At 31.8% G+C, this 72,089-nt stretch overlaps 6 protein-coding genes, 1 long non-coding RNA gene and 1 other non-coding gene across 12 annotated transcripts; 2 read left to right on the forward strand and 6 right to left on the reverse strand.

The window, feature by feature from the left end:
- Positions 1-1,955: 1,955 nt before the first annotated feature.
- On the reverse strand, positions 1,956-5,109 carry LOC140884523 (receptor-like protein 44). Its single transcript, XM_073291297.1, has 2 exons — positions 4,169-5,109; positions 1,956-2,071 (listed from the first exon to the last, which is right to left on the reverse strand). Exon 1 carries the CDS (start codon positions 5,018-5,020, stop codon positions 4,211-4,213), a length of 810 nt encoding a protein of 269 aa, XP_073147398.1. The 5' UTR covers positions 5,021-5,109; the 3' UTR covers positions 1,956-2,071; positions 4,169-4,210.
- A 9,936-nt stretch (positions 5,110-15,045) lies between these two features.
- LOC140885458 (short-chain dehydrogenase PC-15-like) lies at positions 15,046-15,985 on the reverse strand. Its single transcript, XM_073292432.1, has one exon. It carries the CDS (start codon positions 15,983-15,985, stop codon positions 15,143-15,145), a length of 843 nt encoding a protein of 280 aa, XP_073148533.1. The 3' UTR covers positions 15,046-15,142.
- A 5,809-nt stretch (positions 15,986-21,794) lies between these two features.
- LOC140883002 (uncharacterized) lies at positions 21,795-23,972 on the forward strand. 3 transcript variants are annotated; one of them, XM_073289288.1, is made up of 4 exons: positions 21,821-21,929; positions 22,703-22,804; positions 22,893-23,001; positions 23,608-23,972. In XM_073289288.1, the coding sequence occupies exons 3-4, from the start codon at positions 22,905-22,907 to the stop codon at positions 23,814-23,816; spliced, it is 306 nt and encodes a 101-aa protein (XP_073145389.1). In that variant the 5' UTR covers positions 21,821-21,929; positions 22,703-22,804; positions 22,893-22,904; the 3' UTR covers positions 23,817-23,972. The 3 variants fall into 3 exon arrangements, with proteins under 3 accessions (XP_073145387.1, XP_073145389.1, XP_073145388.1); XM_073289287.1 differs by having other exon boundaries at positions 21,822-21,929; positions 22,703-22,762; positions 23,608-23,971; XM_073289286.1 differs by lacking the exon at positions 22,703-22,804 and having other exon boundaries at positions 21,795-21,929; positions 23,608-23,963.
- Positions 23,973-24,014: 42 nt separating this feature from the next.
- LOC140880035 (adenylate kinase, chloroplastic) lies at positions 24,015-28,098 on the reverse strand. Of its 3 annotated transcripts, none has more exons than XM_073284084.1 (8): positions 27,979-28,098; positions 26,292-26,576; positions 26,112-26,210; positions 25,473-25,601; positions 25,198-25,332; positions 24,858-25,004; positions 24,668-24,742; positions 24,015-24,385 (listed from the first exon to the last, which is right to left on the reverse strand). In XM_073284084.1, the coding sequence occupies exons 2-8, from the start codon at positions 26,502-26,504 to the stop codon at positions 24,281-24,283; spliced, it is 903 nt and encodes a 300-aa protein (XP_073140185.1). In that variant the 5' UTR covers positions 26,505-26,576; positions 27,979-28,098; the 3' UTR covers positions 24,015-24,280. The 3 variants fall into 3 exon arrangements, with proteins under 3 accessions (XP_073140185.1, XP_073140186.1, XP_073140187.1); XM_073284085.1 differs by having other exon boundaries at positions 26,292-26,647; positions 27,979-28,049; XM_073284086.1 differs by having other exon boundaries at positions 27,842-27,983.
- LOC140885580 (small nucleolar RNA snoR126) lies at positions 27,793-27,885 on the reverse strand. The gene has a single exon (XR_012151023.1). It is a non-coding gene; the product is annotated as a small nucleolar RNA snoR126 (small nucleolar RNA).
- A 6,153-nt stretch (positions 28,099-34,251) lies between the features above and the next one.
- LOC140884757 (uncharacterized) lies at positions 34,252-35,100 on the forward strand. The gene is made up of 2 exons (XR_012150712.1): positions 34,252-34,561; positions 34,711-35,100. It is a non-coding gene; the product is annotated as an uncharacterized lncRNA (long non-coding RNA).
- A 4,989-nt stretch (positions 35,101-40,089) lies between these two features.
- On the reverse strand, positions 40,090-41,349 carry LOC140877153 (protein PHLOEM PROTEIN 2-LIKE A10-like). The gene has a single exon (XM_073280680.1). The coding sequence runs from the start codon at positions 41,347-41,349 to the stop codon at positions 40,090-40,092; it is 1,260 nt and encodes a 419-aa protein (XP_073136781.1).
- Positions 41,350-42,277: 928 nt separating this feature from the next.
- LOC140881828 (uncharacterized) lies at positions 42,278-46,582 on the reverse strand. Its single transcript, XM_073287431.1, has 4 exons — positions 45,841-46,582; positions 44,930-45,117; positions 43,130-43,809; positions 42,278-42,636 (listed from the first exon to the last, which is right to left on the reverse strand). Exons 1-3 carry the CDS (start codon positions 46,406-46,408, stop codon positions 43,138-43,140), a joined length of 1,428 nt encoding a protein of 475 aa, XP_073143532.1. The 5' UTR covers positions 46,409-46,582; the 3' UTR covers positions 42,278-42,636; positions 43,130-43,137.
- Positions 46,583-72,089: the final 25,507 nt, after the last annotated feature.

The raw sequence follows: 72,089 nt of genomic DNA on the forward strand, positions 1-72,089 counted from the left end.
GCCATACGTGGTCAAATAAAAGCCCGATCAGTTCGGCACTCACCACGCCATACGTATTCAAATAAAAGCTCGATCAGTTTGGCACTCACCATGCCATACGTGGTCAAATCAAAGCCCGACCAGTTCGGCACTCACCACGCCATACGTGGTCAAATCAAAGCCCGATCAGTTCGGCACTCACCACGCCATACGTGGTCAAATAAAATCCCGATCAGTTCGGCACTCACCACGCCATACGTGGTCAAATCAAAACCCGATCAGTTCGGCACTCACCACGCCATACGTGGTTATCTCAAAATCCCGACCAACTCGGCAATATGTAAATCCACGTCAGTCATGGTTATCTCAAAAGCCCGACCAGCTCGGCACCTACCACGCCACTCGCGGCCTTCATCAAAAGCCCATCCGATTGGGAAATGTTACTTGTACTTTGTTAATATAAGAGTTCTTACATGGGCTCGGGATCTGATCAGACCACATGGTCTAAACTTCATACTTTTTTTAGACCATTAGGGGGAGGTACTATTGATGCCCCTAAAAAATATACGAGTCTAATCCGACCCGAGCCCAATAATCCATATTTTTGAAAATATGCTTTGAGGCTCATATAGTCTTATTTTATGAGAAGCCCAGTCTGGGATGACCCTATTAGGAAGTGGACTCATGATTATAAATTCATGGGCTTAGGCCCTAACTAGTATGGTTGGAGCCCGACCCGAGCCCAGCACGGGCTCGGTATCTAAAACCTTCAATTATTCTTGGATATATGAAGATCTGTAAGAGATAAGGATAATATTCAACGAATTCAAGATTTGTTATGATCTATGAGTTGATGTTAGAATCCTACTTGGTTAAGGCTTCTACCTAAGTAGAGTCCTACTCTAACACATGTTCTACCTTGACAAGGTAACCTACCCCTCCAAGCCCCTATAAATACAGGTATGGTTCATGTTTTATTCATTCATCTCTTTTATTCACTTCTTGTTCACACACTCATACTCGCATATTCTATTGTTCTTACTTTTAGTCAAGCTCTTTCACTTTCGAGCACTGACTTAGGCATCGGAGGGGTCACGCCGAAACACCTTCGGCGCCCCCTAACTTAGCTTTTGTCTGTGTAGAGCTTCGTCGTGCCCGACCCGACCCGGTTTATTGAAGATTTGGAGATCCACTCTACCAGACCGAACCCGGAGGAAAAAATCATCATCAATATATATATATATATATATATATATATATATATGTATATATATATGTGCGTGTGTGTATGTCGATGTATATTTATATATATATGAAGTATGTTGTGTTAAACTACGAGTCTGCAATCGAGTATTTATAGCTAAATTTTTGCGACGGTTTTACAACATAAAGTATCTTTTCAACGCGTATAATTATTGAGACGCGTACAAACGTGTGGATGCAGACATCCATAACTTGCGACGATTAAATTTAAAAGTGTCGCAAATGTGACGGGTTATATAAAACCGTTGGAAAAAAATTGCGACAGCTTACCGTGGCAACATATTTGCTATGGTTTTTATTGCGATGGTTTTATTAAACCGTTGCAAAATTCTGGCTATGATTTTTAATTGTGACGGTTCTTTATTAACTGTCGCACAATGCGGAGGTTTTTGTAAAAAACATTTGCAACGATTTTAATACAATCATCGCAAAGTATGAGTTTTTTTTTTTTTTTTTGTAGTGTATCCTTCTTTCCATGTGTTATTCCAAACATCCCACGAAGCACGACACATGCATATTTTGATATTTATCCCCTAACCATCAAAAAATATATATCTAGATATATATATCAAAACCCCAAAAAATAGAGAAATGGTTATTTATTAATTTATTGGTATTTAATGAATAATGAATGTAAAGAGTCCAAACAAGGAGAAGTTTGTTGTGAATTTTGAGAACAAAAATGGAAACAGAGGGCCCACTGTATAATCACAAGCATGCAATTCTTTCGGGACCGGCCCTCCTATAATTTTGATAAATTAAATTCCCTTGCTTTGACTCTTCTCACATTTACTTTCGGTGCCATCTCTTTATGGAGAACATCATCATGCTACATTAAAAAAATCCATGTAATAATTAAGTTTATGTTTGTGTAAAGATCAGACAGGGCGTGGGAAGTATTTTGAAACCTGTTGAAGGAATAATGAAGCCACCACATTTTCAATACATATATATGCATGTATTCAATATTGAATATTAAATGCCAACTTTGAGTTTCGAAATGAAAGACACGTAAATATTTTGTGCTTCAAGGATATAAACCTCTAAAGGGAATTTTTTTTAAAAAAATATTGGCAAATTTAAATTCAATAATATATTATTTGGGTCCGAATTAAATTTGCGCAGGTGGTCTGGAATCTCTAGATTTTTCTATATGGGAGTTCAAGTACTTTTCCTGTGTTCCATAAGATGAGAGGTAAAAGGTAATTTGGGCGATATATTTATCAAAGTGGATTTCTTGAATATGAAAATTGGTGAAGAGAGATTCTTTTTTTTACCAAAGTTTTATTTTTATTTTTATTTTTCTAAAATATTTTTTTTACGGTATTTTCTAAAATATTTCTAAGTAAAAACATTGGACATACAAACATCGAGAATCTCTGCAACCAATACATCCTCTAAATATAATTGAAAATTCGATGGGGATAAGAACTTTGTGACTCAAATATTCCCTATTAATTCGGCTTTACAGGCCCGATCATTCCAATTTCCCCCATCGAGTCAACGCACGATTATATAAATTATAAAATGCTTCCATTTAATCATGACTTAGTATATTAGTCCTCCCTCCATTTCCAAGCTATTAAATACTGTTCTTTATGCTAATATTTATTTCATTTATCGATCATTTCGATAGTTTATTTATTTATAACCTAGATTCGAAAAAATAATTGTTTTTATATTTTTATTTAAAAAATTAAAGAATATTGCCACTTTTTAGCAAAACAAGAATTCATAATTTAGCATTAGAAAATGTAAGTAGATAAGTAGGTGAGAGGGTCAATTAATTTGTTTGCCCCTTTTTGTTTGAGGTAAAAATCATTTTTGTACAATTTTTACACAACCCACCAAAGAGTTCTCCCACTCATGACATTTTGGTTCCCGAGATTAACTATTTATTGAAATGATATTATTCAGATCATAATTACCCAATTTTGAGCGAAAATTGGATGCCCAAAAATAGATAAGTTATAAGGCTTGAGATATCTTTTTGGTACGTCCCATGAGAAACACTTAAAAAATGATTTTAGACTTAAATAATAGGGAAAATAAGAAATACTGCTAAATGAGAAATATCCATCTGAAAATGTAACAGACCCAAAAAAAAAAAAAGAGTTGCTAATTATGGTATTATTTTGACTTCATATATATTTATCATTATAAGTTACATATTGATTTAACAAGTTATCACATTTAACAAGTTTGATATGATACTATCTTACATGTCAATTTTATAAATAGAATATCTTACTCAATTTGATTCATGATATTACTTGTCACGAAAGACCTATTTTACTTTTTTTTTTCCCCCATTTTGGTGTTCTCCACTAATCTCGATATGATAAAAAAGGGCAACAAGAACACAACCATATCGCTTAATTATATTTTCCATGGTTACATTATAATGTGGATTAAACTAAAATTAACCTAAAAAAATTTTTGAATAAAAAAAAACTAACCTAAAAATTGAACATTTTAAAAATTATTGATGTTTCATAATATATTATTAATTTTAATTAAATGACTAGACAAAATAAAATTATGTCATACTTATATTTATTTGTAGGAATAAAATTTGTAACACATAATAATCAAAAGATCAAATGGTGCCAGAACCGAACAAAAGTAGAGGGCGACAAAAGAAATATGAGCATTATGCCACTCAAAATTAATAAATGGTTCGATTTTAACTTTACATTTCTACCAAATAATTGATGCTGACAATTACAATAATATAATAAAAAAAAACCTAATAAAACAAGACAAACTATTAATTTAAAAAGTGGAGAATTTCAATGGGCAAAAAAAAAAAAAAAAACTGAGAAATTAGAGTGAAAGGGGAAGAAAAATCCCATTAGAGGAGAAGAAGAGAGAGTGTAAGAAAAACCCAGAGAAGAAAGAAAGCTCGAATCTTCGTGAAACATACCAGCAATGGTTAATCTCCGACATGTCAGTTGAAGATTGATCATCAGTAATCAGGCATGAATTGACTGTTTTTGCCTTCTTCATTGGCCAATTTCTGCTCCGAAACCCGCAACCAAATGCAAACGGCGGTGAAACTCAACACCAGACTGATGAACCCACTCCCCAGCCCGATCCCCACGATCGCCAGAATCGAAAGCCCTTTGTTCTTCAAGGGCGGAAGTGGGTAGCCGTAGAGATCCTTGTTACCTTCGTACGAGCTGGCATTGAATCGCGGGAGGTTCCCGCTTCGATTACCCAATGAAGCGGGTATGAGCCCGGATAGCCTGTTGTTGGACACATCGAAAACCGATAGCCTCACGAGGAGCCCCAGCTGCTGCGGAATCGAACCGGACAGCCGGTTTTCGTGCAGATCGATGACGTTCAGGTAAGCACAAAGCGCCAATTGCTGGGGGATTTCCCCGGAGAGGGTGTTGGAGGAGAGATTAAGTACAGCCAAATTGACGAGATACTGGAGGTCCGTGGGGATCGGGCCGGCGATGGAGTTTGAGGAGAGATCGAGCGCTTGCAAATTGGTGCAATTGGAGAGATAAGGAGAAATGGTGCCTCTGAGCGAGAGATTGGGGAGGGAGAGCTTGTAGATTCGGCCATTGTTGCAGGTGGCTCCCTGTAGGAAGGAGGTGAAACCCTGGCATGGGTTGGCGAAAACGGCTCGAGTCCAGTTCTGCAGGTTCTGGAAAGGGTCCTCCAGCGACTCGCTGAGTCGCGTGAGGCAGAGCTCGTCGTTGGGATCGGCGGCGGCGGCGGCGGCGAGGGCTAGCAGGGCCAAAGCCAGCAGCTGGGCCGCGAAACCCATGAAGTTTCAGCGCATAAAAGAGTGAATAATTTGTGGTGAGGAATTAGCAATGTATATATGAAAAGAAGAATGGAGGCTGAGTGGGGGAGCACGAAGGCCACGCAGGAAAACTGAAAATGAGAGAGTGAAGGAGAGAAGGGGATCATAGATGGTGACAACACGGATTCTGGTCGCGGGGGCATTTTCGGTATACCACCGCCATTTCTATTGCCACCAAAACAAAATATCAAATATTATTTTAAAATTTTAATTTGTCAACCTTTTAATTGAGGAATCCTGATTCTTCTTATAATTACTTTTTTTTTTCAAATATATTTATTATATTTTAATAAATATAACTGCTTAACAAAAGCTTGTGAGACGATATCAGGAATTAATTTTGTGAGATTCATAAAAAAATATTATTTTTTTATTATAAATATGATATGATTGACTCGCATCACATTAGACATATTCTGGCATCCTATGAGCTAATTGTGAAGTTTTTCTTGAGATTAAAAATAAAATATTGTGAGAATTTATGCTTTGTGCTAATTTTGTAATGTTATCGGCATATATTATATTGCTAAATAATTATGCACAATATCGAAGTTTCAAATAGCAGAATCAAATCAAACAGAAAATCTAGATTTGATTTGGTTTTGTTTAGAATTTTTAGTGGCTTCGTTTAACTTCGCATTTTGTCATATGGATGAACTTGGTTTGGTTCCAATAGGCCTAAAAAAGAGATGTATCCAATCTAATGGATTTAAATATAACATTTATTTATATATATATATTCCCGCTTTAACATATTTATAAACTTTTTCTTAGTATCTATGATCACTATATGTGTTAAACACAATATGATTAAAGATAGGTCACATATGAGAAGATATCATAAACATTATTCATGAGATTAGTCAACTCATATATAAAATGAAAAAAATAATAATATTTTTCAGTAAACCAGATTAAAAATCTCACATGTCACAAAAGTTTTTGTGCATAATTATTTAGTGTATCGATAATATAATTCATATATATATATGTATATATATTTCTGAATTAGTTATTAAATTTTCAGATATTTGACGTATATCCAACAAGTATTTGTGGATTGTAAAATATTAATTAGTATGTGCCATAGAAAATCCAAATTGTGTTTTAAATGTAACACGTGTAGATTATAATTAAGTGTTATCACATAATGAAATTAAAAGAAGACATATATATATTTGATCTAATTTCATAAATTATTGAAACATAATTCATGAGACATTACATCAAAATCACGAGCTCTTTTCCATAATAAATTTTATTTTCTAATCCAACGCAGCACTCTCAATTAACGGTCGTGGTCTCGTGGATAATAAATTTTATTAATCTTATTTTATAAAGGAATATAGGCGAACCAATACACCACTTATTGTGATAGAAAAAAACTTTCCGGGAGATTTTTCCTAAGCTACGAAAATGTTAGACATTTGTAATCATTAAAAAAAGGTGATTTTTTTTATATAGTTTAAAATGTTAGTCTTTCTTTAATCCAAAATTCTGTTAAATTTAAGTAAATTTCAAAGCTGATCTAAAGTTGATTTTGATTTTTCAAAAATCATCATGGTATCTTGCTAAATAAATAGATATTTTTATGTATACTATTGCCTCCAATATTTTTGTTTATTCAAAGTTACTATTTACATTCATTGGTTCTAAGATCTCGATTACGAAATCTTGAGTTCGAGACCCAATTATAACAACTCATCTCCTGCTAAAAAAAACTTCACAAAAATTATTATCTCTTTATCTGATGGTAGTAGAAGGGACCAACGGTTAATGAAGTGGTCAACTTGTTAAGTTTGTTCTTCCTGCTTCCTTTTATTAGGTGTCAGTAATTTTTCGGTGTTGACTGGCCAATATTGTAACAAGAGACATTGGGTTGCAACAATAAAATGTTGCAATTACTCGTCAAAAAAATACCTCAAAAATTCATGTGAGACCATCTCACAGCTTAATTTCGTGAAACAAATCTCTTTCTCGAGTTCTCGATCCGATTATTACTTCTCATTCCTTTCATAATCTTTAAATCTAACAACTTCTACAAAAGTATAGAAAAAAAAAAAAAACACTAGTCCCTTAATCAGATGGTCAATAAATTTGTTTTTTTTTTCCTAATTTACATTTTTTTTTATTGTTGTGAAATATTTTAGATGTAACTACATTGATTCAATATTCATGCTCGTGTTTAAAATTTTCTTTATTCACAAGTCACAACAAAGATTTAAATACCATTGCTTAATCATAATTGAGGTAATCTTTTTTTAAAAAAAATAAAATTTTATTAGATTGATTTTGGGGGAAAAAAATGTCTATTGAATGAAAAAAAAAGTACAAGGAATATTGGTTGAAGATGACAAAATGATGCATAAAATGTTATTACAAACGGTGGAATGTAAATGGTCCATGATGCCCTCCGCAGAGTGAAATGGTCCCGAAGAATTCGCACCCAAAAACACCAAACCGAAAGAAGCAAAAACATATCCATCTCCCAAATCTCTGTAGCCTTCTTGCAACAAGAATTGATCCTGAATGCCAATGCACCAACATTTTGTTGCATCCAAACACGCCCTTATATCCTCCAAGGCCAATGAAAGTGAAAGGTCTTCCATTTTCTTGGATCGGGCCCATGAATCTTTTTTGTGGCCTAAATACGGCTTCCTAAAAGTTCCATTCTTTGAGGGCCTCTCCTTCTCTGTCTCTCTCTCCACACACACACACAAATACATATACATATACACACACTTAATAATAGGATCACTATCACTTCTTACGAACTCGTTGAGAATAATTCGGATCTAGTTCGTGACTAACAAAGAAGTTTATATGTAGGTTTTCTTTCTTTAAAAAACGTTTGGGGACCAAAAACTTTGTCGGAGACTCTGAAATATGAGATCTCGCGAAATGTTGAGATTTATTTACGGCGAAAATCAAGGAGTATGTATAGACGAGTGATGAAAGAAGATGGTAAATATGGTTCCGAGAATTTTGAGGGATTTGATGAGATGGTCCCTGTAGACAACATGATATCAAGTAATTGGTGAAGAGAATCTCACACGGATTGAGAAATGTTTTGTGTGGGTTATATGCTAGACAAAAGCTTTATATTGTTATCAAGGGTGAAATGGATGTGAGATCGACTTATGTTTCTTGGTCTTCTTGATCAGGACCAACTCCTCACTCTCTTATTTCTTCCAATATTGCTTCTTTTGTGATATGCTCCATATATATATATATATATATATATATATAGACTTGATCCCTAGGGTGCGGGAATCTGTGCACATCCGTGCTCAAAACAATTTCGATTAATTTGAAATTTTCACGATAGGATCGTTTCAAAAATACAAATCCAACGATATATCATATGCTACAAATTTCAATTTCGATGGCCGGAATCGTGAAGATGGCCGGTACCGAGTTCTAGTGGTTTTTGTTTTTTGTTTTTGCACCACTAAAAATCATATCTACAGTAAAAATTAATAATTTTTATGATTCGAATGGCTGAAAATTTGTTTCATAAAATTGACTCGTAACACAATCTAATAAGAATATTTATGTGTACGTAGACAATTGATTGATCATGCACCGTCATGATTATGGATAGGAAAAGGATACATACTACTACATATGGTTCACAAAATTATTGAGTAGGACTTTTCAATTTTCGCTCATAAATCTCCATTATTCCCGCTTGGATTGTGGGGCATTTGCTGTCTAATTGGTACAATGCAAAACTCATCCTCACTCTCTTGAGTCTTGAACCAACGTTCTAGTATATAAGCATAAGTAAAACACCAAGACTTTGATTTTTTTTTTTTTTATACTAAAGGTATATTTATTTATTTTTTATGATAATGAAATATGCTGTTGTTATTTTTCAACGTGCGCTGAATAAACATTCGAGTTAACGTATTAGTCAACAAATCACATTAACAAGAAAAAACCTGATTAAACCTCATAAGACAAAATTACCGAGAAAATGCTAATAAGGAAAAGCAAACTCTTCACCGTACGTAGGTCAAATGGTCATCTATCTTGGACTACTAAAGGCATAATTGATCATATTAAGTGCATCTGATGTGTAACTGTAAAATACACTTGCTTTCAGTTTGAATGTTTATACCGCGCGCGTGAATTTAATAATTTTAAACAAAATAAAATATTAAAGATCTTAAATCATTTAATTCAACTAACACCGTGGACTCATTTATTCTCGGTATAAAAACTTTACTACTTTTAGGGTTCGTTTGAAGTCATAGATAATTAATTTATGTATTAATAATTTTATCTAGTCTCACATTTTTTTACTATATTATATATCCATCTTTGAATTATTTATCTACATCAATCAAATCATTAATTATTTATATTACATCAATTAAATTATTAAATTTAAATTACTATATTACCCTTATAAATAATATTATTTATATTTTATTAATTATTAAAAGGATAAAATAATAATTTATTATTTTTATATAAAATATAATCAATCAAATCAAACAAACCATAACTTATCAATCAAATCAAATTTTATATTAACTATCTTTTTTATTTATTTTTTATTACAACATATTACTTATCTATATATTATTTATCTTATCACCCACTCCAAACGGACCATTATAGTCTCGAGTTAATATTATATTTATGTATTTTTTAATCCATTAATCAGCCTAACAAATTAAAATAATAAAAAAATTAAGAATATTTCTGTACTTAAACTTCAGCTGAGAACGCTCGGTTAATACTTGACTTTGACATTTTTTTATTTTTTTTTATTACAAAGGAGAAGGGATGACTCGAACTCGAGTCTCCGTCAATGGACAGACAAGTGCATTAATTTTTTTTTTTTTATAACAATGATCTAATCAGACTATATTTGTGTTACACTTAAAATATTACATATATAGATAATTGAATTATCTAATATGCATGTATCCCACGTAAATTTTATCTAGGACTCGTGTTTAAAAATTAAAATGGATAATTCAATGATTATTACCACACGTAGGAATAAAACAAATTTTCATGTAACATAGACTTGGCAGTTTGGACTTTAATTAAAACCTTTAATTGTGAGACAAGAGTGGGGTACGACGTACCATAAAGAAATTTGATGACAATTTTGATCAATGCTTCTCAAATAAATTAATCTTTTGCCATGTAAAATAAAACCGAAGATTTTTTTGTTCACTCTCTCTTAAAAATAAAATTCTACCCTTTTTACCACCGACATAATCATCATTACATTTAACTATAAAACTTTCATTATTTACCAAAAGTATATTTTAATCTTGAATATCTTAATTTAAATATTTTTTTTTAAATCTTGACCACAATCTCAAATCAAAATATCCCAAAAAATGATAAGTTTCTTGTTAAACGGTCTTGTGTATCAATCCGATCCATATATATGATGTAACATTATAAAGTAATATTTTTCTTATGAGTCATATATGTTTACAAGATTTTTTTTGTGCCCAAATATAATTTCACTTCAAATTATCAATTTACTTGATAGCAAGATTATGTAAGAAAAAACTAACTCACCCAATATGGGAGATTCCTTATCAATTCGATCACAGGCGATATATATATATATATATATATAGAGTTTTGATTACATGGGCAATCACCATGGACAACTACGTGAGCAACAGCTGACATGACAATCACTCATTGGATGTTCAAGGTGCCACGTCAGCTGTTGCTCACGTAGTTATCCATGGTAGTTGTTCATGTGATCAAAACTCTCTCTCTATATATATACATATATATATATAAAGACCTTCTAAGTTCTAATGAAAGTTAACAAATTCTAGCTTAACCAATAGTTATTGATATCACCATCTTCAATAAGATCTTTTGTCGAAAAATTATAAAACAACAAAAATACAACAGAGCGACTATAAATAATATTTATTCTAGTTTCCAACCCGCAATGTGTGTATATATATATAGGTGCCACGTCAGCTGTTGCTCACGTAGTTGCCCATGATGGTTGTTCATGTGATCAAAACTCTCTCTCTATATATATATATACATATATATATATATAAAGACCTTCTAAGTTCTAATGAAAGTTAACAAATTCTAGCTTAACCAATAGTTATTGATATCACCATCTTCAATAAGATCTTTTGTCGAAAAATTATAAAACAACAAAAATACAACAGAGCAACTATAAATAATATTTATTCTAGTTTTCAACCCGCAATGTGTGTATATATATATATACATGGTGTGTACGGAGTTGGGCATAGTTGTTGAGTACCATAAAAGAAATATATATATATATAATTGGGAAAATGGGAATGATTGGTACATATCGCTAGTAGTACGCGCATAAAAACATAAATTGTGGTCGTGAAATCTATTCATCACACCAATAATTGATAAAGACATTGCTGGTGGAGGACTCACAATGGTACTCCAAATGTTTTTGCCAACACGCGTATGTGCTTTGTTTTATCGTCTTCTTCCCAACTATATGTCTAAATTTTTAATTAATAACGATGATTCTTTTGCGATTTTAGTTTCTTTTTTCAGTCGGAGTGCCGATTTTAAGTATCGTGAATACATTTTGATATACATGCATGCATACATCGTGCAACAAAGATTGATCGATCGCTAGTATATATTGATATCTTGATGGAAAATTAATTAGGTTTACAAGAGGGCAAAAATAATATATTTTCTAAAGAGTACGTATTGATTTGGTTGACATGTATAAAGACTACTTCTATTAATTTGTGGATGCTATTTTTCAAGTCTATTGAATAGTGTTGATGATGATTTATTAACCAAACTCAGACAAATAATATAATAATATTTTGTACGAATGGGAAGTTTCATAAGTACACGTGAAATATGTATGAGTTTTGATATGATAATTAACTATAATGTGCATTATGTATGTACCGCTGATGTTGTATTTTCTACATCCAATAAGTAAATACAACATCAGTCCGTACACACATAAGTGCACATGATGATTGTTCATTATATCAAATATATATATATATATATATATATATATATATATATATCAAATAAATCCTAATTTAATTTGTAGTGGATACATTGCAGAGAGAGAGAGAAAAACATTTAACGCACCTCACCAATGTTGTATCCATCCTAAGTTTAATATATTTGATTTGGAAATGAAATTGTTTGATGCGAAAATTGTTCTTATTAGGGGAGCGATCCACATGTGGAGTTAGAATTGGAGTTGTTATTCAGCTTAAAATATTAAAATTATATTGTTGTCACTGATTATAAATTTTGATTAAATGATAAGAGTTCAATCCTATTCAAACTACTTTTTACGACTTAATTATTGATTTTTGGGGGTGCAAGTTCATCCACACAGCATAAATTTTTTTTAACTAAAAATAAAATGAAAATAGATATACAAGAACTTCCAGCTGTATATATTTGATTTTCCAAATCCAAAAATTGATACCCATTGGGAGCTGTCAATTTTAAGGGTATGCCATGACCCACGCCCACCGCTAGTTAATATAATTTTAAGATCTATTTTGTTTCATTAAAATTTGTAAATTGTAATACACTAAATGGGAAAAAATGTGAATTTTAATTTATACTAGTATTTCGTTGCACGCGTTGCGTACTCGTACATTTCGTTTTTTAAAAAAGATAATAAATAATAAATTGTAAAATTAAAAATAATAAAATAATAAATAATAAATTGTAAAATTAAAAAATTAAAAAATAATAAAAATATAACGTATTCCTAAACAAATATTCACAAAAAATATATATCTTATAAAGTGAGTGTCATATTTGTAAATAAAATAATATCAAAAGGCACAAAGTGAGCTTTTAATGGCTAGAAAAGAGGAAACATTATAAAATGACTATTTTGCCTAATAATTTTGATTTTATTAAAAATTATGTTAGGAGATAATGATAATTTCAAATCAAGATTCACCAATTAATTAAAAGTTTGTTAATTAGAGAGTCTCTACTTTTTTTTATATAGTAGGGTCTCTACTTTAATAATATAGTAAGATATCTAGAAAGTGAAATAACATATCATAAGCCCAAGAAAACCCAAAAATAGATTTCACTGTAATAAATAAATAAATAATACTCAACAAATTTGTTTGCTACTTCGTGGTATATTTTCTGTTATATAAATATAAATATATGTAATACAACAACTTTAATTATGTACAAAATTATTTATCAATCAAACAATAAAAACTGTGAGTTATTTAATATTTAGTGCACGTGCTTATTTTGTTATATATAAAATTATATCGAAATGAATATTATATTAGAAAACATACAATATTATTTATTCATCGCACTGGGAACAGTCAAGTGGAACCAATGAGGCAACTGCATTCAGAAATCAGAAGCTTCGACCTTTGATTTTTGCTGAACCCAAATTATACAAATTATTGCGCAAGGAAAACCATGCACGTGCGAATAGATGAGATGGCAGAAATGATAACCTTCGCAAGTTTTTGCCAAAATAAAAGGTAAATACTATATAATATTCAAAATATTTAAATCGTTATAAATTTGTATGGTTAAAAAAAAAGTAATAGTTTCTTGTCATTGTGACGGATTAAAAAATTATCAACTACAATAATTTATCATTAAATGAGATTTCTTTTATGATCGTACATACACAGGTTTCGAACTTTCGATCTCACTAAAAGAGCTTTGTACATGCACACACATATATATATATATACATGCTCAAATCATATATGTTTGTGGTGGTTATGAATTGATATAAAAAAATCCAGATTTGCAAGATAAATAAACAACAATCTATAACAAGAGAACATAGATAATATAAAATATAATTTTTAAAAATATCTGAAGAAATTTGTTTCGTAGATATTTTAGTTATGAACAGCTTGTCTGCTTTTTCCTTGCTTTATGAAGTGACTGTTATTATGGTGTGTCATAGGGTTGCACATGCACAAACTCCCCACTCAATGACAATAATGGCTAAGCTTTGTTACATTTCAAACTCTGCAGACTCAAGAACTCGTCTTATTACACATGCTACATGTCACATTACACGATTGGATTTCGATGAGGTTTTACATTAGATTTTCGGTGAGTAAAATATATTTTTTAATTTTTTCTACTACAAATAACAATTAGGAAGTGTTTGTAATCACTTAAAAAAGTGATTATTAGAGTTTGTATTAAAAAAATTACTTTTGTATGTTTCTTAAACCCAAATTATGTGTTACCAAAAGTGATTCTAATAAAAAGATCAATGTTAAAATCAATCTAATCACTTATTTATCAAACACTACCCAAATTTAATTTTTAGATTTTCAAATTTGTTTCCAAACAGTACCGAATTTTGATTTTTCTTAACTTTTTTATAATATATAAATTTAATCACTTATACAAAAACATAATATTTTGCAAACACTTGCTTGGTACGGTAACAAAATGTTTCAAGATTTTATGTAGGCACTAGGCAAATGCCCTCGTTTACTATATTGAAAAAAAAAAAAAAAAAAGAAGATAAAATGAGGCAGGCTCGGCTGGCCACAATTGACTCCATGAATTGGGCCTAACACCCTTGTAATGTTTCCTTCTTTATGGTAAGCCTTCAGCCCAGCCCCTTAGCCTCTATCCTTTTATATTAATCCAATCATGTTTTTCTAGGGGGAATTAAATAATTTACAAAATAAAACTTTCATACAAATCAAATTTTATGACCGGAAAACAAGTCATATTTGAGACGGATTCTAAGCTGATGGTTGATGTGGTACATACAACTCGGACGGATCGTAGCAAGTTTGGAACAATCATTGCAGAATATTTGTTCATTTCTTTCAAGAGAATGAACTTACAAAGTTCAGTTTGTGCGGATACAAGCGAATATGGTTGTTTGTTTACTTGGTTGGGCGGTCAATTCTCATGTTAGCCCTTGTAGTTTTTATGATGTTCTTAGTTTAATCGTTGATACTTTAATTTATTTTTGTCTTTTGGGCTCAAAAATTAAAAAAAAATATTTATTTCGGGTCTAGAGCAAATCAGATCCAAAAGCACTATCCGATATATGTACAACAAACTTTAGAACACCTTCTTGTGCAACTTAAACCGACGAGTGAAGAATAAATCCCTCACCCAAAGAGGAGACCACGAAAGAAAATTAAACAACCCTGTCATATGACCATGAACGATTTCCTTTGGCGGACTCGAACCCAAGACCTTACTTACTACGTGCCGAGCGAAAACGGTCGCGTCCGTCGATTTCCCCCCTTGAGACGCCTTGGCCCTCTCCTCTATATCATCCTTGAAAATGTTATAAATCTTCCACTCTTGATCTCTCAAACCATCATAGCTACTACCTCCAAAATTCGATTTTACGGCCCCGGGGAGCACGAGTACTACATCGATATTAAATGGCTTGAGCTCGACTCGCAAAGCATGAGAGACAGCATGAATATATGCTTTGCTAGCACAATAGGACCCTGCCCAAGGGGTTGGAACTTTCCCTACCACACTTCCTACATTGACTATGATTCCACGACGTCGTGTAACCATGTGCGGAACCACGTGTTGAACGAGACGCAACGCTCCTAATGCGTTTATTTCATATGCTCTTTTGATAAAGTCTAGTGGGAGTTCGGCTAGAGGGCCTACGCTCCCGATCCCGGCATTGTTGACTAGGATATCCAGCTTCCCGTGCCGTGAAATCACATGATCAATCGCTTTCGCGACGCTTTCATCGGACGAGACGTCGAGGCCTATGGTCTCGATGTTTTCGGATCGCAAGTCTAAGAGATGGTGCATTTTTTGGGGGATGTCGGATGCAATTACATGACAATTATGCTCGGCGAGTGCCTTGCAATATTCATAGCCGATGCCGCCGACGGCGCAACCGGTGACCAAGGCAACCTTTGTGTCACTCATTCTGGCGTATGACAATTATTTTTCTTGTCATTCTTGGGATATATATATAGTTTCTAAATTATTAAAGGGGCATGATCAAGAAGTACGTGCGATAATTTAAAGGTGAAACCTGTAATGTAAGTTTAAAAATTATATTGAAAATCAAATTGAATTAATATTTTAACCCTAAATGGGCATCACTAAATTGTGTCATATGCGTATGGTGTCTTTGTCATTTGGGCTTAGTAGTAAGAATATTCTGCGATTATTCTTGCTTAGCCGGATTACATTTTGCTTGGATCAAGTTAACCTTTACGTGAAAGGACAAAAAGAGCGGCACATACTAATGAAATAGATCAAGTTAACCTTTATAAAAAAAAAAAACTGCTCAAAAATGGATTGAAAATTAGAATGAAGGATTTGAAAACTCAGATGTAGGGATGTCAATGGGTCCGGGTGGACCTGCCCCATGTGGGGAGGGTTTGGGTCCACTAAATGGGTCTTGGGACAGGTCTCGGGTCCATCTTTTTAGACCCAAGAGGGTATGGGGCGGGTAATGGGTTTTATAAGACCCGCCCGAGACTCGTCCCATATAATACATACATATAAAAAATTATAGGTTTTTATTGCTCAATTATTTTTTCTAGCCGTAATCATCTCTTTTACTTTCAAATTTTAATCTAATTCCTAAATAATTTAATTAAACACAGACTATAGCTGGTCACTGTCTACCTACCCTTCGACATTTGTCTATCCTCCGGTGATTTTCTAACCTCCGACCACCACCTACATCCATTGTTATGATACAAGTTTCATATTCAATTTTAATCGATAAGTAATTTAATGTTTTATTTTGCATATAATACCCGAAATATCAATTTTAAGGTTTTATTTTTCCTTTCGACTACCTCATACAGTCAGATTTGTTTTTAATTTTAATAAATTTGTGGGTCTCATGGGTCTAACGGTTCCAACCTGCCCCATTTCAGATATGAGGTGGGGCGGATAATGGGTCCATGTTTTGTTAATGGGGTGGGTCTCGGGTTCGGCCAAACCCGATCCATACCCGCCCTATTGACATCCCTACTCATATGATCTTGCATATACTAGTAAACGAAGCACGTGATAAACTATTTGGTAACATTTAGTTTTTTAATTAAGTGAAAATCAGATACTTATGTTGACACAATAATTATCTAACACAACAATAAATTAAGAGAAAAACAATTCAACTCGTACTCTCTTTAATCTTTAATAATTAATAATTATTATTATTTAATAATCTTTAATTAATATTGACACAATGACAAAACGGACACTACACAATTCAACTCCCCCTTAGGGCTTAGTTTGAAAGTTGAAAGGGAAAAGAAGAGAAGAGAAGAGAAAAGAAAAGAAAAGAAAAGAAGGTGAGTGAAAGAGAGAAAATAAAAATGATGTATTTCTTTGTTTGAGAGTTGAAGAAAGAAAAAGAAAGGAAATGAGTTAAATTTATTTAAAATAATTTTTTTTGTTTGTGTTTACTCCCATTTCCGTCCACTTTTGGAAGTAAAATTTTTTGGTTGAGATGGAATAAATTTTCCTTTCCTTTTCTTTCTTTTTCTTTCTTTAAAAAACTCCCAAACAATCAACTTTTTTAAATTTTATTTTTTTTCCCGTCTTTTCTTTTCAAATCACATCTCCCAAATGAAGCCTTAGATTTAATATGTATTAGATTAGATATTAGATTAGATAGATTATGGGATTGATTAGATTGCATGTTAATTAATAGGATGTGCAAAGTTGAAGGGATTAAAGGATTATCCAATTAATAAAGGCAATTTTCAAGAATAATCTGGTGTTATCAATATAAATTGGGCATTCTACATGGACAATGATTCAAGAGAAATTACTTATTCTAGCTCATATTAATAGTGTTTTTTTAAAAATAGCCTTCTTTATTAAAGATTATAAAATATAGTCTTTTATAGTTTAATAATCCTAAAATACATTCATCCCCATTTTATTACTATTATATCAAACTTGTATGTTACCTATTTCATAGGTAACATCAAACAATATCTCAAATAATATCTCATTTTATTATCTTATTATTCATCATTTTATCTATCTCACAAGTCGAGCCGTGTATATCTTATGGATTCTAACGGTCAATATCAAATACTACTTTTTCCACCATCATTTAATTTCGCGAATTTGTCAAAATTTATGTATGCAGCATTTATTTTTTTCCATCCATCGTTTGCCATTTTATTTTAATTTTTTTTTCCCTTTAGCTATTTTTAGTCACAAGAGCTAGCACATTTTTTTCATCATCATATTCATATCCCTCTCACTTAGTCTCCCTATATAAATTGATAGCATTTCTATATTTCCTCACCATATCTTAATTAACATTAATAAATTTTATTTCCATAAATCGAGCCAAGATATTTGTAGAAGAAAAATGTCTAAATCCGTATCCTTTTTCATTATTGTTCTTCTCTTCTGCTTTGTTCTATCTTGGTCTAGTCGTCCCACCGATCCGTCGATTCGTGATGCCAACAAATCCGATCACGAGGTTTGTTAGGAACATGAATCTATTGTGATTGATTATATTTATATGAATTTTTTGCTCTATACTTTCTGAGGATATGTATAATTTGTTAGAGTTTTTCTCAATAATCATGTTTATACAAATATATGAACATGATAAACAATATGCGGAAGCAAGATTGAGCGTTACCTTCAGCCATATAATTTGTAAGTGTGCTGCTTTCCTCTCCAATTGAAGTCTTTTAAACACTCCAACTCTCTCGTAGATGGTGTATTTGTGTTGTTATGAGTTGTGTGTTTAGGGACCTCAAGAGCCTCGGTATTTATAGGCAAATTTTCATACCATCAATGAGTGTTCGGGAGCACGAGATTCAAAATAAGGGTGCGTTGCGTGTCTCAATTTTTTGAATGTGAGACGCCATATGACAGTTGTCAAGGATGGCGGCATTGGTCGTCACCGCTTCCATCATCGTAGATATCTCGTTTAATTATGTGTCATATTTTCTTACATAATTAATCATCAAAATTAATTCAACGTATATAGTTGAGTTTTAATTAAAAGTTATATATTTCCTGCAAAAACAAAGTTCTTGTTCTAACTTTTGAAGAATATTTTTCTAAAGTTTAGGTTAAAAGAGAGGGAGCCCAAGCGGAAGAAAATTGAGGAATCGGTGAAGATGAAAGCTTGATGAGAAGAACCCTAGCTGCTCACCTCGACTATATATATGCAGAAGCACAAACCTTAAAATCATTTTTTTAAAAAAACACATGGGATGATGATGAGAAATATTTTCTTAGTTTTGTATGAAAGTATGTAATAAAATAAATTATAAGGAACTATATTAATTAATATTTTGTTGTGTTTTTTTATCGTTTTATCAGTGTTTTGGTATTTGCATTTGTACTTTTAGTAGCTTCATTGCATCTTGGCGGTGCGTGCAGAATTCAAGATTTCATTTGTGACAATTGAGTATCATTATATTTTAGATATTTTATTTTTTATATTATATTATATTCAGACAATCGTTATTAAATAATTTGAGGAGTTATAATTTAGAAATTATGACTGCTTCTTATTTAACGTGTCCAAAGCACAATTAAAATTTCTCTATATAATTTTCGGTGTAAGTAACTCTTCGATTCTAGAATCCATGTTTAGATCAAATTTAATATGTTAAATTATGTTGACAAATTTTTTTATTGTGAAATAAGAAAACATTGAACGAGCTATAATTACCATGTATATTTTCTCATATGATAAATAAGTTTTGCATGTAATAAAAATTGATCCGGCGGTTCAACCAATTAATCGATTCAACCAATGACCGACTTTTTTTTATCAGATCGGGTCAATGTTCAAATTATTACTTCATTATATTTTAAGGAGATAATTTATAATTACATCCCCTACATTCTTTTTTACATAAAAGAAATCGATATTTTTAGCATAAAAAAGTAATATTTTAGTACCATTGTCAAACGATTTGTGATTCCCAACATACCGTTTAGTTTTAACGATAACCGTGGAAAAAGAGGTTGAAAATGGTCACGAAATTATTAATTACGATTTACGAAAAATAAAAGCATAGTTCGATACATCATACATGTAAGAAACAGACATGTAAAAATGGAAAAAAAAAAATGCTAAATCAAAGGACAAGAAATATAAAAACCAAAAGCTTTATATTTATCATTGAATCATGAGGGATTTTTCAAAATAGCCTTCTACAAATACGTATAATCAAATTTGACCTTAATGCAAATAAATTTTTAAAATTAGCCTTAACTTCCAAATATATCCTTTTAGTGACTTATATAGTCCATTTTTACATTAGCACAAAAACATAATAAATTAAGCTAATATGATAATTTAATTATCGAACAACTATATTTTAATAGATAATTGTTTTATTGCACGTACTTGTATTTTAATTTTTTGCATTTGTTTTTAAATTCAAATATTTATTTATTTAATTTATATTAATAATATAACTTTTATAAAATTATAATTTTTAGTATGAATTAATAGTAATAGTTGTTATTATCTTATCCATAAATACAAATTAGCAAAAAAATTAAAATATAAATACATTAATCTTCATTTATTGTTATTAACATTATTATTGTCAGCAATAATTTTATTAGCTTATTCATTATTATTCCCTGTTATTCTTCACATTATATATTTAATTTTTATTATTCTTTTTATGATTAATATTAATATTAATATTATTAATATCAAGTCATTTATTATCTTCAGTTATTATACTTATTACCATTATTAAAATTATCGACATAATTTCTATGTTTATAATTAATATAATTATTTTAATTAATTCTCATTATTAATAAAATTATTTATATGTGTGTTTTTTTTGTTGAAACCAACTCTCGAACAATTTATTTATATGTGTTAATATCACGTTATTCTTATTTTGGAAAATGATTCTTATTTCTCTAAGTTGTAATTTTTTATTAAGATGATGTAAATGAATAAAGAAAGGGTATTTTAGGATTATTAAACTATAAAAGACTATAATCTTTAATAAAGAAGGCTATTTTAAAAAAAAAAACACTATTAATATGAGCTAGAATAAGTAATTTCTCATATATTAATTAATTAACTTGTGTGTTTATTGTGTTTAATATTTTATAATTATAATATCTTAAATACCCCTGCACTTTCAATCAACCATAAATGTCGAAAAAGTATAATGGTAAAATTTCATTCACATATCATATTTATTATATGTTCATCACATGTGTGGAGAGAGATGTCTAATACAACTCATAATATATAGTGTAATCACGATCAATTGATGAAATATGACTGAAAAAATGAGATAAACATGAGATGAACAAAAACTCGTGTCTCAACCCACCTTAAACAAGTGTATCAAACGGTATGTGAATGATAAGAACGATATAGCTCTTTTTCAAATCAATTTTATTGTACTAAAACTTGAGATAAAAGTGAAATAAAATAATATTAAATCTCATCATTCGCACCAAACCGTGTCTATCTAATCTAGCAATATGAATAGATTTATTATTATTTTTAAATGAAATATATGAATCTTAAGAAAACAAGCATCATTCACGAATGGTTCAGTTTCTGGCTTGCGTTGATAACATGCATTGTTATTAATAATATCTGGGAAATGGGAATAAACTTTGACATTTTAAAAACAATTTCATTTTCATCTTTGATAGTGGCCCACTACAAAAACAGCACAAAATACAGAAGCCCAGTCCAAAGCCCAGAAATATAGTTTCAAAGAAACAAAAAAGCATTGCAAAAGGGCCAAAAAAGAAAAAAGAAGCGAGAAGGAAAAAGCGTCACCAAATGACGTTGCGTTGGTAGAATTTGAAGAGGTGGTGCTTGCTGTTTCTCCGAAGCATACACGGCAAGATATTGTTTGGATTTCAGGTGTGATTCAAGTTGTTTGCTTTATTTTCTGTCACAGATTCAAGCTAGCCGCTAGAACTGATCTGATCGTATTTGAATAGATTTTGAATTTTTAGTTGTTTTCACTCTGTTTCTGGGATTCAATCTGGTTTACTTGGAATAGAAGGATTTGGTTGAATAAATTGAGCTTATGTTATGTATTGTTGAAAAACACCAAGTATTGCCGTACCGGTATAATCTGAAATAAATTTTCCTTCAACTGGTAAAAAGAAAGAGTTTGAGCACACTTGTTTAAATAAATGGAAATGAGTGCTTGAGAACGAGTTGGCAACAAAGTGTGACAATGTGGTTGGGAAACAACCATGCTGATATTACTTGGGCTTGAGAATTTATGTTGTGATAAAGTGAAACGTTTTTATGGTGGAATAAGTTGGAATGAAATTATTCACTTGAGAAAATAGGGTGTTTACTCTTTCTTTGTGTCTGAGGAACTAAGGTTAACCCAAAGTATCAAACGTATGTAGTTTCGTAATGAATGAAAACATTGGACTGTTTCGCAAGGGGGAGGGGATTGTTCGACATATAATTGAATTGGTTAAAACGATCTGGATGTAGTATCACTCGAGGTTTAGAGTGGTACATTTGTGACTTAGGTACCTCGATATGCTTATTTTTTTATAATGGAAACGAGGACGTAGTAATCTTTGTTCAAAATTGGCATTGGATTTTTTGAAATTATGGGTTCTGCGGACTAAATATTCATGTGTTTGTGTTCTGTTTGTATGGCAATTTAGATTGAAAGATTCCCTGTGATAGCGAATAATCACAAGCAATCCGCGGGTTCCTTTCTGCTTGTAAGCTGAAAGATTGCTTCTTGTATTGTTGTCGCTGAATTGGTCGTTGTTTTCTCCCCCTCCGTCCTTATTGATATCTCTGAATTCTTATTTACTATATATTTATAGTTTCGCTTTTGATTCTTCATAGGTTGGAGAAGCTATGATTGGGGTTGTAAACAAGTTCTTTATTACATCCATGTTAATGTGGGCAGCTCCTGTTGCAATTCTATATGGATACAATCACAAGTTATTGCCTGGTAAGCTTTCACTTTTATTTATAGTTATGAAATGGTAGCTTTTGGTTAGTGTTCATGTTTACTCCTGCAACCTCCTGCTTAACTTGGATGTATTGCCAATGGAACCACGATTTTATATGGATATAGACTTATCTAGGATAGCAATCAGGAAACATGCTATAAATGGTTATCTTTCGAAGGTGGTTGTTAAAAAGTAAATTGGTGTGTGAATGGGACTATCCTTTTTGTAAATTATTATTATTACTACTAGTTATGAAGCAAACAGAATGCGCGTTTGTAAAGCATTATGTAAGTATGTTGCGTACATGTCATGCATATTGTAATTAATTTAAAATCCGTAAACAAAAATATCTAACCACGCAATGTTGAAATAGGATTCTGAATGGTTAAACATCTTACTGATGTCAATATTTCATATCGCAAAACTTCTTTCGTGTATGGTGGCTGTGCTTCCTACAACTGTGATCAGCCTCCCTTCCCCTTGTTCTCTGTCTGGTGCACATTTTTGCTACTACTTGAAATCCAAGAGCATTTCGAATATGAGAATGTGAAAAATCATATATTACAAGGCTGTATTTGATTTTCTGACATGTACTGTAAAAACAGGTAGTACTCAGTTGTCACCCGAGTCCATGACATTGTGGAGTGGAATACTTGCAGTAATTTCTGTCAATGCTGTTATAGGATTATACATTTACTTGGCGATGAAAGAACCTTCAGACAAACATGAACCAGATCCTAAATTCCTCGCAGATGCCAAGGACAGCATGAATAAGTCCAGGCGAAACGAAGCTGACCGCACAAAGCAGGAATAGCCAATTCTTACTCAAGCTTGGATAAATTTTTCGTGCTTGTTTTGCATATTTATTTCCACATTTTTGGCCACTGTTTCTGAAATTTAGGTGTTTTACATAATCATCTCTTTCTATTATTCTGCATAATTTTATGCATATGTAAATTTGTAATGAACTTATCCACGCCATTTATTTTATCACCATTGACTTGTGTAGAGGTACAGAATCACTTCTTTATTTGAAAGATCCGCCACGTTATACTCACACCCAAGTCGTATAATTCCTCCACCCTTAGTTTTTAAAAAATATATTATACAAACAATCTTCTATTCAAGGGTACTGGAAAAAGGAAAAAGGAAAAAGGAAAAAGGAAAAAGGAAAAACAGAAGCAGAGTAAAAACAAATACAGAGCTTCTGCATCAATGTAGAATACAATTTGCACATTCTTGACAACGAAGGGTGTGTCATGTTCTTCATTTTCTATATCACGTTGCCACCGACCCTGATGGAGCCAGCTTTTGCTCAAGTAGCTTTGCCAAGGCACTGTCGATTTGTGAAAATACCTCATGTTTAGGGAGACTTCCATCGACCTACAACCGGGAGAACAGCAAAATTATTGGGCATAAACTTGAAGGGCTCACTGTGGGCACTCTAGATATTTCGTTCAAAAAATATTGCTCCAATCTCAAATTCCATATACTCAAGTGAATGACTAGTAGCTTTGTAAAAAGAAGAGCACGATACCCTTTTTCAGTCATGCTACACATGATTTCCGTCATTTTATAGTTTTTCCTTGTTATTTTTAGGTAGGAATGAGAATATGTGCACATTTCAGTTGGAAGAAATTGCATGATGAAAGGTATACTACATACCCTAAAGGTTACGTCCCCGTATATTGAAAGCACATCTTCCACATTCGTGTTATGAGTGACCAAACGCAGTTTGACCTGAAAAGAAAAGAGGATGAATATACATGCACACTACTACTACTGCTTCAAAGAAATTCATGGATGAGTGAAAGGTAAAAAGAACAAAGCAGTAAGACTAAAAATTGAAGAATGCCTTTTCTTCAGTGTCATCAAAACGTTGAGTGAGTCTTGCAGCAATTTCTTCGGTTTCCGGAGGAGAATATTTTAGATGGTATATTTTTCCTGTAACAGGATCTAGTCTGCGCCCAACAACTCTCTCCACAAGGATGTCTTCAGGGACCTGTCAACACAGTATTGCAAAGGGAACATACAATAAAAAACTAAAAAAACGGTATCACTTCATAACCACCAAAGCCACTACTAACTACTTTAAGTGAGGTATAAAAGCACGGAATGTGTAACTTAAGTTTTCACATCTTAGCTATTGAATCGGGTGTAATCGTTAAATGGCAAGAGCAAAATCAAAACCTCACTTCAAGAAGAATGAAGATATCAGGATCAAACCCAAAACCCTTGAGAGCATTCGCCTGAGATGCACTCCTTGGATATCCATCCAGTAGCCAACCTTTCTCCTGAGAATCTTGTTGTGATAATCGGTTCTTGACCATCTGTGACAAACAGAAATGGTGGCATTGTTTATAGAACCGAGATGATGCTATTTCTTGTGAAGTTTTCCCTCGACAATTTTTAAATTCTGGGTAATATTTAAAAGGACGATCGATACGTAAGAATACATAAATCTACCTACCATCACAACGATTTCATTAGGTACGAGCTGCCCTTTCTCCATGTATTCCTTTGCTAGCTTCCCGTTTTTCGACCCTGCAGCGATTTCAGCCCTTAAAAGATCTCCTGCGGCTATATGAACCAAATCATACTGCAAGGAGAACAATGAACAAGTACAACAGGATACATTAGAAGATATGCTAGTAAGGACGAAATACAGACCAAGCAGGAAATAAGATGAACATGTACAACATGATTCTTCAGAAGTTATGTAAGTACCGATGAAACACAAGCTAACCAGTGAATGCCATGATCACGATAAAAATAATTGAATGATAAAAATTCGAAATACATATCAATCAATTTATGCTCTTTAAACTAGCCAATGTGCTAAGCATCCAACAACAAACCTGACAATTAGTCCGAGGGAAACAAAAAAAGACTAAAGACTTGAAAGTATTACAAAGCCAAATGAGTGAATGACAAAGGGGAAAGACCTTAAACTAATCCATAGCCCATATTAAATCAATGAATAAGCATTAAAAAATAGACACGGAGAAAGGGAAAAAAATTGGTTCAATTCACTGACAATTATGTTCAAATGCTATTACATAGTTAAATGCCAATTAAAAATAAATAAAACACAAGGAAAAACATGCACCTTTTCAGTAATAAGCTCGCATTGTGTTCCTTTACCGGAAGCTGGAGCTCCTGATATCATCACTCTCAAAGACTCTCCTTTTTCTCCTGATGCAACAACCTGTCGAGTAAATCGATCCACCAAAACTTTACAACAACTTATTTCAAGTATAAAAAAAATTAGGAAAATATAAATGTTTACCAGCATACATGGAGTAGCTTTTGACTTTCTGAAACGGGTTCGTGAAAATCTTTGGTTAAATTTGACGGATAAACAGGGAAGCCAAGATTTAGACAATGGAAATCCTGAAGTGTTGAGAATCTGATTATGGGAGGACATCGAGGGCTTGTTTCGAGTGCAGGGTGGTGATGCTGCGGCTGTGAAGTTGACAGAATATGAACTGCACAAATCCATTTTTGTTTGTTGATCTTCGTCTCCCGCAGTCACCACCGCTTCTTGAATTGAATTTGTTTACTATTCCCAGTGCTTTTAGCAACAGGAATCAAAGAAATTGAGTTAGGTCTTGTTTGGTGGCGCAAGTTTATGGGATCCAAGGACTAAGTATAAAAAATATATTAACTGTGGAGAGTAGCACACACAGAACAAATTTATTTTAAAGACCTTTTTTTGTGCTGGACAAACACAACTATAGAATGAAGTTTCGGCCTTCTTCACTTCCTCGCCATTTCAAAAGTCTGTTCTCTATTGAGATAACTCATTTCAATTACTCCAATATCATCTATCCATGTCACTTCTAATTGTCACAACAAATTTATTGAAATTTGAGACATTTCTTAGACACATTATTCATCGAGGGAATTGATATATGGAATGGATATTACTATAGTGGCAAGAATTCTGGGTTGGCCATTTTTGCAATTGTATGCTGGGATTGAATTTCTTGAATTTATGGGTTCTGAGACAAGTATACTAGCAGATTCGTGATTCATGTGTTCGTATTGTGTTCCTAAGACAATTTAGATTGCAAGATCACCGACGTAGTGAATAGATGGCAAAAATATCCGCCCTAATAATTGAATATTAACTTTAGAATCTAGCCCTGATTATTGACAATTCGGTTAAATATTGATCCTTTTCATGATGAGATTTTTTGTGGGCATTTTGGCTTTGCACCCCCTCTTCCTTTCTTTTCGACTTAAGGTTGCCATGTGGTTGCCACTAAAGTTTTACTTCCTACATATTTACAGTTTCCCTTTTGATACTTCAAAGGTTGGAGAAGCTATGATGGGGATAGTAAACAAGTTCTTTATTGCATCCACATTTAAGTAAGCAGATCCTGTTGCAATTTACAGTCATTTTACTTGGGATGCCTTGTAAATAGAAGCCCGAAAAAAGTCGTCCCACTTTATACAGATATAGGCTGATCTAGGACAGCAAAGGATCAAGAAACATGCTACAAAAATACAAATGGACCACTCTCAAAGGTTTTTGCTAAGAAGTAAACTGGTGTGGCACTATCCTTTCTGTACAAAATTATTACTAGTTCCCGAATGCGTGTGTCCATAAATGGTTTTCCCACTATGAAAGGCTGCTTAAAGCATTGCATAATTATCTCAAGCACGCGTCGTGCAAAATGTAATTAAAATAAAATCATTAGCTATGCATAGAGACACACAGATACGTGTACTATACATACATACATATATATACTTAAATATATAAGAAAATAGGATTATCGAACGAGGCTCAGACACGCATAAATGGGTCATCAGAAATGAAAGGTCGAATACCATTGATAATCAGCATCGAGAAACGATTTCTATCTTCATCGCCTCACAAGAACTCGACCAAAAACAAAATTAACTGTACCAAAATCATCAGCAAGACGCACTCTTTGGACTCCAGAATATGAAAATGAATCACATACCAACGGGGGAATATACATAGACTTGAGATATCCAAGAAGAAGAGGTGGATTTATTCTTGCTGCCTCTGCGAGCGGCGCGGTGGCATCGCTGAAGATGAGATTGGGATATTTAGGTAAAAGGGAGCGAAATCTATCCAATTTAGAAAAAAGGATTGGACATGTAATTTACGTGTATGTCCTTCTGTTTACTTAATAAAAAATAAAAAAAAATTAATAAATTTTAAAAACCAAATTTTCTTAATGTTTGGGTCGACCCAAGTAAGATCTTGGGTCGACCCAGAGCAATCTTGGGTCGACTTGCTTGGGCTCGACCCAAGATTGCTCATGCTTGCGTCGATCCAACTTGTGCTGCGGAAAGATGTTTTCGCAGCGCGCTGCACGCTGTGGAAAACTTTGCGCGCTGCGGAAAGAAGCATTGTGTGCCGCAAAAAAATCATGTTTTATTAAATTCAGGATGCGATACATAAGAGAATATGCTGATTATCAATTCCATAATACATTTTTGTTTGTAACTCATTTATTTGTATTTTTAACATTTATGTTTGTAAAAAAAATTAGACAGTTAAATAATTTTTTCGTTGCTAATTTTACATAATTTTGATCAAAATTTACATAATTTTTACATATAATCGTATATGTTGCAACATTTGATCCACTAATTTCACAAGTTTGTTCAATAATCGTACACATTTTAACATATGAATTCATTAATTTCACAAGTTTGACCGATAATTACATAATTTTGACATGTAATTACACAATTTTGTTTAATGTTTATTGACAATTGTACATTTTTTAACAATTTATCTACTAATTTCACGAGTATGTTTTATATTCGTACATATTAACGTATGAAACCGCAAATTTCACATGCATGTTTTTATCCACTAATGTTGACCGATAATCGTACATGTTTTAACATATGATAACCTACACTTGGGTGACTTACAATTTAAGTTGTAGCATATGTTGACCTAGAATCGTATATATTTTAACATATGAATCCGTTAATTTCACAAATATGTTATATAATCGTACATGTTTTAACATATAATCTGCTAATATCATAAGTATGTTCTATAATGATACATTTTTAAATATATGAATCCAATTATTTCACAACTATATTATATAATCGTACATGTATTAACATATGAATCCGCTAATTTGACAAGTATGTGATATAATCGTAAGTATTTTAACACATTAATCCGCTAATTTAACATATGAATCCGCTAATTTGACAAGTATATATTTTAACATATGATAGACTTGTAACTGAGTTTATATATTTTTTAGCTTGTAATATGCTTGATAATTACTGGACATTGTTTTGATATTTAGTTTCTTTCAAATTTATGAATTTAAGGTTTGATATATAATCGTGCAAATTATAACATTAGTATCCACATTTTATAACACATTTATCAATTCAATAATACATTTTTCTTTATAACATATTTATCTGTATTTTTAACAATTTTTAACATATGAATCCGCTAATGTCAAAAGTTATATAATCATACATGATTTAATATATGAATCCATTTATTTCACAAACTATAACATTAGTTAGTATAACATATATATCCATTATTTTTCAAAATTATGTTGTATGATTATAAACATTGTAGCATATTAATTGACTGATTTCGCGATTATGTTATATGATTATACATGTAAAATATTAATTGACTGATTTCGCGATTATGTTATATGATTATACATATTGTAACATAATTATATAAGTTTGACCAATAATTAAATAAATTTGACTCATAATTACAACATTTTGTCCGATGTTCATTGATAATTGTACATATTTCAACAATCCACAAGTATGTTCCATAATCGTACATGTTTTAACATATACAATTCACTAATTTCACAAATATGTTCTAAAATCGTACATATTTTAACATATGAAACCGCTAATGTCACAAGTATGTTGACATAGAATCGTATATATTTTAACATATGAATCCGTTAATTTCACAAATATGTTATATAATCGTACATGTTTTAACATATGAATCTGCTAATATCACAAGTATGTTCTATAATGATACATAATATGTGAATCCAATTATTTCACAACTATATTATATAATCGTACATATTTTAACATATGAATCCGCTAATTTGACAAGTATGTGATATAACCGTACGTGTTTTAACACATGAATCCGCTAATTTCACAAATATATTCTGTAATGATATATGTTTTAACACAAGAATCCGTTAATTTCACGATTATGTTCTACAATGATATATGTTTTAACATATGAATCCAGTAATTTAACAAGTATGTTCGTAAATATTTTAACATATGAATCCACTAATATCACAAATATGTTATATAATTATACATGTATTAACATATGAATCTGCTAATTTCACAAAACCCAAACTTGGGTCAACCCAAGTATCAATTGTGTCTGGTCGACCCAGCACAATCTTGGGTCGACCCATTTTTACGGAGCACAAGCTTGGTCAATCCAACTAACTTGACTTGGGTCGACCAAGCATATGCTTGGGTTTATGGTCGACCCAAGCAAATACTTGGGTCAACCCAAGCATGGGTTGACCCAAACATATGCTTGGGTCGACCATAAACCTTGGGTTGACCCAAACATATAAGGTTTATGGTCGACCCAAGCATATGCTTGGGTCAACCCATGCTTGGGTTGACCCAAATATTTGCTTGGGTCGACCATAAAATATGATTGGGTCAACCCATACTTGGGTTGACCCAAGTATTTGCTTGGGTTGACCATAAACCCAAGGTTTATGGTCGACCCAAGCATTTAAATTTTTGGGTTGACCCAAACATATGATTATGCTTGGGTCAACCCATGCTTGGGTTGACCCAAATATTTGCTTGGGTCGACCATAAAATATGATTGGGTCAACCCATGCTTGGGTTGACCCAAGTATTTGCTTGGGTTGACCATAAACCCAAGGTTTATGGTCGACCCAAGCATTTAAATTCTTGGGTTGACCCAAACATATTATTGTGCTTGGGTCGACCAAGAACATATATGCTTGGGTCAATCCAAGCATTTAAATTCTTGGGTTGACCCAAGCATATGATTGTGCTTGGTCGACCCAAGCACAATGAATGCTTGGGTCAACCAAGCATTTTTTCAAGTTTGGGTCGACCAACTTTGATGTCTTGGTTAGTCGACTCAAAATTTTTTTTGGTTTATTCATTTGTTTTGAAAAAAGTGTACGGGTGGGTAGTCAACTCCTTTTTTCTTAAAAAAAAAAGTCAAGATCCTTATTTTTTAAATAATACCTAAGAAAGTCCCTTTTTTTTAACCAGCCCGATGAGATTGGAAGAATACATTTGACTGAAATAGTTGACGGTGTTAGGTTGCAGATACTGGGCTGTTGTTGGGCTTCATGAACTCAGATGAAATGGACGCCGATGGGCCGATTTTATGTTCCAATTGGAAATGGGCCTCACGCAATATTCGGCCCAAGTGATTTATTTAGTAGCATAATTTTGTTCATGGACGATTTTAGTTTATGTTTCTATGACTTTAAATATATTTTATATAAACCGTCAAAAATATATATATATTTTATATAAGGGATTTTTAAAATGAAAGTTATAGGATCGAACGTTAGCCGTTTTACCAAAAAACTATAGCTGATGGTAATGTTGCAACTCAAATCTCTTTACTTATCAAGGACAATTATTGCACTCACGACAAAAATACATGTATAATGCGATTATTTAACTAAAATAAAGATATGAAAGTTTGTATTTTGAGTTTTTTTAAAAAAAATGTATGTGGAGCATATATGTGATTCTCAAGTGTAACTTAAATTGTTTTGGTATGTGAAATGAGATGAAAAAAAGATGTATAATAGATATGTAATAAATCAAAAGATATAGATACAATGAGTTTTACTCCAATTATTGTAAAAGCTCGAGCTATATATTGAAAGAAACAATGATATACATACATACATAGAATAAACCCACCATCTTTTCTACCAAAAGGCAAAATATTCCTTGAAATCCAGAACCCCACATCACATTCTTGTGTCATTAGCCACATTCGATTTCGCGTTGGATTGATTTCTTGTTCAATTATTAATTTGTTATGCACGTGAGGTGTTCCTATTAAGGGCCTCTATGTCGTAATGCATTTCATTACAAATTATTTATGGATACACCACATGACCACAACGATATAAAGTATCAAGCTTGGTGTAATTAAACCGTTCACAATTATGAAACATGAGTTATAGCTTATCTATCATCGAAATATCATATTTTGGACGAGATCTCAAGTTTAAAATCTAATCATGATAATCGAAGATTAAAAACGATGTCTCAATAATTCACAATTTTACGTCGCTGTGATAACATTATCAAACGTGTATATAGTTATTATTATGATTTTTTGTGATAGGAAGTAGGATAGTCATAATATTTATAGTTATTATGACTATTTTTTTATTTGAATATACTTTAACATCTTATCTACATACAAATATATCTTTATCTATACAGTACATATATATATCATACGTTATACACACGCAAGCACACCACCTAAATAAATAATAAATAAAATACAAAACAGGTTAAATAGTTTTATTTAAAAAAAAAGAAAATAAATCTGACTACATGTTCATTTAATATTAACTTGTTTGCAAAATCTTTGACCATCTTATCTGATTAATGACAACTCGGAAAGGTCAACAAAATGGGAATAAATAAATATTCAAATTTAATTAATCATTCTTATTTTTTTGGTTTCCAACTAGATCTCTCCCTTGGAAGCTCAAGCGATTAAGATTCATTTAACGCGTAACTAACGCGATTCACACGCCTAGCTACCCGACAATCTGCAGATATGGATAGTCTTGAATGCATATTTGATTTTATTTATTGTGATGAGGATATATATAAAGTAATGAATTGAGATTTTTTTTTTAAAAAAAAATGAAAATGATACATGTAGAGGTAGAGGATTTATCTAAACCTAATTGGGAAGAAAATTGGATCACTTTTTTTATGAAAAAAACAACTATATATGCAAAAGTAAATTGGATTAGATTGTTATCTAACTATTATAGTCTTATTAATAAAATCAGCATGATAGATTATAACTTATATACTTATCCATGAACAAAAATTAATTAATTGTTGTAAAAGCTTATTATAAGCTGGCTCACGAGCTTTGGAGCAAACGAGTAAAAATTTAATTTCAGCAAGAACCGAGTTTGAGTAACAACCAAGCCATTTTTTATTCAATATACATTTTTTGTTCTCTTATTATTTATCATATAAACGTGGATATATTTGTCCTTTTTTCTGTAAAAAAGTGGTTTATACAGTATTAACGAATCCTTGTATGTTTCTGGTAGAGATCTTCGGTGGGTTGTTCCTACATCACAAAACAAAATCAGAGGAGCCGGGAGGGTTCTCGGCGAAGGCACTCTGACGCTCAAGTCAATTATTACTCAAGGAATAATAATCGAGAGTAGAACAATTTAGTGCTAAAGAATGTGTGTACTTTAATAATGAGGTGACTTGAGCTATTTATAGATATTCGAAGAGTTTCACGGGTTGAGCCTCTTATGAGCTTTTGTAAAATTCAGGGCCTACTTGAATTAAATACATATACTATTTAAATAAGTTTGGGCCTCAAAAATATTTGGAGTGGACCTTCCTGATTAGGCTCAGACCCGGTTGAACTTTTAGGTGTAATCTATCAATATGTATAATTGTTTTAACCTTTAAATTAATATTTAAAGTATCATATGTTATCAGAAGTGTTGAAATATAGAAAAGAAAAGTTGAAATATAAAGGAATAAACGTAAACCGAATTTTAGGTTTTTCAGCAAGTTTGAGTAGAAATTAAAATAAAGTCATGGAAAGGAAAAGAAGATGGGCTATCTTTCTCCATTAGAATTTAGAGCCCACAAATTAAAGATGAAAATGAAACTGTTTCTAAATGTCAAATGTTTCTTTATTATATATTTTTTTTTTTAAAAACTCAATAATAATGTTGCTTTATCAATAAGAGACCCCATTACACCTTTTTGTTCCAAAAAAATCATCCATCAACACAAGCCATAAAATATTGAGTGATGATTGTTTTTTCTTATATATAATCATTTCATTTAAAATTCATTTCTAAAAATTTCAATATTGACTGCTATCATAATTAAAATTTGAGATATGCAAAGAGATGAAGATTTGAGCTAGCTAGGTATATATAATTAATAATATTGGTCGGTATCAAATACTACTTTTCCCACTATCGATCATTAATTTCTAGAATTTGTCAAAGTTGATAAATACAACTCTAAAGCATTAAAGCAAAGCCCCCCCTTTTGCTATTCTAAATTTCTGATTCACACCATTCATCAACTCATATATAAATTGACAAAATACCATTTCTACATTCCTTGCAACAATACTCATAATTAATTCATAAAAGAAAAATGTCAAAATCCATATCCTTTTTCATTCTTGTTCTCTTGATCTTCTGTTTCGGTCTATCCTCCTCTAGTCGCCCGACTCCGTTGATCCATGATGCCAAATCCAAACACGAGGTTCGTTTCTAACAAAAAGTTTGTTGTGATTCATATTTTATATGATTTTTTTTTGTTTTGAACAATATAAAAATTTATATTATGGTATATATCCTGTAAAAACAAAGTTTTAGTTCTAACTTTGAAAGAATATTTTTTGGAACATTTAGGTTAAAAGAGAGGGAGTGCAAGTGGAAGAAAATTGCGGAGGAAGAATGGGTGAAGATGAATGTTTAATGAGAAGAACCCTGGTTGCTCATCTCGACTACATCTATACTCAAAAACATAAACCTTAAGATATAATATATATATATACACTCTTGTGAAGAATATGATCATATTCATGATTGTGTGTGTGTTTGTGTATATATACATATACGTACATATATATACATACACATGCACACACAGGTGGGGTTATATATGATCATGATGAAATATTATTGTCTTCTTAGTTTTGTACGAAAACATATAGTAGAAACTTAATTTGAAGGGACCTCAAATTATTTTATGATGTTTACTTTGATCTAATTAATTAATATAAGATAACATTTTATATATCTATGTTTTGTATTTGCATTTCGTGCTACATAATTTCACTGCATCTCTGCCGTACGTGCATGCATAATTCAAGAAAACGATTATGGTATACCGTATACAAGATCACAGAATTATATTCTGAATCATGAATTCAGATTATCGAGTACGAAAAATTGAATCGAAACTAAAACGAAAAAGTTTCTGAATTCATCCATCTCTCATGCAATACACTTATTAGACTGTAATATTAACAACATGACACCGGTGATATTAACGTACAACAGAAAACTTTGTAAATGCTTAGACAAAGCTGAATCTTGAAATGTAATGGAGAACTTCGAATGAATTGATGATTTAAAGTCAGAATCATGAGTCTCCCAATTCTCAGTGTTAATCCATTTAAATTCATATATAGATGGTCCACACGTTATTGTGGGAGAGTACTGTGATATGTAGAGACCTGAAATGAAAAAAGTAGGACTAGTCTACTTCATGAATTATAATTCTAATGTTTGACTTTGCTCTATCTTCAATTTTGACCAAAGTTCTAAAAAGCGTGAAGTGTGTCAAAGCATGAGAGTCAAACTTTAAGATTTTTAAGCTTAAGCGTAAAAAAATATTTTTAATTTAAACTATAATTTTAGTCAGCTTAAACAAATTAACAGAGTAAATAATGAATAAATATAATAAGTGCAAGTGTAATGCATTAATTTTTTGTGAGATTGTAAATATTCAATTTATTTCATCGTTCATTTCATATCGCATGTCATCAAACATAAACTAAATTAAATTGGTCTACTTTAAAATGTTACCTGTAAAATCTCTAAATATGTACTGCATTCACATCATCGCTACACTTCACCATCCAATATTGTACATTTCTAACATTGCTAACAATTAGTTACTTATAAAATCGCTAATTTATGATCATTTTTTGTCTTATTAATCAATTTTTTGTCGTATTTAATGACACATGACATAGTCAAACTATGTCTGACCATTTTCTTTTTACCGTTTTTGGCCCAAACGAAGCGTTTTGAGGAAGCTTCAAGCTTAAGCGAGATTAAGCAAGACTTAATCAAGCTTTTTAGAACACTGATTTTGACAACATATGATATCAAAATTGCGAAATGGTGAATATATATACTTATGAAATATTACAATTTTCCTTGATTTGAAATTTTAGGGAAAAAAAATCTCGAAAATACAAAAAAATTCATGTAAGGTTACCAATTATATACTCAATAAGCAGGCTACAATTTCTAAGATGTTGTATCTACTTATTTTACTTGTGCGACGTGGGCCCCCGTCACATAGTAAAATCCAGTACATTCAGACTTATAGTAGCGAAAGCGTAATCAATCTTTAAGTTTACACATTTAATAATCAAATACTAATAAATCCACAAGAACTTGTGTCATCACAATAGTTAATCCAATATTTCACTTTCCATATTTTTCATTCTTACTCAAAATCTTGTACCCTATATCTGAAATTTACAATAAATAGAAGAAAAATAGAGGTTAAGTCTTTAAGAACTTAGTGAGAGAATAAACTGACTTTATACATTTATAACGAGACAAACAATATTAGTGCAGTATTTCAATATGAGATGTCAGGTATCAGTAATAACGTATCTGCAGTATGAAGTATTTTGTCAAGTGAAATGCAGTGACTGTTCAGGATTTTGAAGTGAATGTCGTAGGATAAAGACATGGCTCCCACCAACATTCGGTGTAGCAATTTTCTCCACGTACTCAAATAGGATCCATACAATCGATCATTTACGAGCCAAGGTGAACTCACATTTCCGGACCGAAGTCATGTTGTTCAGTGGACTAGCAATCCGGTACATAGACCATTGTCCAAGCTCAATTCATTCAGTCATTCAGTCATTCAGTCATTCAAACATTCAATCATTCAGTATCCGATCGATAATCAGTCAGGAACCAATAACAGTCCAAAGATCAAATATGCAGTACACTATGATCAATGAAACGAGAAAAACACGAGATGATGCGATATATGAATAAATCATAGTTTATAAACTTTTACCGTAAATTCCAGGCCAAATGCCAAATAATAATCTTGAAAGTACCGGTAGTAAAAACCTCACGGGAGGAAACCTCAACTCAATACTTACTATCTGATTCAGTCGATGAACCCAAACCAATGTAAATTCCTATAAACATAATTTTTGGGCAAAACTTGTATCGAAAATGAGTGACGGAACATTTTAAACTCGTTTTTGGATAAAGCTTGTACCAGAAAGTCTTGATTAAAGCTTTAAAAATTCATAACAATTAAAATACAAATCCAAAAATCATCAAACTTTCCAAAATGACTTAAAATTAATGCACAAATGATCGAAAAAACGCATTTCACGCGCTACTATGGCGGCGCGCGTGGCCTCTCAGGTTTTCACGCACGGTGGGCTTCTGCGGGTGAATGTAAATTGTGATTATCTACAACTTTCATGTTGAAATTCACGATCGATTTTGCCCAGATTTTGAAAATCAAAGATGGTGATCAAGCTTGTTTCGACCGAATAAAAACAGTACTTTCGACGATAATTTTGGTAATCGACCGACATATTTTGAAACTAGAAATCATTTTGAACAACTTTTGTGTTCAAACCGAAGTGAAATTCATCCAAGAAGAATTAGAAAACAAGTTAGAAATCACTACCTTGGACACAAGTTTCTGGAAATTTTCCAAAAATTGTTTTTCACGAAAATGAATTTTTTGGGAAGATTTGGATCAGAATCTTGTTACACCTCTAGTACATCTCAACTTTTGGGTAAGAAAGGAGTGTTGTGTGAAAATTTGAGGATTTTTGGACAAAATTTGATAATTTTTCTCTACTTTCTCTCTATTTTTGCACTCCACTTTCTCTCAATTTCTTCTCCCAAATTTCTTCCCTCTAGTCTCACGAAATTTTGATAAAATGATATGATGAAATTACTTGGAATGAGCTCTATTTATAGGTGGAGAATGAAAGGAAATAATGACAAGTGTTCTAGCACTTTTTCAAGCTTTAAAACACCAAGTGTCAAGTATTAGAAAAAAAATTAAAATAAGGAGAATGCATGTAATTAATTAATTTATTTGTTATATTTGTATTTTAATTTATTTTTGATTTATTTGGAAGCATATTTCATGGGTTCATGGCTTCTAATATCCATCACAAGTTTGGAAAAATTTCATTTCATTTAAATTAGTTATTTATTGTCCTTTTTAAAGTTTTTTAAGAAGAATAATAATAGTAACATTAAATTTAAATTTCAGCTAATCAATTACTAATTTAGGGGTGTTACATGCGATGACCTTGAAAGATGTCCTTTCTGGTCTTGTCTATGTTACCTCATTGGGATGGTGCCCAAATAAAATCCAACGGTCCATTATTTTTAGCATTTGATATGATATTATTTTAAATGAGATCATCTCAAATGAAAAAAAATATGAACCCTTAGATCTAGCACCTGAGTAGTGCACATGTGCTAGCATTGACAAAGCCGTCCTTTCTATAGGGCAAACTGAAATTTGTTTAACGTTTCGAAGTAGATAAATATTATTCTTCAGAAAAAAGGATAAATATTTTACATGTAAGTTATAATTAGAAATTTGAATTTTCCGTGAAAAAAGGAAAATGAATTTGATATGGGCCCTAAAATGGGCTCTGGCCCAATATTGATCCCCCACCCAGAATTCAAGATCCAGATCCAATCATAAGATGTGAGAGGAAACAACAACATACCCACCAAGAAGTACACCACCTCCGACCTCTTCTCTTTGTAAAATATTTGCGTCAAAATTGCTCTCGGAATCAAAATATGTTTGGTCGGAGGAGATTTCTGTCGCTGCCAATGGTCGTCGGCGCCGTCGTGTAAGACTTTACCTCCCTTTTCGTTTTCTTGTTTTCGGGTACTACTTTTTGCTGCGTTGTGTGTGGAGAGAAGCCGGAAGCTTGTTTGATTGTTACTCGATTATCCCTTTGTTTTTACTTTTTAATGGTATTTGTTTCCCAACAATGTCTCGTGAAAGCTAAATGAATTGGGTCGAGTCTATTTTGCTCTGGGTTTTTAGCGATTGCATTATTTGGTAGCCGAAATTGGGAAATGAAATTTTTTGGTCTGAGGGTGGAAGATGATATGGCCACAAATTTGATTTAAAGAGAATTTATGATGTTATTTAAGACTTAGCTTTTCACTCGTGATTTCGATCATCAAGTACTTTTGATACAATGGCATTTATTGATATCCCAGAAATTCTGCCTTTTGAGTTGGTTTTGAATACCAAAAATTGAAGCTTTTGGTCGTACTTAGAAAGAGCAAACTTTTAATTTAATCTTTCATGGTGGATGGAGTTTGCTATATTTGAAAAGGTTGGTTTGAATGGGATATTTGCAAGGATAGTATTGACTATGACAGAAACGCTTGGTTTGATGGGATGGATGAATTTTCGCAGGGTCGGAGTTGTGTCGGGGAAAGCCATATTTGGGCCTCCTCTCGACGACTACTGGAAAAAGAAGCTTCAAGAAGAAGCTGCGGTCAAGCAGCACGACGCTAAGGTCCCGGAATAGATTCATAGCTTGTTGAGATATTATACCTTCGACCGCGATCTCTTCTGGAGATTATAATGTTGTAGATGTTGAAAGAGAATCTTGAGGATGGGATCTGGGCAGATTGTATGGGTGACTGATTCTTTCTTGCTTTACCTTCTCACGATGCTTTATGGTGCAAATATAGACTCGTTTCATGTTCGATTAGGAAAACTGACTTGTAAATTGTTGAAGGCATGAGTTCAACTGATACAGGCAAGTGTATGTATGTATCAAAGAAAAGAAAATCAAGAAAACAAGAACCATCATGGAATCATTGTCTCCATCATTGCAAGATACACTCCAAATATGTTTTGGTTTGTTTGGATATACATTTGTGAAAATGGGCGGATTTGCATTTACGTACAAATCTTTTTCATCCAAACACAATCGGAATATTAAAAGAAAATCAGTGAGGAGCCAAACTCCACGGGCTATTAAGAATGCTCAGGCACAAAGCAATACACACAGATGTAACTGCAGAAGACTTGTCACTCACAAATCTAACTGTTTCAGATCCCCTATCCACCACCTCTTCATGAGCAAAATCAACACTTCTCTTCACACTCTCCGATAATTTCTCCAACGAAAACTGGAGAAAAGATCTTACTGTTTCGAATGCCACCGTTCCAGTCATATCAACGACAAGCTTCCGGTTTCTTGGCACAGCCAGAGTTGATGACATTTTTCCCACCAAACCACGTTCACGACTCTTAAATTTTCTTGAATTTAAATGGGTAAAACTTGGTTTTCTCCCGATAATCGCCTTCTCTACCTCAAAGAAACCACCATTCGAATCAATCTTCAAGGAATGATCGAAATCTGGTTTCGAAACAGCAACTGAATCTGTGTTCAAGACATGATGAGCCGTATGGATAAATGTTTCCACGGCATTGTTACAAACAGATACCATCATATCTTTCACTCTAGATTCATGCTTGGGATTAGTCAAGCCACAGAAAAGTTCATCAAATGTGTTTACATTCGACGTCTTGTCTAAATAAACCGCCACAGCTGTGCTTACAAATACTTGTGTGCAATATCCAACAAGCTCCCTAAACTTGTATTGATCACAGATAAACTCGACCCAAATCGGAAAATTCTCACTTGTCATCGAAGAACTATGATCAGCATTAAAAAACTCGGAACAGAAAGCCATTACCAAGTTCCTTGCAAAACTCCCGACGACTACGGAAGCAAATCCAGAGCCTGCACTTGAAAACAATCTATCCATAATCCCGTCGGACAAATCCGAACCCACACCCAAAGAAAAGCCATTCTTGGTCATCTCATGTCGATAGCCTTGCAAGATTCCCACGCTCAAAGCCCTGGTGATTCTTGCCAATGAATCATGAAACTCATTTGACAGAGTAATTTTATAAATTTGCTTCAAACTTTGTGGGATTTCATTGGAATCTGATTGTATGAACTGTTTCAAGTCTTTGGAAAGAATCCCGAATGCCTCAGCTGAATCAGACACCATTTCAGCCACAGAAATCAAAGCCCCAATCAGTTTGCACAATCTTTCCCTCTTCTTAACAACAGAAGGCAAGTTGTAAATCTCGTAAGCACCATAGCCAGTGAATCCCAATGCACAAAAAACAAGCACCGATTTTTTCCTGTTCTTTGCATACAACAAACATTTCTTTACAAACTCGAGACGACCCATAAATTGCACAAAAGTTACAGACGTGAAGTGACAAAAATAATAATGGGTTCGGTCCGTTCGGAGATTCAAGTCCCTAATCACAATGCCTTTACTGGCAAAAAAATCCATTCTGCAACCAAAAAGTGATGCAAACGCACACCTGAGGGAGAGAAAAAGTCCATATGTGAAAGAAACAGAGGGGATTTGCAGTTGTTGGTGATCCACTAAGAATCCCGCATGTAGGAATTAGGAAAGCGATTGAGTTTTTGAAAACGCTACTAGATGAAAGAAGAGACAAGAATCAAAGTGTCGTTTAATATAATATTCTATAATCAATTTATGCAATGTATGTTATATTATAGGTATATAAAATACGTGTGAAGCAGCTAAGATGGATATGGATGATCTGTGAGCCATAAAGACGGGAGGATAGGGATGAAGGGTTTATTATTACTTGATGATGATTCATGCACGTTAGAGGACACCCATTTTCCAGTCAAAAAGTGTCCCGGACTTTTTTAATTTACGTCTGAATTTGGACAAAATATGACGTGTTCAAATTTTAACAATATTAGAGCACATACATAGCATAGGAGAAGCTTTAAAATGCTACTAGGAAAATTAAGTTGTTGGTCCTACGGTGTGTGTCCTTGTCATGTAATATTTTCCTATGATTTAAGTCTAGTGGTGTGATGGTGTAAGTTGTAATCACCATTTGAAATTATAAAGATTAATAAGTGACTATTATTTGAAATTATAAAATAATAATAAAAAATAGACGAAGACATCATTTTTCTCTCTATTATAGAGATTCTTAATAATAGTATTAGGTGAAATTAAAAAAATGAGAGACCAAGTTAGAATTTAGCCATCTGGTTGGTGTTTCTCCTTCTTTTGAAATCGTCAAGGATGGGATTCCTATTTGTGCAAATTATTCTTCTATCTCAAATACATAAATTTGTTTATTTTTTCATACAGACCAAAAACATTATTTTAAAAAAAAATTACATACAAACTTCTTATTCATTCACATTTTCACTCCAAGATAAAAATAAAAACAAAAACAAAACGTGGGAACAGCTCTTAAAGCTAGGAATTTGTTCAAATTTTACGTTGATCAAGTTCGAGACCAAATTCAGGGTGGTAAAGATTTTTTCTTTTTTTGACAATTTAACGGCTTCTTTTGTCTTCTTCTCCGCATCTCTGCTCTTCGGTCTTCTCTACACAAACCGGCGTTATATTTTTTCCTATGCTCCGAGATTCTTCTCCATCACCTTCACATCCTGTGTCCATATCAGATACGACGGGCTTAGCAGGGCCACGTCGGGAATCAATAAAATTTGCACATTAAAATGGGTGAGAAAGATTGCTGCTACCCAGAATAGAAGGGTAGGGAGGAGAAGAGGCGCTGACATTAAGTTTAAAATTCGTAGAAGAAATAGGTATTTTTGAGAAAAGGGCAAAAGCAATCAATGTATGTGTCACCTAAGCATGCCACAATATTTGTTCATTTGTCACCAGTCTGATACGGAATATCAAAGGTGTGATTAACTTGGATATCATGATTCATGGATGAAGATACAATAAGACGGGTGTAGCTACATCTCCAATGTTTCTGATGTTATTTACTTTCACTAGGGAACTTAAATAAAACCAGTCATATTAAAATCAGCATCCACGCTTTATTTACGTGCACACTATATACAAACTCCGTATTTCCAAGAGTTTAAAGAACGACAGAAAATGGGAGAAATATCATTCACAGTACAAAGGTAAACTCAATATATTAGGCAAGACTTACATGATTGATCAAGCAACATCAATGTCATCAACATCGAGCCAGTCATTTGATTCCTTAGTGTCATGGGTATTTACATTTGCTTTGCCAGAGTGCTTGACATCCATATCCTTAGATGAATCGGACGAGCTTTTCCTCAGTTGAACCCATTCTGGAGAGTCTTTTTTGAAACTGTGATCCGATTTTTTGAAATTCGAGGATATATCACTGTCGTCATCTTCTTCAAGATCGCTAAACGAGACATCTTCTTCGTTTTCAATGGGAATGGTGACTCCTGAGGCAGGAACAATTTCTGAACTTTCTTCCCTTAACCAATCATCAGCATCATCTTCATCATTATCTCCCAAAACATTTGAGAAACCAGACTTCGTGGTTTGATTTGTAACCTGGCTGTTATCATTTTCTTTTATAATGGACTTGTCAACAATTTGACTGTCTTTACTCCCCATCGGGTGCTTTACTGTTTCAAAATCTGCAAGTGCATTGGATGAATGTATCTCAATGTCTGATCCCTTGGTACTCTCGTTTCCAGGAAAGACAGGGGATGGCACTGAAAGGGGCTCTTCATTTTGAGAACCAGCTTTGGTTTCTGGGTCGGAAGATTTTCCACTTGACACATCTGCTGATTTTGTTGAAGTTCGAACCTTCAACTCTTGGGTCAGCAAGGCTCTTGCTTTCACTATCTGCATGGCAAAAGCAATGATGAACCTCAACAAAACTGTAGTTTAAGGAAACAAACAGAACACGTACACATGCTAAATTTGAACCATTACACATCAAATGGGCTGTCAGCCTCCAGCGTTCTAGCCCATCTAGCAACATACAATCAATGTCCAGATGGTGACTAATTGGATGGTATGTATAGGTACAAATATTTCTGCCACTTTTGTAGAAAGTAAATCTTGTGAAGATGATATTATTGTTTGACAGTTCAAATAGATGGACTTACTACTGCCTCAAAAGATTAAGATCCCAGACTACTCAAATAGTCGAATTGGAATGGAAAGAATTTCTGATACTAATTTGAAATGTCAAATGATTCTCTTCTATTTCAAAGAACAAATATCACGTCAGTTGCCAATGTTTTCCTACTGTGGTTTCATGGTTGTTATATCCCACCAAAATGACACCTAGTTCAAGGATGACATAATCAATTAATCATAGAAAATAGAATGCACTAGCTGTAAATTTGTATGGAAAGGTTGAAGACAAATTACAAATATCAGTTCAGGAGTAAGAGAAACATTGCAACCAAACAAGTTCTGACCGCCAGTCACATGTCGACTGAACGGCATTCCCAAAGAAAAAAGAGAATGAACTTAGACCTATCCAACAGTGCACATAATCTTGCAATGCAAATCATTCTTAGCAACCAAACAAGCTCTGGCGGCCACCCAAAAAACAGAAACATCTATCTTCCGAAAACAAAATAAACCAAATTAAAATAAATAATAGCAGATATCAGGATGAAAGAGGTAAAAAAATTAAGCAACAAATTCAGAAACAAAATTTCCAAGAAGAAGTGTACCTGAACATGAAAAATCAAAGGATAAAGCGTAAGACTAAAAAAATTCTTTTTATTGTATACCACATGCAACTAGCAACATAGATTGCCCGAGTAGGCAATGTGTCAACTAACTGGAGACAAAAAGAAAATTCCAAAAGATTTAGTTATCAGCTCCAACTCAGATTCTCTAGAATCTCAACTGATTCAACATTACATTCGCAAAAAAAAAAAAAAAAAATAGTGGCAACAAAAAATACTAATGAGAAGAAGATGAAAAAGATGGCGATTATGAAAACCTGTGAGGTAGATAGAAGTTCAGCTTCATGGCTATCCAGTCTAGGGTGAAGGAGAACAAAGTATATCTTCCAGAACCGACTTTCACTCATGTATCCAGGGCAAAGCTCAATCCTTAAAGCGGTTAATCTTGGAGCAAACCTTTCAACAGCTAAGGCATGTTCTTGTTGGGCATCAGACATATTAAAATCTAGGGCGAAGAAATATAATGAGCCAAATGTCCACCATATAAAAATTGAAATACCAAATCAAAAAAAGTTAATACCCCTCGAAAGAACAAGAAAAAATACACAATCATATTCTTTTAAATTACAGGGGTTGAGGATTGATTAAATTTGAAAGTGCTCAAGTTACAACAAGGGCTTCAGAGGTCTCATAATTCATAACAAGGTAAACAGAGATCTCTGTCATTGTTTTCTGGCTAAAATCTAGGTAATCAACAAATAAAACCTTTATTTGTCAAACAAAAAAATCCTCTGTCATCCAAATTTATCACCCAACAACTAGTTCATAGATTATGCCATTCATATGATATCTTTGGGCTGTTGATTGTCACATGATAGAGGATATTAGGCAATTTTATGGCTTGACGGGTATCAAACACAGTACCTTATGGTACCAAAACAATGCCTGATGGACTTGAATCTCCCTTAAGACAGCCATATAATGAATATCATTTGTGTTTAACTTCTAGTTAATCATCAGAAGAAATTACAAAAAAGATGTATACTACTCGATTGGAGTTTGAATTGAAGGCGAAACAAATTCAACAATTAATTGCCTCTCGCATGAGATAAAATGCAATATGCTTCTGACTTAGCATCATTAGGAGACCAAAATTTATTCATCAACATAAAAAATGACAATAAAAAAACAAACTGTATATTCAGTAAACAACATAAATCAACTATACCAAGATCATCTTCCGCATTTTCGGGTAGAGGAAAATCCAGCCAAGTCTCTGGATGCATAGCAATGTCCCGCGCGAAGGCCACCACTTCCTCACTGACACCCACTGCACCTTTACTCACCGAATCAAAACCCTCCTTGCTCCCATCCTCACCTTCATCATCCGATCCCAATTGCAGGAAATCCGAGGCCAGTTTCGTAATTTCAGACACGTTGATATTATTCGATATCCGAGAAATCCCACTCTTGAACTTTCCCCCAATCTCCGCAAAGTCACTCCGAATCCCCGATATCAAATCCGGATCGGATTCATCAGTTTCCTGGTCGTGTCTGGTCTGCTGAGGAGGGGGAGCCAAAAATGAAGCCACTCCCCAGAATTGACGGGTCAGGGATTTGGTGAGGTCCGAGAGGTCATCCTTAACGCCGCGCGACGGAGAGGTCGGAGATGATGCATCGTCATTCTGGAGGCGAGGGCTTCCCGATTGCTTGGATTCGGGTTTCGCGGCGCTGACGTCATCCTCATCGTTGTCATCGAGCTTGAGAGAGTTGGCGATGGATCGGGCAAACCACATTATCGTGGCGGAGATAAGTTTCCGGTACGGATCGCCGGCGAACTGCTCGTGGGAAGATGGATGGAGACTACAGATCACTGGACTTTCACAGCTTTCTTCTAGTCTTCTAGAATGCCAATCGCGATTAAGCTTCCTGAACGCTGTCGTTTTGTTGATTATTTTTCCCCTGAACTTTTATTTTGTATTTAATAATCTAGCCCCCTAGGGTTTTGGATCATTGGATGGAATTTACGAAGTTTATATTATCGTTTTGTCTAATGTTTAGACGTTCTGTTATTATTAGTTTTTTATCCTTTAGAAAATAACTCAAAATCATGTGGACGAACCAATAATGATCAGATGATGTGTGTTTCAACGTAATACAATCATTGAGATAAATTTTCAACCACCTATTCAAAATTTAAGATAAAACATGAACTACATAATTGACCGATCGATTTTCTTGCATGTTGTATCTATTCTATTTTATTATATTTGAAGGTATCATAAAAACTGCTTTAATATGTCAAAAATACATCAAAATATTCTTCCACGACCACAATTGCACTTCATGCTTTACATTGATCTCTCTTTTTTAAGTTAAAGTTTCCTATATTACGGTCTTTAACATCCCAACCACTAATTAAAAAGACAACTCTCACTTTGACCTCTCTATCACTTTAACATCCCCAACCACTAACTAAAAAGACAACTCTCACTCTGACCTATCTATCACTTTACGTCTCAATTTGATAAATTAGTTTTCAAATTTACTTCTTGATTACAAAAATCAAATTTTACTTCATGATAATTAATTTTTTAGTACACACGCAAAACATGTGTTCCGGTTACTGGTTGAAATAAAAGTTGGATCTTTCCGAATTGATTGGACTTTCAAAGCTATTTCACCAAATGAATCTCTATCTTCCGCTTCTTCCGCTTGCTGAGTTGCCACTTGAATAGTCGATAAAGAATCTGAATAAATACAAATATTATTAAGAACTTGTCGAATTCATAAGACCGTCCCAATACAAATAGCCAACTCTACTCCTTTCACCAATTACGGATGTCGGATAACAAAGCTTTTGCACCAACCACATCGGTGAGAATCTTGCATCACAGCTCCAACACTAAATCCATTTCGACTCCCATCATAACTCGATCATTATCTTATCCATCCTCAAATATTGATCAACTAGTGAGCAATATATAAAACAGAATTTTTTTTTATGTATGATTTTTAATGTGGAATAATGTATTGGATAAAGTAAAATCAAACGTGAGGAAAATACTCCTGGAGTTGGATCAAATAAATTGATTAATTCTTCCATCGGCCTTGGGTTTGCTTTATATATATATATATATATAAAAAAAAGCGATAAGCCCACCGCTAGGGGTGCAAACGAACCGAACCTGTTCGTGAGCTTTACGAGTCTGCTCGATAAATATTTGATTCGTATTCGAGCTTATCGAACTCGAGCCGAATTCGAACATGTTCGAACTTTTTTCGAGCCGAGCTCGAGCCGAAATTACTCTGTTCGATAGTTTTCGAGTCTTAATATTTAATTAATATAATATAATTATATAATATTATATATACATTTCGAACTTTTTCGAACATTTCGAGCTTTTCGAACCATAATATCCAAATAGTTCACGAATAGGTTCGAATATTTCGAACCGAACTCGAACTTGAACTCGAACTTCATTTCGAGCCGAGCTCGAGCCAAAATATTTGAAATTATCGAACTTCGAATCGAGCTCGAACTCGAATATACTCTTATCAAGCCGAATTCGAGCCTTAAAATTTTACCATTATTCGGCTCGATTCGGTTCGTTTGCACCCCTACGGCCACCGCCTATCACCTAGACGCTAATACGGTTTTTTTTCTTTTTATCATAAATATATAATTATTATAGTATAATTCTTTTTTAATTTATCGAATACACCTGCTGCCTAAGTGGTGTTTTTTAGTCTAAATATCTAATTATTTTTGTTTATCTTAATATTTCTCCAATAATTCCTCTTTATCGAATTTAAACTCGAAATACATGACATATTTCTCGTACGTCCTTATCCAATACAAATTGATAGAGAAATATGAAATATGTCAATAATATTTTTTTTAAAAAAAAGTAAAATTAAAAAAATTAATTAAAAAATATTATATATGTTAATCTTGGTGAATTTTGAGGCTAGGCTTCTTGGAACAAGAAAAATGATGAGTAATTAAAAAGAGGAAAGAGTATGCATGTTAATTCCTATGGGCACAAAGAATACATGAAATGCATGCAAAGTGAAGGAGGAGACACGCTAAGGGCGCGGATTCATCATCAACTCTCCGAAACTAATCGTCTCCACTGATCGCCGCCGCTCTTCTTCGGCAAAAGGCGGCGCGTTTCCGATCATATGTTCATGAGCCAGTACTGGAAACCATTCACGCGCCGCCGCGCCTTCGTGCAGGCGTGTGGGCTGGAACTCAGGCGCACCAGTGAGTTTCTGAACAAAATCCCTAAAGTCGACAGGCGCCACTTTGTACACTTTGGGCGGGGTTCGTGGCCAAGGTGCAATCGGTTTCTTCATGATCTTATGATCCTTGGCTGCAGGGATCTTGCGGAGTCGTTTCACGCTCTCTTCTTCTTCTTCTTTGTGATGACTATAATTATCAGAAGAAGAAGAGGAAGAGTACATGATCAAAATTGCTTACAAGAAGTTAGGATGATAAAGTGATGGATTTAGTTGGTTTTGGACCTTTTGGTGGTGGCTTTATGTATGTATGTATATATATATATATAGTGTGTTGCAATTAGTTATTATTTGGATTGAACTCAAATCAAATGGAGAGGGAAGAAGAAAGGGACTTGGGCTTTTTCGGGGGTACTTCTAGTTTTTATAATATTATATTAAGGTTAATTTGTCAGCTGGGGTCGGCGGCGTTGGCCGGGGAAGGTGACGGGACACTACGGTGCGCAAGTTTGACCAAATTTAAAAACAAAGTAAATAATTTATCTACCATAGTTTAGCTCGTCATTTTTGTTGTGTTCCATATATATCTGGAGATTATATTAAGTTAACTTGGATCATATTTTTTTCCCCGAGAATAATTTATCGACATCGTCTAAAATATTATGATACAAGTGCGGAGTAACCCGAACAAGTTAAAGTTGGACAGTTAGTGTGAGTTAGGCAGTAAAATTTGAATTTTTTAGTTAAAAAAAAGTTGAGAAGTGCTTCCTAAAAGCTCTCTCAAGCACTACCGTAGTTGATAATAAAAGAAGTTAAAGTTAAGTAGTTAGTGTGATTTTTAGTTGATAATAATAATTATGATAGTTACGTTGAATATAAATAGGAGAAAGTAAGAAACAAATGGTTATGCATATTGTACGTATTTTCAAGCTATCTTCTTAAATCTTCAATAAAATTCTCTAATTTCTTTCCCAATTCTACTTTCTTGATCTATTTTCTTAGGAGACTAGCGATCTGGAATTCTCTCTCTATCATTTGGTGCCTCGTTGGGAGTTGGTGTAGAGAAACGGATGACCTAGGAAAGGGCTACCACTAAATGAAAGGTGAGTGAAAGCTCTCTAAAGTAGGTCGTCGCGAACGTCGGCTTCTCAAGCGATCGGCATTAATGTTACGATATATATCTCACATTAAAATACTGAACTAATAAAGAGTTCACTAAAAAAAAAATGATTTTATGCGGCGCAACATCAACGGTGGACATTAAAAGCACACCGCAAATGTTAATTTTTACGGCGCGCCCATCCAAGTACGCCGTTAATGTTATTATAACTTATACAAACAACGACGTGCAGAAAATAAATGCCGTAAATAGTTATTTCACCGGCGAGCTATAAATATGTTGTAAAATTTAATATTTACGGCATGCGACATACGCCGTTAATAGTCTTACAATAATTTTTTTAATTTATAATAGGATTTATTATTATTTACAGTAATATCTTCTCGAATCAATAAAATAACAAAGTAATAAGAAATTAATTATAACCTAGGGGTGCAAACAAATCGAATCGAACCGAATAATGGTAAAATTTTAAGGCTCGAATTCGGCTCGATAAGAGTATATTCGAGTTCGAGCTCGATTCGAAGCTCGAAACATTCGAACCTATTCGTGAACTATTGCTCGGATATTATGGTTCGAAAAGCTCGAAACGTTCGAAAAGGTTCGAAATGTATATATATTTATTATATAATTATATTATATTAATTAAATATTAAGGCTCGCGAATTATTCGCGAACTATCGAACATAATAGTTTTGGCTCGAGCTCGGCTCGAAAAAAAGTTCGAATATGTTCGAATTCGGCTCGAGTTCGATAAGATCGAATACAAATAAAAAATTTATCAAGCGGACTTGTAAAGCTCACGAACCAGCTCGGTTCATTTGCACCCCTAGTTTAGTGTCTTATGTTCAACTAGTATGCACACATCGTATATATGTAAGGACCGGGACAAAATTTTCAATTTAGTCATGTAAACGTCATATTGTCACGTTCTGAAATTGGGTCTAGTTGACATCGGCGTTATTTAACGTTTTCATATTAAACAACAAGCTAGCTTCGAATTTCAAAAATGTAAGAAACCAGTCTATTCATTCATAAAACTGAAATACATTGTCTTTCATATAAACTCAAAATTTAATTGTCTTTATAATCCTTAACTGAAAACAATTAAACTTAATACGCAGCAGCTTATTACAATCAAATGGAAACAAAAACAAAACATCATCAGTCAATTGTCTTCTTGTCAACCTCATAACTGGTTTTGCTCGTCATCCTCCATCTCTTATTCGTTTTTATCTGAGATGGTTTTGGGTGGGTGAGTGATATGGTTGTCACTCAATAAATGGGGAAAAATTATCCCAGCTTTTAAATCGTTTTTCAAAAACTTATATACATATACAGAAACATAACAAAACTGAACATTTATATACTTAACAGAAAACAAAATCACGTTATGCACCAATTTACTTATGAATTTTGTTGCTAACTTATATCAGACCCTTATATGTTTATCCCCGGGAGAGGAATCAGAACATAACAGAAGAGAAGAGAACATAAACATATATAATAGAGATTCATAATATATATTCCTACCACTAGTTCACAAGATTTAGTGCATCAGAAATCAGTTTCGAAATTGATACTTTGAAACCGGAAGACTACTTATAGTAGATTGCTAAACTGAATTTTGGTTGGTCTTGCAACTCTGCCCTTTCCTGACTGAACACTTCTCTTTGCTCGCTCAAACTCACTTTTGCATGTGATTAGCTCATAATATTGTGTAATTTTTATCCAAAAATCTGAGTGTTAATCATATGGAGAAATCTGACTATTAGGATCCCCATTAAATGTCATTATTTATCATAATTATGAGTTAATGCATTAGTTACAAATCTGAAGCAACTTGGATTTCAGTCTAGCTACTAAACTGGTCTTCGTCAATTCAATTCACATCGGTTTAGTTTATCTCAATCTAGTTTATCTCGAATCAGTCTACCTCATTTCAGTCTACCTCCATTCAGTTTACTGAAATCAATCTTCTTCATTTCAGTCTACCCGGGTCAATTTACTAAAGTTTAGTTTACTGAAATTTCTGATTCTCACACGTAGTGTGATATTTTTAATCATTTTTTAATCGATTAATATGTTTTAGTAGGCAATAACTATGTGTTAACGATCAGTTTAATTTAATACTTGTCGTATAAATCATGTAACTAAATGACTAAGATATTACTAAATTTTGTAATTACATGGTTGAAAAAATATATCGTAACATGCACATGCCTTTAACAGCATAAATACGTAATTATAAAAATTTAGCAAGTATTTTAATCATTTAATCACATTATTTTGACGAGAACGACTATAATTGATTGTCAAAATATAATTACGATACTATAATTGATTCAATAATTAAAAAAAATATACAAAACTAATAATATCGTACCTCGATATATAATGAACGAAAAAAACCTTTTTTTTAAAAAAAATTATCTTTTAATTATGTATATACCCTCCTATTACTTATTAGTGTGTTGGGGAACATTTCTGCTTATAAAAGTTATAAACCATACCAGGTAAAAAATTCTACAATGAATGTTATTACGTATTATCTAGTATCTATAAAAAGTAAGGGCGGACATGATTGATACGTTAGAATAAAATAAAATAGGAATGAATTAACTTTGGAATAAAATAAGATTCTGAATGTAATGGTTGTTATATATATTTCATTCAAACGATTATGACAGATAGAAATAAAAAAAAAATAGAATGAAATTATTTTTAATATTAAAATCATATTCTAACTACATATATCAAAATAATAGATATTTATACTATTATTATTATTATTATTATTTTATTATTATTATTATTAGTATTATTGATGATGTATTAATTATTATTTTCAAAATAATATTAAATAATAATATTATTATAATACATAAACAGTAATAATATTTTTTATTAATACTTTATATAAATAATAATAAATAAATAAATCATAATACTAATAATTAATATTAAAACATTATTATTATTAATATAATTATATAATTATTTGTAATTTATATATATTATTATAATCATATAGGTTAATATTAGTTTAATAATCTAAAAATAGAAAAGATTTACATGTAAACATGAAAATGAGAGGTGGCAATAACCATTCTCGTCCAAAATAGATGCAATCGCTATTCCCATGAATATGAGAATTGATATTCTCATTGCCATGTCAACCAAACATAGGTATAGGGAATGAGATAGGAATGTTCATTTCATTCTCACCTCATTTCCTCATACTAGAATGCCGTAATAGAAATTATATCGAAAAAAAAAACTTTTATGATATCGTCACGCGTTTAATTTTCTTAGACTGATCTCCTGCTCGAGCCAGTCTATAAATAAAAAAATGTATAACTTTTATGTTAAAAAAGTACTATTATTCACTCTAAATATAGATCTAGCCGACTTGTTTCACATGAGACCTATTCAAATTAGATATGTATGCTTGATGAGAATTGTTATTTACACTTCACTACTTGTTATTGTACTAAAATTTTAATTTTTCTTATAGAAATAGACTGTAGTATCCTCCCATTGATTGCTCTTCTTGTTTAGGTAAGTTTACTAGTAATTTTTTTTCCTAAAATAATTAAATTATATGGGACTTTAGTGATTCAATTTTTTAAAATTATTTAGTCATACCATATTTTTAAACATAGAACAATATGAAAATATTTTTTTGTTGAGTAATTACAAATATTATTCGACATATATAACGAGTGTTTGTAATAATGTTCTATTTCTAATTTTAGAGTAAATATTTCATTATTATGTTTTTCATAATTTATTCCATACGTTTTCTTATGTTTTTATTGCAACTTATAAAGTCAAAGTTTAATTTTATTACAATATCTTATAAACGAGCATATTACCAATAAAATGTAATTTATCAAAATTTTAGTTAATATATTAGTGTATTAAACATTCTTCTAAACAAAAAATAAAATAGGAAATTATTGTTTTTAATAAATCTATATGAAATGAATGAGTTCAAAAAAAAATCTATATGAAATGAATAAAATTCAAATAATATCTTTATATCGTTATAATTATGCACTTAATCACTAGCTAGATTATGCGCCGCCAAAAATATTGTGAAGTTATAAAATTTTTTACCTTTTAATAATAATTTTAATATGTATAAATTTAAATCATACCCCAAGAAATTTAATAAACTTTTGGCAAATCAAAATTTTGTAAACCCCGTATTTTTTTGTATTATTTATATATATATATATATATATATATATATATATATATATATATAATGACTTAAATTTTTCATACCCTACAAAATTTTGAATAAAATATGAATAATTAAATTTTTAGATCAACAAAAGATTTTTTTCTGTTTTTTTATAATTTATTAAAACCATGAAATTTTTCCGAGATATTAAAAGTTTAGATGTTGACAAATAAAATGATTTAATTTGAGGTGTTTTTTATGGTAAATAGAGATTTTATAACATAAGGAGAGTAACATTAAGGGTAATCTTGTAAATAAAAAAAATTAATTACGTAAGATGGAGTGTTATTTTATTATTTTTTTTAAAAAAATAAGATGGAGTGTTATTAACATTTTTTAGAGTGTAAGTAACACTCCCTTAAAATGATAAATTTATATTTCTGTTGGAGATAGACTAATTTATTTTGAAGATTATTATTTTTTATTGGGAATTATAAATTTTTCATATTAAACTTAGAGAAAGGAAATAATTTTTGGTTCAATAATTTATCTAATTTTGAGTTTTGGTTCACTATGTTCCCAGAATTCAGTTTTGATATATTAAATTTTAATTTTTTTGTAATTTTGGTTTAATTGTTGTAGTGGAAAAGTAGGTGATTTCCAATGTTATATTAGAATTTTTGTTCCATGTTAACACTCCAAATAAATAGGGGAAAAAATCAAAATTAATGTACCAAAACAAAACAAAATCTTAGTTGTCCAAAATACAAAATAATTAAACTCACTGAATTAAAAATATTATTTTCCATATTACGGATTCTATCTTTTGCATATCAACAATTGAGAATACGATTATATCATAATTTAATTTTTAACAAAACCAAAAAAATTAAACATTTTAAATGGTCTCCTCTCTTTTAGCCTTTGTTTTTTTTTCTTATTACCAAAATGATTTACTTTGATGACTCTTTGTTTATGAAAACTATATTTTTTTTTAAAAAAAAAAAAAAATTCGTTAAAAAAACATAGTAGAAGCACATGATGCTTATACCGTAGTACTCCTTTAAATAATACCCAACACGATACAATTTAACAGTTATGTAATGAATTTATATTAGTTCGAGAATTGATCCAATAATGTACAATGGGAAAATAAGTTTTTTGGTCCAGTAACTTTACCTCTTTTGGGTTTTGCTCCATTAATTTTTTTGATGTGGGTTTTGGTATACTAATTTTGCATTTTTAGTATTTTTTGGTCCAACTGCATACGTGTCAGATTCTGATTGATCCACGTCATCATTTTGGACCAATCAGAAGTTAACACGTATATAATTGGACCAAAAAATACTGAAAATGCAAAGTTAGTGTATCAAAACCCACATTGTAAAAGTTAATAGACCAAAACCAAAATATAGATAAGTTAAATGGACCAAAAAACTTATTTTCCCTATAATTTTCTTGTGTGCATGGAGCAATGCTTGGACAACGTGAAATCAGATGCGAGGAGAATAGCTAGCGGTGGAGTAGTATCAAATAAATGCATCATGATGAATTCTTTATACAAGGGTAATTTCCTTAGTGCTACTCACACAAGTGGAATCATTAATTGAGTAATTAGATATTGATGGAATTATTAATGTGCACCATGTGTTGTGAATTTGAAATCAGGGGCGGATTAGATGTAGGGCAAAGGTGAACAATTGCCCGGTAGGATTTTTGGCCAAAATATTTAGGTAGTCTAACCCAACAAAAATATATCCAAATTAATAGAAACTATCACATTCTAATTTAACAACAAATATGTTACTATTTTTTTTGGTTATTTTCACGTTTTCCCCTTATTTGGTGATGCATTTTATTTCGTGCATGCTTAATTTTTATAATATAGTTTTTGCAATTTTGAATTGGACTTATGATGATATTTGATTTTATAGCTTTATGTACATGGTTAAATATGTAGGTTGGAAGGAAATTTCATTTTGGCATGAACATAATTTGTTATATATGTGTTGAATGATTGAAAAGTAGTTGATAAAATGCATGTATGCATGAATTTTTGTGTTAAGATCTTGCAATTTTGGGTTTTTTGTTTAGCTTAAAATTTAACTATTGCTGAAATAGAATTATAGAACCATGTAACTTTATTGTTTTGTAACCGATTATATGAGCTAATGATTGGAATGAACACAAAAAAAAAAAAATTTAATTTCTCATATATATTAATTTTGCAAATTGATGATATGATTCAAAATTTTTTTGGCAAAAAAAAAAGGTTATAATATTTTCAAATTTGCCCACCTGATAAAAACATCTGGCTACGCCCATATTTGAAATAATATGATAAATGATCATGTGAATGTTTTTCCCCGCAAATCCAAGTACTTCATGGTACGTAGATTGACTGAATATAATAATTTTATAGTGTTTAGAAAAACATTCAAATCACTTATTTTTAGAGTTAGCAAACACTACCTGAAAAAGGAAAAGAGCGTGTTAATTCCTATGATCAGAAAGAATACGTGAAATCCATGCAAAGTGAAGGAGGAGACACGCTAAGCGCGCGCGGACTCGTCGGATCTCCGAAACTAATCATCTCCACTGATCGCCGCTGCTCTCCTTCGGCAAATGGCGGTGCGTTTCGCATGTGGTCATGATGAGCCAGTGGAAACCACTCATGCGGCAGTGGCGCCGCCGCCTCGTGCAGCCGAGTGGGCTGGAACTCAGGCGCACCAGTGAGCTTCTGGACAACATCCCTAAAGTCGACAGGCGCCACTTTGTACACTTTGGGCGGGGTTCGTGGCCAAGGCGCAATCGGTTTCTTCATGATCTTATGATCCTTGGCTGCAGGGATCTTGCGGAGTCTTTTCGCGCTCTTTTCTTCTTTGTGATGATTATAATTATCAGAAATATAAGCGCCGGAAGGAGAAGAGAATGAGTACATCATGATCAAAATTGCTAATTAATTACAAAAACTTAGGGTAAAGTTACGGATTAATTTTAGTTGGTTTAATTTTGGTGGTGGCTTAATTTATATATAGTGGTACGTACGTTGCTAGTAATTTCTATGGAACTTTCGAGGCAAATGGAGAGGGAAGAAGAAAGGGACTCCCCCTTTTATTGGGGGGGTTCTTCCGTTTTTTATTATATTAATTTGTCAGCTAGGGTCGGCGGCGTTGGCCGGGACGGGACACTATAATATTGCACAAGTTATTGACCAGATTTTAAAACAAGTGATTGTTGTGTTGCATGAATATCGGATCAAGATTTTATTAACTTGGATATCAGATTTTTCTCAAAAATAATCTATCGACATCTAAAATATTATTAATCAAATTTAAAATAAACTTGTCAGTGAAATAGGATACGTACGTTCTATATTTTTTTTTCCCCATATAATTTATACATTTCTTTAAAAAAAATTTAATCATGTTATCGGTTAATTCACGCTCTTAATTTACTAACTTTTTGTGGTGACATCAGACACATTAACAATATTGTTCATCACCATATATCAACATTTTCAGATGACACATTATCAATATTTTTCGGTGTCACCTGTCACGTCAAGATTCCGATGGAATAAGTACGTTTTTACCTTTGAACGTAAGACACATACGACAATACATTGCAAAAAAAAAAAAAAAAAAAGAAAAGAAAAGAAACATGGTTTTTGTTTCAGTTCGATTAATTAAAAATAAAAAAAAACGAACCAAACCAAAAATATGAAAAACTGAAAATGAAAACAAATCGAGTTTCAGCTCAATTCAGACGGCTAAACAATCCATAAACACTCCTAGTTATTAGACCTCATATTCAAGAATAAATATACACCCTCAAATGCCACAAGGGTGGTATCATGTCTTCAAACATGGGGTCGTCTCCTCGTATTAGACAGGTATGGAAATTAAGGAGTGAAATTGATTCATAAAATGACAGAGCAAAATCAATATATCACTGTTTAGTGTCCTATGTTACATAACTTGAGGTGTCAAAACAACTAACGGGGTGGATCGGCCCACAATCCATCATAATCCACCATTAGGCAAGACGAGCCGACCCACCTTTTAGGCGGGTTGGAAAAACATCAACTCACTTATTTTAGGTGATGAGATGGCACAACCTGAACGCGTCATTAACAACGTAATTATAAAAATTTAACAAAAAAATAAAGCATTTAACTACATTATTTTGACGAAAATTAATGACTAAACTTGATTGTCAAAATACATTACAAGACTATAATTGAGTCAATATAAAAAAAAATATAAGACGAATAAGAGCATACCTCAGTATATAGCTAGACATTTTGCCTATATATAATATTGCACATGTATTCCAGACGGTGGCCAAGTCAGAATCTTGTTTAGTTCTAAAATGGAATTGATATATGACATCCATTTCTTTCGTAATTTTAATTATATGAAAATATATAAGTATAGAGTTATTAGGGTGAGAAAGATATCGAATATTTGGTATATCAAGATTATCGTATCAAAAAAATATTGAATTTATTGAATTTTCGGTATACCAAATATTTCGATATGGTATGGTAACGATATCGAATTTTTTGGTATTATAACGGTATGAAATTTGACAATTTCAGTATATATGTCGAAATACTAGCTAAATACCAAAACAAATAAAAATATAAAAATATCTAATATTTTTTAACAATAAATTTATCAATTTAAAAATATATATAAGGTTTTTTTTGTATAAAAAGATATATAACGATATTGTATCGAAACTAGTGGTATGCCGTAAAATTTTGGTATAGTCGGTATGCTAGTTATAAAAATTTGATATAATCAGTATGCTATTTACATACCGAAAATTTTGGTATGATATCGGCAGTGGCGGAGCCTCATGTTAGGTTTTAGTCCATATGACCCAATTTTTATTAAATTTTTGTATATATTAATTTTATAAAATTTTGGATTAATTTGATATTAGCCCGAGTAACTCGATTCAAAAAATTAAATGATTTAGGAATTTAAAATTTTAGCTCGGGTATATTTTTAATCTTAACTCCGCTATTAGGTATCGGTATAAAATTTTCCTATGCCGTAACTTTCGATATGATATACGATATATGATTTTCGTAGGTGTTGTATATACCACCCCTACGAGTTACTGGAAAGCGAGATTGGTAATTTGATAGATGAATTTTAAATGGCTCAAAGATTTATGAAAGTTTAAAATTCATTGCATCGATTCATAAACAAGTTCATAATGAAAAATGACGATTCTATAAATTCAAAACGATACGGGTACTCGAAGAACTCACGATGATCATTTTTTTTAAACCTTGTTTAAAAAAAATATATATTGTCTTACAGCCACTCAGCAAGGATACGGTACCATTTATATATATTACATTCTTAAAATTTATAAATAGATGGTCTGATATATACGTTGAGGTACGTACGATATATAATTGCTTTTGTTGCATAAAACAATTGAAATATGACGTTTTAGTTGTTATTCGATTAAAAATATTTGAGTTTCATCATTATCACCAAATATAATTTTTTGTAAAGTAACAAACTCGACCATACACAATACATATGATAATTTTAAATAAAAAAAATTAGGAAAAAAACAAACAAACAAATTTGAGCAAGCCAAATTCTCCAACTACTTACTTATTTATCAGTTATATTACTGAGCAATCTCTGGAGGATGTCAAATTCCAAGTCAAGTTTATGCCATATCGGAAGCATCCTATATCTTGCATAGACCTAAGCACTGACGTGTGAGACTAGGGATACTTGCAAGTTGAGAGTTATATATATATGGACGAATAAATTCAAAATTGTAGTGATATGTTCAATTAATTAAATCCATATATGTACAAAACTGATATAAATTTAAAATTTTACATCTTGACATATATATTTATATAATTTTTTTAAACAAACGTTTTCCTAGTTGAATAAAAATGTTAAAAATATGTATCACCCATACTAATAATAACAACCCTAAATTTGCACAGGATTTGTTGTATATGGTTTTTCTGGTTAGTTTAGTTTGCAAACAATTGTGTTATCGATGTTGACCCAGTGCTCATTGAAAAATAGTGATTGTGAGTTCCCGCATCATAACAAAAACAACAAAATAAATTTATATAACAAACTTCTTTAATCAGTCTTGAAGAGTTGAATCATATGCTGAAAAAAAAAAGTTGAAGCATATACATTGAGTAAAAATAAAATTTATCAAAATATATATATTTTTAAATCTATGAACTATAAATAAATATTATAGTTTGTAAGCAATTCATTGATTCGGTCAGAGTAAAATATTTATAAAAGTCTCTTATTGGGTATATGAGTTGTTGAGTACAGGTCGTGAACATTTGACAAGTGATCATATAGGTTGCCAACAAATTTTTCGACTGAGTTCTGTGTTGCATGTTGTTGGTGTTGAGCATGAGGTGCCTATAAAGAAATTGGCTCATTGTCTGCTTTTTGACTTATCAAAATCTTCTATGGTTTTTCTCTTATCATTTTTTGGTTTGAAAATGTTGCTAGGTTAAAGGATAGGGCATATATGCGTTTGTCACTCTTGTTGAAAGTGTTCTTTACAGTGATGAGCTTCGGAGAAGTATTATTATAACTGTAAGAAAGAAGGTGCATTGAAATTCCCTATCTTATTTTACCTTGGATACTATGGCCGCATGCAAATTCGTTTACAATATTTTGTAGGCACCAATATTCCTCATGTCATTTTCCTGATTTGCAGGAAAAATTAGAGATCTGATCAACATGCACATGATATTTTTTTAATTTGATTTAACATATAATTCTTGGGTCAATTCAAAACATACGAGTTGTCTCTTATGAAGCTGTTATCATGTGAACTATCAGATTGGAGCATTCGCAGCATCTGACAGAATCTGTGGGGCTCCTGCTAGCTCTACCTTTATTTTATTAGTTAGTGTTGTTGTTTTGTCGATTTCTTATGAAATTTATTTTGAATGTTATAGATATTATTTTCGAATGGTGGAAAATCTTATATTAAATTTTATTTTTGAATTTTGTATTTTAATTTGAATGATATATAATACTAGAAAATTATATATTAAAATTTATTTATTTTTTGTTTTTTATTTGAAAAAAGACAACAGTTTTTCACTGTTGTCGTAGGATTTTAAAACTGTTGTTGAAGGTTGTCTTGTTAAATGTCACGCTTAAAGGCAACGATTTTACAACAGTGTAAAATTGTTCACTACAGGAAAACAAGGCTTCAAAGACAGAAAAATTCGTCTCTAAAGCTCTTTTTTCTGTTTCTGAAATATGTTTGAGACGGAAAATTCCGCCTCAAAAATCCGTTGTTGAAAGCCTCGTCTCTGATTCTGACACGGACAACGGTGAAAAACCGTTGTCTTTAACCTTTTTTCTTGTAGTGAATGTTTGGAAAAGTAAATTTTGCGAAATTTTTTTTTTTTTGTATTTTGCTCTTATTTAATGAATATTTTAACAAAATAAAATAATTTACAAGTAGTTAACAATATTAACTTAATAAAAGTAAATTGATAAAATAGTGCGGAAAATAACATTAAATCTGAAAACTAGACTATATAATGAGACGTATAAAAAAATAATATATAGTCTAAATAAATGGTATGAATGGTGTAAGTTTAAAATTACGCATCAATTACCCTTATCTTAAAGATCCCATGGGAATTTACCTTTAATTTTCTTTTCTTTTTTTTTGGTTGAAAAATAATTATGATTTTATTTTTTTTAATATATGAAGAGTTGTTTTATATTATTATATTAATATTTTTTAATATATTATACCATTTAAATATTTTTTTGTCAGAAATATTGAATATTTTCTAATTAATAGTGAAATAACAGGTTCCTTCTGGTCTCTATGGAGTTCGTTTTCAGTCATTGACACATGATAAAATATTCAATTGTCGATACAAATTTTTTAAAAAAATAATTTTTTGCCAAATTGTAACATAATATTTGATTCTAAAGTGTTCTTAAATCTATACAAAATATAGTCAGCCCAAAAAAAACTTTTTTTGGGCAGATTGAAGACACGATATTTGGTGTTTGAATATGTCTAAATCTATGCGGAAAATACTCGGCCCAAAGAAAGACTATTTTCTGGCCAGATCATAAACACAATATATATTTTAGTTAAGTTTGTTACATCTATGCAAAAAATAATCGGCCCAAAGGAATATTATTTTCTGGCCAGATCGTAAGCACATCTATCCTACGATATTAAATTGTGTTCAATTTATGTGAAAAATAATCTGCTCAAAAGAAAATTATTTTCTGACCAAATTATAACATATATAATGTGTGGTATTAAATATGTGATGATTTTGGAGTTATCCATGCATACAATATGTCGGTCCAAAGAAAGACATTTTGTTGGCCGGATTTATTATCCATATTTAACAAACGTACATGATATTAAAGTATACCACTTACGAGTTGTTATCTATGTCAAAACACTAAATTTTAATGTTGTGTTATGAATTTTTTACGGACCCACCACCTTGATGTATGTATTTTCTTGTGGTTTATTAATTTAAATATATACATTGACTATTATTTATTGTGAGTTTTTTGTTCTATTTTGTTGTAGCATCTTTTATATCTGTTAATCTAAACGACATTCCAGTACTTAATAGCTCAATTTTTTTTCTGAAATATCAAGAGCATGTTATGATTTTGCTCGATTGTATGATTTAGACTATGCGCTGAGGAAGATCTCCCGCATCTCTGACTAAAGAAAATTCTGCTGATCAAATGGGTGTTTTAAAAAGTGGGAGCAGTCAAATTGCATGAGTTTAATATTTATTAAAGTTCTACGTTAGATATCATAATGGGTACAATTAATTTTTAAAATTGTGTCATTTTTTTTTTTACTATAAACACATCAAGTTTTGGGACTTCACAGCATGTGGGCAGGGGCGGCCCTGGCCCCGGGCAGCCAGGGCATGCACCCAGGGCCCCACCAATGTGTGGGGCCCCAATTTTTTTTAAAAATTTATTATTTATATATATATATATTTATTTATATATAAATATTATATATAATGCGATAATACTTTGCTCTTTTGTTAGTTTGTGGCTGCGTGTGATTACGTGAATTGACTATCAATAGTTTAAAAATTTAGAAAATAGAGAAGTACAAAATTTACGAAAATACACAAACGCATTCAACAAAACGATTCAAGGTATGAATTACAAGACTCTTGTTCAATTTTATTTTATTTTCGAATTTTGATATATTGTTTAATCTTATTTTGATTTAATGTTTTTTTTCTCATTATTTTGGTTTAAGGTAAGATGTTAATATTTGTTGTAATTTCACATAGATTTTGAAAATTCGAGGATTACAGATCTGAAAATGAATATTTTTCCTATTATCGTGGTTGCGTATTTTTATTGACTATTCCTATGACTGTAGCATCAGTTGAAAAAAGTTTTTCCAAGTTAAAATTATTGAAATCTTATTTGAGAACCACAATGAGTCAAGAAAAACTAAATGATTTGTCGATCCTCTGCATAAAAAAAACTTATTGGAAGATATATCTTATGACGACACAACTGATGATTTTGTTTCAAAAAACATAAGAAGAGCCAATTTTAAATAATATTTTTTATTGATTATTATTTTAAAGAATTATGTAAACCTTCTTTCATTTGTGTACTTTATTGATTTATGTATTTTGGTTTGTTTTAATTATGTTATTCTAATTTATATATATATATATATATATATATATATATATATATATATATATATATATATATATATATATGAATTTTCAAGTTAATACGAAAGGGCCCATAGTTTAAAATTTGCCCAAGGCCTCGTTTTTCTTAGGACCGCCCCTGCATGTGGGCAATGGAAATACGATAAGGTGATAACTTATTTATTTTGCAATAAAGTTCAATAGCATGTGCATAAGGATTGTCTCATATGCGTTAATTATCGGTTAAAAAAAGTGTTGTCTCAGCTACCGGTCGTCAATTAGTGATGAAATATACATCTATATGGGAATATGACAATAAGATTGTCGTGAATGCTAATGATATTTTTAAGATTTATTGAGGAACTGAGTTTTATTATTTGTTGTTGAACAATATTTTTATTGTACGATCATTTAGATAAAAATTTAGTTTTAGTTCCATTTTGGAAAAAAAATCAATTTATTCATTTGGTTATGAAATTTCAAGTTTTGTCTAAAATTCAAATGTGATTTGTATTGGTTCCTTGAATTTTTTTGAAATGGGCACGCAAAATTTATCTTCAAGGTTGTTGACTTTAGTGGGAGAGTACATTGGGAAAGTCAATATTACGAAAAAATATATTAATGTTTATATTATTGCAATTGATTGTTACATATATCTCATGTTCAATTGGAGTGTTGATGCATGCATAAGTTTATACACGTCTGGATATTGTGTACATTGTTGGAATATTTGACAGATATTTAAGAAACACGATGTTGGATTATTATTTGGGTTATGCGATATTTAAATTGAATTCAAGATTTTATCCTCACATATTTGAGATCTGACATTTGGATATAGTCGGATATATGGACTACAGATAAAGCTGCGACATTTTATCACCAGAAATGTTCACTAGTTTAATAAACCATTTTGATGATCAATTGTGATAATAAATTTGTCACGTTATATTTAAAGTGCAACTAAATCTTGTCGAGGTCAAAGCATATTGACTTGAAGTTTTTGGTTGTGAAGGAAATAATTCAGAGTGATTGTGTATCAACTGAGCATAATTTTTCAAACTCCATCGTTGCGAATGCGCTTATTATGGGTTGGCTACCCAAGATGTTTTTTCTGAGCATATGACACATATCGGTGTTGTCCATATGAATGTTATGCCTGTATAGTGGGAGTTATATTCAGTTTGAGCATTGACTCATTTGACATGATTTATGTTTCTATACAGACTTATAAGTTTTATTTGAATTACTCTAAAATAAATTTATGGCTTTCATTGCAGTTAGCATTTGGTTGAAAGTTTGTTATTGTACTTCTTGAGTCATTACGAGGACAAGTTGGAAATACATGTTTTATTTTTGGATCACGTTTATGTATTTCCATGCTACACATCCATACTTGATCTATGCTATTGGTTATGCTTTTATTGTGATCACTGATGGGTATAGTGATTTATAAAAGTAGCGAAAGCCTCTTTGGTTCTATATTGACATAATCAATAGACCAGATTGTTAAGAAATATTTTGGTTTCGATAGTAAGATTTCAATCCAGTTTTGCATGTACAATATCCGAATAACTTATGTAGCCCAAGTGGGAGATTGTTGGAACTATTTTAGTGGGCTCACATAAATTAATTAATTGTACATAGACTGATATCTAATAAATAACCCAATAAAGTGATGTGATTAATTATGAGTTTTCAAAATATTAAAATAAATTGGTATGGTCCATCTTATGTGTAGAAGCCCAGCCCAATTAGATCTTCTGTGATGGGTGGAAGACTGCTTATGTTATATACATATGGTTATGGCCCCCAAGTCGCAAAAAATAATTACAAAATATATACGGCTCACATATTCTAGATCTCTATCTTGGTTCCATCTCAGACAAGAATAAGGTGGTCGATTCTCTGTTATCTTGAAAGATCCATAACTCTGACGCTAAATCAATCAATGGATTCATGTATGCATTTACTTAAGTTATTTTCTTTTAACTCAACATGAATGCCTATTTGTTATGATATTTGGTTCAATCTTAATTATTATTAAATCTCTATCAATCTATACATATATATAGAACCAAACAATTAGTTTAATTCTCATACTATGGCGGCTAAATAAGCTTATGTGTCTCGTACAAACAAACTGTTTTGGTTCAACTTCATTACATCAATGTAAGTTTACATGTGTGTGTGTTGAATACAATTGTTGAGGTTTCATTTGAACATATAATTTAAAAATATTTTTAGTATTTTATAAGTAAAAAAAAAAAAAAAACTTAAAGTTTTTTTGGATAAAATTTTTGTAAAATATTTTTTAAAAAGTGTTCTTCAAGCATATTTTTTTTGAGAACAGTTGAGATATGTTTTTAGAATGACACTATAGAAGGCAAAGAAGAAAAATGTTATTTTTGAAATGTTAAAATATTTTTACAGAATATTTGTCCAAACACATATTAATTTATTCTTAAAACAACTTTTAAAATATTTTATAAAAAATACTTTTATAAAAATATTTTAAAAATTATATGTCCAAACGAAATCTTAGTATTTAGTCTCATTGTTCACTAGATCGTTTATAACTATATGTCCAAACGAAATCTTAGTATTTAGTCTCTTTGTTCCCTAAATTATTTGACATAATGTGGCACCTAGAGATGTTTGCACTTCAGCATCGCATGTGTCGGCCACTAATATATATTAGATTTAGAGGGTGTTTTGTTGAGTTTATAAGCTTCATAAAACAACTTATAAGTTGTTTTGGAACTTATAAGCTCTTCCAATTTGTTTGGCAATAATTAGGTCAAACAGCTTATAAGCGGTCAAAATAAGTTGTTTTTAAAAAATTTGAGGTGACCTTAATTTTTTTTAAAAAAATCTTATTTTAAAATTTAATTTTTCCAAAATAACTTTCTATATTTCTATAAATCCTTGTCAGGTCTCCATTTATAAAATATTAAATATTTTTTAAAAGTAAAATTTCCAAAGAATATCAAATTTTCTAAGTTAAAATATGAAATATTTTTATTTTTTTGTAATATATGTTTAATACTTATGATAAAATTTTAAAACTATTTTTAAATAAAATTCATAGTATTATACCCTTTTTGGTAATTTTGACAATAAAAAAATTTTACAATGTCAAACACATCAACAACATTAATTCGTTTAAAATAAGTTCATACAAACACTTTAACATGTTATTTTTAAAATACGTGACAACTTATAAGACTAAATACTAAGATTTTGTTTGGACGTATAATTATAAAATGATTTAGTGAACAATGATTGTCTGTTTATAGGCTTTTAGATAATAAATAGTGTACAATGATTATTTTTTTTATATAGACTTGGACTAGAGGACTTGTATCGACAGGTTGCTTACTTTGAGGTACAAACATACTATCTGAGATACACTGATTTAGTATGCATTTTTTATGATTGCATGTTTTATGTGGCATTGATTATATATGCATTTATTATGTCACGGATACATTAGCACGTTGAGCATGTATTTTATTGATACCACCAGTAGAGGGGTCGCTCAATCCCATGTTATATTTGTGGATGGATACCATAGTTTTGGATCCGGTTAGTCCACGGGTTTATGCCTTTATGGTATGGGAGTGCCTCCTGATGCGACGACCTAGCGTACTACATATCATGACGCCTTTGTCTGAGCAGTGATTTCTGGATAGGTTTTCGATACTCTTCACTTGCATTAGCATTCACAACACTTGTATACTCATGTTTTCGTACTGAGCATTTTATGCCCACGTCCTCGGTTTTGTTCTAGACACCTCATTCCACGGGGCAGGACTCAGGTTGGATTGATCGGGTGGTACCGGTCGTTGAGCTGCAGCAGGGTGGACTTGTACTGTACCAGGTTTCTGTTGTATTTGGGATTTTAGCTTTATCTTCGATGGGTTTGTATAACAGTATTGATTTTTATTAGTATTTGCTTAGACCGGTTGTATTCTGTCGGTAGGCTTTAGTGGTTTAAATTAAGTTTTCGCTGAATTTTTGATTTACCGTTTTTAAGTTGATATGCATGCTTTAAGCTTTGGTTAATTGGTGATTCTGGGTTGGATCACTACAAAGTTTATATAAGGATAATATGGAGAATTACATTATCAAAATAAGATCAATCTTTAAAAAGTGGTAATGAACAACGTTACTTTTGAAATGTTAAAATGTTTTTATAGAATAATTGTCCAAAAATATATTTATTCTTAAAATAAGTTTTTAAAAAAAATTAAAAAATATTTTATAAGTATATGTCAAAAACTTAGTGTTTGGTATCATTGTTCGTACTTCAGCATCGAATGTGTCGGCCACTAATATATATTAGATTTAAATAGCCTTACTAAAGCTTTGTAGACCAAGGCAATTAGTTATTGTAAAGCGAATCTAACAGTATTATTTTTTTCATATTCAAATTGAAATTCATTTTTTTTAAGAATAAACTATTTTGAATCCAAGATATGCTCCCAATTTCAATCCAACACATGTAAGCGAGCACGTCATACATCAATGCTGTTCAGAGTTGAGAGAAGTGATCAAACTTCTATAAATTTTTATTTTTTTGGATTGCTTACCAAAATGTTTTTAGATTTTTATTATATATAAATTTTCAAAATTTTGTGTAGAAAAAAAATTCAGAAATACTTTTCTAAACAATCTCAAACACTACTTTATTCACTTGAAAATTTGCGTATCAATTATCAATTAAAAAATTACAAGCCGCATGTTACAGCTATTAAGATTGTACGAAATGAAACATTATTGATCGGTCAAACTTACAAGTTTATTACAAGGCATTGAACGACTTACAAAATTATGAACTAAACATGTATTTCCGTGAAATAAATATTTTATTTGATATTTCTTATGAAAAAACTGTATTCTTGGTCCTTTAATGTTGTTATTTCCTGATTTCGTGTTTTATGCTATCAAATTTTAGTTTCAATCCTATATTTTTAAAATTGTTGATAATATTAGTCATTTTTATAGGGAATGTTGATGTGACATTTTACACGTCAGTGCAACATTAGCACTTCAATAGTGGCATATCCACGTCAAGTTAAAAAATGAACTAAAATTTGAAGAAAAAAAAACAAAATAAATAAAGTAAAGATAACGAATTAAAACTGATTTGACAACATAGATGATCAAAATCACAAAAAAAAAATAAACATGTAGGAAAAAAAACATCTTTTTTAAATTTTTATGTGCATTAGATATAGGGTCACACCGAAGATAAGAATCGAGAGATGTCATATGTCGCATGACCGATTTTTAAAGAGGCCTTTAAAAAATTTTAAAATATAATTACATTGGATACAATAGGTTTCAAATCAATATAAGCATGGGATTGTCAATCACAAGTATTCGAGTTGGTAGAGCATCTTGATCGATTGTTATGAATTCAATTCTTTGCAATTATTTTCTCGAGCAAATACGTACACAAAGGATTTGGCCAGTATAATTTATCGAGTTAGTATAATTTGCAGACCATCGTTTTAGCTTGGTGTTTACTTAGGTATACAATTAATGATAATGACTGTGAATTTCATAGACATAAAAAAATTATTACCATAGTCAAAAGAAAAATAAGTTTTTTTTAAATATAACTTCCTGTTTTTGTAAACAAATTATCATTTCGCGAATAAAAATTATCGCCCGATGTTCCAAAAAAATAATAACGAATATGGTCAATCAATTTAGAAGGTGTTTGGTATTAAAAACAGTTTATAAGCTATTTTATGAGTTTATAAGCTGTCATATTTTATTTTAAAAATAAGTTGTTAAAGTGTTTGGATGAAATAATTTTAAACAAATTAAAGATGTTAATGTGTTTGGTATTATACGATATTTTTATTGTCAAAATTACTAAAAAATGATATAATACTTGAAATGTATAACATATACAAAATAGTTTTAAATTTATTATAAATATATATTATTTATATACAAAAACTCGGGTCAAAATAATTAATGATATGGGCTTTGACTGCTCACAGTTTAGAAAAGCTCGAAATCGGGTCTGGGCCCATTCAAAAACGGTGGAATAGAACTTGCGATAAATAAAACTTAAACTTGATTTATGATTATTATCGACCATAATTTTTTTATTTTTCTTTCTATAAAACGGAAAAATCCCAATCTTACCATAATAACAAATTATTTATTCTTTAAAAAAGAACACAAACTAATGCAATTTATTTATGTATGGAAAAAAAATTAAATGGGTGTTACACATGGCCGGTTGACGGGATGATCTCAGATGGAGGTAGTCTTGAAGTTGTCTAAAATATCCTTCAACTTCTCAAAATAACTACTTTACGATTTTACTATATTATAATAATTTTTTATTTTATTTTATCTCCTACTATTTTAATTTCAAAAACTAATAACTTTGATTATAAAATTTTTAAAAATATTTTATTTTGTATTTTGTTACAGAACACACGTATTACTTGTACCACGATCCTATAATAGCTAATTAAATAAAATATATATTATTATATTACTAATTAAATAAATATTAATAAAAGACTAAAATAAAAGTTTTGGAACAATTTTATCACTCTCTAACTTTTTGTTTTTTAAATAAATCCCTTCAAGTTAATTTAAAAACATAGGCCCTCATAATATTTGTGAGATCCATGTATATTTCTCATTAAAAAATGTTAGGATCGAAAATGCGTGTGTAAAGGAGGGGGTGAATACATAATTTAAAATATTTCAGAGTTACAATAGTTCTTTCTTGAAATGTTCAAAAATGAACCGAGCACCGAGAGATAATATCGAATTCGGTTTTCAAACCGAGCGAAAGTGTAGTGACTCACACCGTGATCACCTACTAATCAGAAACTTAGGCATGCAATTAAATAATAATTAATCATAATCAGAGATAAACTGCAAAAACTAAAATATCTTAATACCAGCACGGTAAAACCTAGTGGTTGACCCCGCAATCCTGCCTTGGTCACCACCTAATCTCCAGATCTCTAGAAAACTACATGCAACTGCCCCGTCGAATGGGGTGTCCAAAAACAACAGTACGAGGACGTGAACATAAAACGCTCAGTACGAGAGTATGAGTATACAATATTATATATGCATGTATGCAAGTGTACTGGATACCAAGACACAAGGTCAAAAATATTTGATCAAGAACAGGCTTGGGCCCTGGGTATATAGCACGATGTGCCGTCGCTTCAGGAGGTGATCTACATACCCAAACTGATGGTGACCTGACATAAGTCTACGTGTCCAACCAATATTGGTGACCTGACACGAATTTATATGTCCAACCATCCACAAACAAGAAAGGATAAATACCCTACTACAGGATAGCATAAGGATATAGCTCAAGATGCTCATGTAATGCAGCATAATAACATGACATGTATATGCTGATAAAATCATGACATATAATCAAATAAACCATGCAAACACATAAGACATGCATACTCAGTCTGGATATCTCGAACAGTACTTTCATATCTTACTAAGGCAGTTCCTAGAAGCTCTCATCTAGATTTCAAGCCTACCATGCGGCACTACAATGCAAAATACTCATGCATCATCTAACATGTCAAACATCATCTAGCATACTCTAAAAGACATAACTAAGCTATTACATACTCCCTAACTATTTATAGGGAACTTAGGAATACCTCCCTCCATCATCAGCCCGCTGATGTCGAATGCCCTAGAGCTTGGGCACAGCCTCGCTATGACCCCTGTACACCTCGTCAAAGCTCCGCAGCTTGGCCATCACTATGGAAACTGTCTGTTATAAAAATACTACTTCCTACTCCAACTCTTAAAAAAAGAGTCCCAAAACCCTTAAAATAGAGCCATGACGGGAGAGGAGAGGATTCATTTTGCATTTGAAATGAGCCATCTCGGCCTCTATTTATAGGCCTCGATCGGATGCTCCGATCTATGCATGAATTCCACGTTCCGATCGGACCAGATCGGACGCTCCGATCTGCCCCGTAGCTTCTGAACTCCTTTGCTGGCTCCGATCCTATTCGGAGTCTCGGACCCTCCGAACTTCCCGAGCGCAATTAAGCCAATTAACCATTTTTCGGGCGTTATGGACCCAATTTCTTAGTCCGTTAGACCATAATAAAATCCTTTAATCATGATTCATTAAATCTAAACATGATTAACAAATTAATC

This window comes from Henckelia pumila, chromosome 2 (genome assembly GCF_033568475.1).
Source record: "Henckelia pumila isolate YLH828 chromosome 2, ASM3356847v2, whole genome shotgun sequence".
Taxonomy (NCBI): domain Eukaryota; kingdom Viridiplantae; phylum Streptophyta; class Magnoliopsida; order Lamiales; family Gesneriaceae; genus Henckelia; species Henckelia pumila.

What these genes read in the sequence shown, in the direction of transcription:
- LOC140884523 (XM_073291297.1), bottom strand. Translation starts at nt 5,020, where the DNA reads ATGGGTTTCGCGGCCCAGCTGCTGGCTTTGGCCCTGCTAGCCCTCGCC.
- LOC140885458 (XM_073292432.1), bottom strand. Translation starts at nt 15,985, where the DNA reads ATGAGTGACACAAAGGTTGCCTTGGTCACCGGTTGCGCCGTCGGCGGC.
- LOC140883002 (XM_073289286.1), top strand. Translation starts at nt 22,905, where the DNA reads ATGATTGGGGTTGTAAACAAGTTCTTTATTACATCCATGTTAATGTGG. An exon ending in CAATCACAAGTTATTGCCTG is followed by an intron (nt 23,002 to 23,607) that starts GTAAGCTTTCAC and finishes CTGTAAAAACAG; the next exon opens with GTAGTACTCAGTTGTCACCC.
- LOC140880035 (XM_073284084.1), bottom strand. Translation starts at nt 26,504, where the DNA reads ATGGATTTGTGCAGTTCATATTCTGTCAACTTCACAGCCGCAGCATCA. An exon ending in AAGCTACTCCATGTATGCTG is followed by an intron (nt 26,211 to 26,291) that starts GTAAACATTTAT and finishes TTTACTCGACAG; the next exon opens with GTTGTTGCATCAGGAGAAAA. An exon ending in ATATCTTCATTCTTCTTGAA is followed by an intron (nt 25,005 to 25,197) that starts GTGAGGTTTTGA and finishes CTGTGTTGACAG; the next exon opens with GTCCCTGAAGACATCCTTGT.
- LOC140877153 (XM_073280680.1), bottom strand. Translation starts at nt 41,349, where the DNA reads ATGGGTCGTCTCGAGTTTGTAAAGAAATGTTTGTTGTATGCAAAGAAC.
- LOC140881828 (XM_073287431.1), bottom strand. Translation starts at nt 46,408, where the DNA reads ATGTGGTTTGCCCGATCCATCGCCAACTCTCTCAAGCTCGATGACAAC. An exon ending in AAATGCGGAAGATGATCTTG is followed by an intron (nt 45,118 to 45,840) that starts GTATAGTTGATT and finishes TCTTCGCCCTAG; the next exon opens with ATTTTAATATGTCTGATGCC. An exon ending in AACTTCTATCTACCTCACAG is followed by an intron (nt 43,810 to 44,929) that starts GTTTTCATAATC and finishes TTTGCCATGCAG; the next exon opens with ATAGTGAAAGCAAGAGCCTT.